Raw genomic sequence first — 72089 nt, 5'->3', positions numbered from 1 at the left:
AAACTAATAGTTAATAAGAGGAAACAACCCCCTCGTAACAAGAGCCAACCGACCCCCCAGAGTATGTGGACTAGAGGGAAGCAACAACCGCCAGGGGGTGGCAGCGATATTAATGAGTCTCTGCAACTCGTTGAGGGGCTCCCAGTCACAACTCCCCCTAAAGAAGGACATAACTCTGCCTGCACAAGACTGAACCTATAACTGAAAGTGTTACTCAAAAAAAGCCAAATGGGAATTTTATTGAGACTATAGTTGATACAATTTTTAAACAAATGGAAAGTCATTTTTAAAAGATTAGATAGATTGGAAAACCTGGTAAAAGAGGAAGACACTAAAAGGAAAGGAGTGATTAGCCTTGACCTAATGAGGGGAGATTGCCTATTGAAAGATTTGGAAGCTGTCAGCAAGGGCTTTTTGGGTGGCAGGCCTAACACCATCAGTAGTCCAGCGACATCTAATATCGCACCCAGGGGTAACACTGTAGGATAAAACCAATTTGCCACGACATCGCAGCACACTCCGGTTGTAGCAGCCGGACTGCCTTGCCCCACTAGTGTGGTCGCTGGTACATCAAAGGGCGGACCCACCTTGGTCATCACGAAGCCGGGGGCACCCACTAATGTTGGCTCAGACAAGGGCCAAGCTGCTGCTACTAGGCCCACAAAACATCTGGGGCCGGCCCTTCACTTGCCCCCTGATGCCTGCCCATATGTTTTAATCTTAGCGGGCGTACCACCGCTTAAGGAGGGACAAGGTGAGTCCTGGGTCCAGTTGAATAACAAGTGCATTGACTGGTTGACTAAACATAAAGGGGTAGGTCCTAACATCTCGAGCGAAATCTTGTCAGTCCGCCGGGTGAGTTGGGTTGGTCCCTTATTTAAGAACATCACAGGAGACTGTATTGTAATTAATTTCCGACACCCCACTACAGTTAAATTCATTCTTAGCAGCAACAACATTTATACTAGCCCTCCAACTGTTGTAACTCCATTGCCATTGGGTTACTTCTATAGGCCCCCTCAGAGACTATTTAGCCCAGTTCCACCATCCTATCCACTGCATAATAGATTCAGTATACTATCTGACCTGGGTACCTTGGACTGACCACCAGCTATTCTCCCAGATATAGCAGTTAGCGATCACTTGAATATAACTGGTCCCGTGGGTGAATCGTCAACTTGCTCCACTACAATGGAGTCTAATGACATTAGAGCGCCAGCGTCGCCATTCCATCTTAAAATAACCGCCCATGCCACCGTCACCCCATTTCTGTCCGTTAATCTGACAATCCTGAGCTGGAACATTGCCGGTCTCAACGCGAAAATGAAAATTAGGGACTGGACAGACTGGGTTATTAATTTTGATATTTTAATGTTCCAAGAAACTTGGTGTACTAGTTCTTTGCTCTACGAGGGATATAGCTGTTACAACCAAATTGTACCCCTCCCGGATATGGGTCGACCTAGCGGGGGACTATCTATTTGGGTTAAGATCAGGGCAGGAGATAAAATTGAATCCTTGCAAACTAACAATATGAATTTCCAGGCTTTGATTTATACTAGCAGGATAAAGTTATGCTTAATTAATTTTTATAACAATGATTTCACAACTCATCCCAATACAAATTTCATAAGATTGTTTGATTTTATTGATGAAATTGTAGATGGTCAAAAGTATGGTAAACTTGATGGTATTTGTTTAGGAGGCGATTTTAATGCACATATCCATCTTAGAACCCCTCCTTGTAAAAGAGGTGAAGAATTGCTCAATCACCTAGCCATACGGGATTTAGTCAATGTTATGGAGAAGGCAAACACCGCCGCGAATAAAGGACCTGTGGCCATCTATGTCGGGCGTGGGAGTTCAACAACGATAGACTATGTATTTATATCCACCCTGCTCGTGGACCTTTTACTAGAGGCCGTGGTCGTTAGTACCATATACAGTGACCACTACCCAATTTTAACCAGTTTGAAATCCATCAAAAAACAGGGGAATCGTAGAGAAATTGGGGCAAACAACTTAGCAGCGTCTACAGACAAACTTAGGGTGGTCTGGAAGGGGATAGACAATAAAGGGGTTCTAGCTCGCACCATTAAGATGCACCCTTTATTAGTGTCTGTCTGTTTATCTACCGATAGTTCTGGACATGACATTGTTGAGGCCTTTACAGGATTGTGCATGGCCATAAAAAAGGAGATCTCTAAACCAGCCCCAGCCAATAATAATAAAAATCCAAGGTGGTTTGACACCTCATGTTCCAAAGCAAACCGGGAACTAAGGGCTGCCCTTACAGTTGAACCACGGGACCAGTCTCTGGTGAGGAGACTGAGGTCAAATTATAAGCGCACTGTAAAAATAAGATCTGAAGAACTACTAAAAGACCACTGGGAATCTCTTGTGCGCACAGCGGCACTGAGAGATGCCACCGGGTTCTGGAGCGAGGTTAAGAACTTGAGATCAATTAGATCTAATATCACCCCCATAAATTGCAATATAGCAGGGGATGTGTGGGTGGACCATTTTTCAAATATCTATACTGCACCGCACCCTTCCACAGAAACCTCTCAGCCTTTTACGGCACTGAATATTTCTATAATGGAGGTGGAAGATGCCATTTCACAAAGTGCGGGGAACAAAGCACCTGGACCCGATGTACTATCCATCGACCAAATAAAATCATAGCCTGACTTTTGGTCACCTTTATTGTGTAACATCTTTAATAACTTATCTCATACCCCACTCCCAAGAACCTGGTCCAATAGCATCATCGTGCCAATTTTTAAAAAAGGCAATAGACTTGACCCCGGCTGTTATCGCCCAATATCTTTAATTGATAACACCCTGAAGATTCTAGGTAGGGTTATCTTTAACAAGATCAGAATCTGGGCAGAGGAAAATATGATCTTACATCCGTGCCAGCTAGGCTTTAGAAGTAACGTAGGGACTGTGGAGCAATGCCTAAATTTAAACTTATTGGCCAAATACACCATAGCTAAAAAATCGCCATTGTATTTAGGGTTTATGGATTTAAGTTCTGCTTTTGATTTTGTTAACCGTTCCCGCTTATGGTTAGTTCTGTTGAATTATGGTTTAGACGAACCTCTGGTTTATTTTTTGGCCCATCTACACAGTGACCTGAAAGCCCGCGTTCGAATAAATAATGATGGTGAAGTCTCTGGTGACATTTTAGTTGGCAGGGGGGTCAGACAGGGCTGTGTCTTGGCCCCCCTGCTTTTTATTTTGTACATAAATGAATTAAGTAATTCTTTGTGTAATTTAACCAGCGATGTCCCGCACATTAATGGTAAACCACTCCCCGCACTCCTTTATGCGGCTGATGCGGTCCTCATGGGCCGCACACCCAATGCACTGCGTACCTTAATATCAGGTTTCGTTTCATATATGGCCGACCTTGGTTTATGTACCAATTTTAATAAATCCTATATAATGTCCTGTGGCCCAAAGAAACATAGAATCCGTCATATCATGTCAGGGAACGATGTCTTAAAAAGCACCTGCACTTTTCCCTATTTAGGCCTGTTGTTCTCCGATTCTGGATCCTGGCAGCCTCATGTTGCCTGGGGGAGGAACAAATTGGGCAAAGCTATCAACTCCATAATCACCCTCCGCCAACCCAAACATGCTGAGGTTATTTCACCATTGTTACAAATTTACAGAACTCAATGCTTACCGACAGGAACCTTTGGTGCAGAGGTGTGGGGATATTCGAACTGTACTAATATACAGATCGAAGAGAATAGATTTTGTAGGAAGGTTTTGGGGGGGGTCATTTAAGCCCCATCTTACGTCTGCCACAGGGAATTGAATCTCCCCTTTATAGAGGACTTTATAAGATCTAGACCCGTGATATTATCTCGGATTGCTTAAAATGCGAGCGGGCTAATTATATACCCTGGCTCAGGGCAGTCGAGAAAAGCTTAGTAAGCGTGGAGAAGGGGCACTTATTTTTATCACCCCAAACTATTGATTGCACGCATAAGAATTTAGTAAAAAGGGCGTTGTATGACCTGTACCGCAAAGATAGGGAAAAGACCGAGTATGTAAAGCCGGCTATTATAAGGTACACCCCCCTTCTGGAACCATGTGGTAGGCCCTACAACATGCCCGAGGGTTACCTGCGAAAAAAACTGGGCAAATGGAATAGGAGTTTGCTGTTTCGGTTGAGGGATGGGAGCATTAAAAATTTACTTTGCTTCCCTTTAGGCTTTAACAAAAATTTGGAAAACTTAAGCTGTCCCTGTAACCTAGGTGGCAAACAAAGCCTGTTACATTTTACGTTTTTTTGTGGTTTTTACGTAAAATACACCAAACACTACCTAATTCCGTATTTTAGAAAGAACGCTCTGATGGATTTTAACCTAGCATTTAGAGATTTATTGATGCTAAGCTCTGATGATGTAATCCTCAGAGTCAGTTGTTTCCTTCAACTCTCCGTTCGATCTCGAGCAACAATGAACACGGTCTGATAAGTTTGCATCATTCTTGCATAGTTTGCACATTGCATATTTGCAATAGTGGTTGCTTCTTTGCACATGTCATAGCTAATTAGCTGCGCTTTGTTTTAACTGTTGCTTATTTCAGTCTAAATCATATTGCACATTTATTGTAAATTATTGTTACTGTCATGATATCCGTATTCTATGAAATGCTTACATTATAAGATTAACTAAGCCGTTTTTTATTAGTTTTTAAATGTTATCTTATTGTTTTTATTGGACGACTCTTATGACTATATGTACTTTTATGGATGTTTTGTTTCATATCCGAATAAAGATATTTGATTGATTGATTGATTGATAGGTTTAAATAGACTCTATGTATATCTGTTTTTTGCCAGAGTTGTATTCTTTCCTCCATGCTCCCTCTAGTCTTTCACAGTTTTGTTTAAGCTCCCTCTGTTTAGGTGAGTAGCATGGTGTCTGTTTCTCCTTGGGCTTTTTTGGGCTCCATTTATGTGGGATCATAGAGTCCAGAGAGGATTCAATCCAGTGATTGTAGTTGTCTGACACTATATTAGGATTTATGTTCCCCAATGGTTTGGAGTCCAACAAAGCTGAGGTCCATGCCTCTGGAGAGAGTTTTGCCCAGGGGAGTTCCCAGCTCTTGACAGCTTGTATGCTCATGGTTTGATGTGGGATATTCCAAAGAATCTGGATTAGGAGGTGGTCTGACCATGGTACCGGGATGGAGCAGCCTGCTAAGAGTTGTTCATTATTTGAAAAGACTGGGTCCAAGATGTGACCCTTGTCGTGTGTTGGGCTAAGCACTTTTTGAGTTAGTTGTATAGCCAATACATTTTACGTCTAAGATCTGAAGCTTTTGCCTTGAGAGGATTCTCTAAATGCAGGTTAAAATCGCCTAATAGGGTAATGTTAGGTGCAGTGCTTGCTAGTCTAGCGGCAGTGTCTGTTAATGATTTTACAAATAGCCCGCACGGGCCCGGGGGGCGGTAGATGAGAATTCCTGATAGGGTGAGGGTTGGTGCAAAGGAGATCGAGAAGGACATACTTCAGCAATCTAATATGGTATCCGTCCCCGTGTGCCCCTTCAACTGTTCTTTTAAGATTATGGCAATGCCTCCTCCTTTCCTCAATTCCCTATCTTTCCTTAAGATGTAATAGCCAAGGGGCAATGCTTGCACCAGGTCTGGCTCAGAGTCTTTATGAGCCACGTTTCTGTTAGGAACAGAACATCGGGCTGTTCTTCATTCAGGAGTAAGTTTATTTGAAATACATGTTTCGAAAGGGATCTGCAATTAAGGAGGAACATTTTATAGCCGCTCGTGGTCTTAGTTGCAAATATAGGGTCAGTTCTCAGTGGAATAATGTGATGCAGTCTTATTGTGTTTTGGGCCATTTCCTATTGCAGGCACTATGCCTAACCACACACGTGATGTACCGTTTATATCCGGAGACTTAAAGGGACACAGAATAGTAGAACAAGTGTTATTACCAATTGCCTTTTGTTTTATTTTTTTGCAGAGTTTTACATAGCGCGAACTTGACCTGAATCCGAATCGGGTATCAGAGTGCTTTACATAGCACCAGTTACGTTACATGAGGACACACATTCATTTTTGTTATGCATTTTTCTATGCATTTCTGCCTTCCAAATGTAAGACAGTGAGTAAAAAATAAGTCATTTTGAAAAATGCCCTCTAATAGTATGGGTACCCACAAATTCAAAGATATGCAAATAACCACTGCTTCTAAACACTGTGGGCCTCATTTATGAGAAGTGACGCACTGCTGCGTGAAAGCAGCGATGCGTCACTTCTCAGTGCGCCCTCCTTGCGACATAATGGATGCGTCAATTTTACTGTATGACGCATCATGTCGCAAGGAGTTACAGATACGTCAGTATTACTGATGTATCTGTAGGCGCAAAAGTGACGCATTGCTGGAGTGTGTCACAAAAGTGCCGCAACTCCAGCAATGTGTACTTTCACATGGGGCAAGACCCCTGTGAAAGGGCCTGAATCAGTCTTACGCCTACATTGAGGCAGGCATAAGATATTGACGCATTTGCACTCAAGAAGTGGCGCAGTGAAATATCGTAGATTTCACTGCGTCACTTCTACGAGGCTAACTTACGTGGGAACGCCCACCCTGCATACATTATACCTGACACAGGTATAATGTAGTGCAGGGGTTTACAAAGTGACGCATCTGCTTAAATGTGTCACTTTGTAAATAGGGCGCAACAGGTGGCATGTTTTACGCCGCCGATGCGTCACAAAAAGTGACGCAATGGAAGCGCAAAACTGTTGCAAGGCCTCATAAATAAGGCCCTATATCTTGCTCCCATTCGGAAAAACATAGGTGTCCTTAATATCTATTTTTCACTCTTTATATTTTACCAAATGAATTGCTGTATACCCGGAACACAATGAAAAGGTGCAAATCAGTTATTGGCTCTGGGTACCTCGGGTTCTTGGTGAACCAACATGTCCTATAAATCCTCACAACCAGAAGGGTCCAGCTGACATAACAGTATATTGCTGTCAAAATCTGCCATAGTTAGAGGAAGATACAGGTGAAAACACAGGCACAAATGGCTGTGTTTTTCAATTTAATATCAATATTTTTTTATTTCAACTGTTACTTTCTATAGGAAAACCTTGAATGACCTAGAAAAAAATGACCCCTTACTGAATTCAGAATTGTGTCTACTTTTCAGAAAGGTATTATTAGTTTCACACCAATTTCTACCACTAACTGAAAGGAGGTTGAAAGCACAAAAAATAGGCTATGTCTCAGTAAAATGCCAAAACTGTACAGAAAATTTTGGTTTTCTGACAAAAGTCTGCATGTTCTTAAAAGCTGGAAAGATGGTAATTTTAGAACCGCAAATCCCTTGTTGATAGCATTTGAAGGGAAAAAACAAACTATTTCTTCTGCAGCACTTTTTCCCCATTTTTGCCCAAAAATATTAAATGAGGCTGTATTTTGGCTAAATTCTCGGGACCCGCCAGGGGAATCCACAAACTCAGTGTACCTTTAGAATCCTCAGGATGTTGGACGAAAAGGATGCACATTTTGCGTGAATACCTTTTTTGGAGAAAAAGTTACGGGGCCTAAGCGCGAACTACCCCAAATAGCCCCAAAAAAGGCTTAGCACGGGGAGGCATCTCAGCGAAGGGGTTAAGCTCATTTCCTGCATTTCGGCCAATGTTGCACTCATTTTCTTTTACTCGTTAAACTGGTCTTTTCCACTGTATGTTTCTACATAATATATTTTGACTATCATTCACGTATCACTTGGTAGCGTCACAGATTGATTGGGCCTGCTCCACGAAAGTGCCGCAGAATTGAGTGCAAGTGTACCATTTAGTTGTGGGGAATTAGACCAGGAGAATCTGTTGCTGGAAAACACGGTGAGTCCCACACCATTTTCTCTAGTGCAACACCTAGATCGGTGATTTGCGTGCATTTTACATTGTTAACTTCTTCATATTATCTTTCAGCTGTACTTCCTCTGGTGCAACTCCTGGTTCGGTGACTTGCACACCATTGATACTATTAACTTTTTCATGTTCATTATTAATTTACCATAAGTCTAGGCAATATTTGGAGACATTTGTGGTATCTCTGGTTTGTTCGAAGCTGCATTATTTTATTTTGTTTAGTTTGGGATTTTATTGACATGGCGGATATCTTGAATTGGGATCTCATACCATATAATTTCATTGTTGCCCAGGTGCTTACTGTAAGCCCCCTCCCTGCGGGGCTCGAAGCCCGCTGGCCTAGGCGCGCCTGTGCCAATGATTACACACCACACAGTAATATGGTTGAATGCCGACTGCCCATCCTCGGGCATGCCCCTTTTATTTATAGTTGTGCGCTCCACCTGTCGGCGTGAGCGCGACCTATTCAGTCGTAGCCCGGACAGAGCGCTACACCGCTCAATGATTACATCCCATCCCAGCTTAGTCCTTGTTCCTTTTTTATGGAGCCCACCATCTCCTTACTTGGCATACACAGTCCTTCAGGCGGGAGCTGGGTCTGGGGTTCTTTCTCAGTCTGTACCTGGGGTAACCACCTCGGGTACCGATTCGGGAATCTGGTGGTTCAGGTGCCATTGACGTAGCTTCCCCGCAGCTTGGCGTCGTTGGTCCTGCTTCTTGGCACACTTCACTATGCGACGACCGGCTTGTTGGCAGCACTGCGCTCATGGGGACTTCCTCTTGCTCTGTACCGTTGCTTTCTCTGGGGTCCTGGACACTGTTGGCTTGCATGTTAGAAAGAGGTGCAGGTACTCTTTTAAACCAGGGGATATTTTGGGTCACGTTCTCTCCACCTTTCTCTACTGTTATCCTGGTCCCTTTTACACTGACCACCATCCAGTGGCCCGGCTTGTACCTCGTCTGGAACTTTCCTCCTGATCGCCGATCTTTCATTATCACTGTGTCCCCTCTTTGCATTTCTCAGGGCGCTGCTCTCCTGTTTCGGCTGGTGGTGAGATTTTGCTCTCTCTCTGCTCGAGGGTGTCTTCTTCACTGCATGGAGGCGGGGTCCACACTGGGCACATGTTATGTTATGTTATTTGCACTTGTAGAGCGCGCGATTACCCATGGGTGTCCTGGCGCTAAGCACTGATTACCTGGGGAAATCGAGGAGGGCTATTGCAAGAAAAGCCATGTCTTTAGGTCCTTACGAAAAGACAAAAGGTCAGGGGCCATTTTAAGAGAAAAAGGAAGCTCATTCCAGGCCTTCGAAGCACAAAGAGTAAAGCTCCTACTGCCCCAGCTAAGTTTTCTGACTTTGGGTATATGCACTAGTTTGGCACTGGCAGATCGGAGTGATCTCCCCGGTACATACCAATGAAATTGCTGCTTGAGAAATTCAGGGCCGATACCATTTACGGCCTTAAAGACAATGCAGAGGGCCTTAAAACGGACTCTTTGTTTTATCGGCAACCAGTGCAGTCTCCTGTGTTCTCCCTTGACTGATAAAAATTTGGATGTACCAGTCAGCAGTCTGGCTGCGGCGTTTTGGAACAACTGAAGCCTGTTTAAGTGTTGTTTTTGTATATTCAAATAAAGACTGTTGCAGTAGTCCAACCGCGATGTTACTAGGGCCGTTACTACTGTTCTGAGATCACATTCAGTCAGGAAAATCTTAATTTTCCTGATGATTCTAAGAATCATAAAGCAGGCCGAGGTCAACGAACTTATTTGATCACCCAGGGTAAGAGTGTTATCCAACAACACCCCAAGGTTTTTGGCCTTCCTAGAGGGTAGGGGGCAAGGTCCCAAATCAACCGGCCACCAATCCGGTGTCCATATTAAAGGATTGGCTCCAAATGGAGGATTTCACGGCGGGCTGCGTTGAACATCAGCGCCCATGGCGTACAGCGCGTGGTGCTGTGGGGGGTGCTTCTATAGTCTCGGAGGAATAGCTGGCGGTGTCGCTCAGGATCCGCGTTTTCTCCCACGGCAATCCACAGGGTTTTGTTGAGGGCCCTCATGAACCTCTCCGTTGGCTTGCGGCCAATGTGGGGTGATGCAGCGATGACGTATGCCATGGTGCTGCATGAAGTCGTGGAATTAGTTCCCCTGAAACAGAGGCCCATTGTCACTCTTGATTTCCTCTGGGCATCCGAACATTGCGAAGGTCTTGTCGAGCACTGGGGCAACCCGGGAGAATGCGGTGGAGAGGACGACTTCTACCAGGGGATACTTGGAGTAGCTGTCGATGATGCCACGGTCGCCCGGCCATCGGGAAAACTACTGAAGTCGATGCTCACCTTCTCCCACGGGCCTTCCCATGCTCTTCCATCTGGACTGGTGCTGGTCTTTCCGAAGCGCTGATAAATTGGCAGGCTGAGCATCTTCTCACGGCCTCCTCCACCTGGACCCTCGAGGCTTGAGAACCACACCTTTTCTCACATCCGGGCCTTCATTTTTTCAACTCCTTGGTGTCCTCCGTGAGCCAGCTGGGTTGCCTGGTGTTGCAGGGCCGCCAGTATGACAATTTGTGACCCTCTTAGCAGAATCCCTCCTTGAGTCACGCTTAGTTCGTTCCTGTTCCCCCACAGCTTTATGAGGCACTCCCTCTCCGGTCCTGCCCAATCGTTGGCTGATTGCAAGAACTGCATCCAGTGTTCCCCTTAGACGGCTGCGCGTACTTTGGTGATTACAGGATTGTTTTCCACCGCAGTGGCAACGTCCTCTAGCGTCAGGGCTTTTGGGCACGTGATGGTTGAGATCATGTTCAGGTGGGCTTCAAGCGCCTCGACGTCTGCCTCCTCACTATGGTCCTCTTGGGGTGCTGGATGTCTTGATAGGAAGTCAGCGGGGGTTTTGGCCCCTGGCTGATAGGCCACTTCCATTTTGTATTGCTGGAGTCCGATGGCCCATCGCTCGATCCTCAGGGGTGGGTGTGGTGCTGAACCCCTGAAAAGCGGCACCAATGGCTGGTGGTCGGTAATAACCCTGAATGGCTGGCCGCAGACATACAAATGAAAATGACGGCACGCCCAGCGATAGCCAGGGCTTGCCTCTCAATCTGGGTGTAACGCTTTTCGTGGATGAAAGCGCTTTGATGGCATACTCCAGAGCCACCTATCTTACTGGCTCCTGCTCCTGGGTCAGCACTGCCCCAAGGCCTACAGGGCTGGCGTCAACTAGTATCTCCGACTGCTTGGCAGGGTCAAAATATACCAGGATGGTGTGGTCGAGCAGGGTGGTCTTCATCTTTTCCCCACTTCCACATGGCATCTGCTCGGGTGAGGTTCTGGAATGGTTCCGTGATGGTGGCCAGGTCCGGGATGAATGGGCCACAGTACGTGACCATCCCGAGGAAGCATCGTACTTCGGACACCGTCACAGGGGCTGGGGCGTCCTTGATCGCTTGGGACTTCCGTGGGTCCACTTGGATGCCTGCCTGGTTGAATAGGTATCCAAAAAACTCTATCTGTTTTTGGAAACAGAGGCACTTTTCCCAGTGTAGGGTGATGGTCTTGCAGCCGCTTTCGTGTAGCCCTCAGATGGAGCTAGTGCTCGTACGCGGTTTCAGAGGGAATGAGGATATCATCAACCACGTTCAGCACTCCTGGCAGGCCGGATAGAATCTCCCTTACGGTGTCCTGGAACACCTCGGCTGCCGACGATATGCCGAAATTGAGACGTTTATACCTTCTCAGTCCATGGTGGGTACTGAACGCGGTGATGTAGTGGCTTTCTTTGTCTAAAACTAGCTGATGATAGCCTGCATTCAGGTCCAATTTTGACAACCAACGGGATCCGTTGACGTCGGCCACAATGTCATCCATTGTTGGTGTGATGTGACGTTGGCGCCGGATGGCTTTATTGGGGAGGCGCATGTCTATACATAGTCGGATCTTTCCTGGTTGCCGGGGCTTCTCGGCTATCACCATGGGCGATACCCATGGTGTGGGTCCGGAGACCTTTTCGATGACCCCTTGGTCTACTAGCTTTTGCAGCTCTTGTTCCACCAGCGGCCTGAGGTGGAAAGGTATACTCCTGTGTCGTAATGTGGTAGGTGTGACCGACGGGTCAATATGTAGCTTGACTGGGACCTTCTTGATAGGTCCTAGCCCTTGGAACAGGCCGGCGAATTGGGCTAGCAGCTCTTTGGTTTGGTTTGCTTGTACACTCCTCGCGAACACTACCAACCCTAGATCTTCTGCAGCGCCTACCCGCTCAGTAGGGTGTCGGCCTCTTGGTTGATGACGTGAATGTCGGTCGTGATCTCCTGGTCGTCTGCACGTATCGGCACTGTCATTTTGCTGCGGAGGGGCAGGGGTGAGTCACTTCCGTATGCGAATATCCGCGTCTTGGACGGTCTGAGCCTCAGCCGGTTATATTGCTGGATCCCCATGACATTTACCAATGCACCGGTGTCGATCACCGCACTGACCTCTGATCCAGCGGTTTTTACTGTGCATGTAGGCTGCGACCTTCTTGTTTTCTTCATTGCCTGCGTGAACGACACTAGGTATGTTTCTACTTTATCATCCTCAGTGGAGGAGTCTTCCACTCGGTGGGTGGTCCATTCACTCTTTCTTCCCCCTTGGGAGGATGCAAGGGACATACTCGACAGTTGTCTTACGAGCTTTCGCATGGGCCTGGATCCTTTTCCAACCTTGCGCGGGCCTCTTCGTCTGCACACGGATGCAAAATGGTTTGGAATGGCGCAGTTGGTGCACGTCTTACCCTGGGTAGGGCACGCATGTGGTGGATGCTCTTCGTGCCTGCAGTACTCACACTGGCCTCTCTGGGTCTGGGGCGGGCGGTCCCGCGCCCTGCTCCTTTGGTCTTGCGTTGTGACTGCATCGGCTCACTCCGTTTTGATGGTCACGCTCTTCTTGGTTGTGCGCGTCAGCGCTAGGTCCATTTCATCTGCCCTTGCTGCTGACAGGTCGTGCGACCTGGCCATGACAAGTATGTCGTTTAGGGGTATGTTCGGGTGCCTTAATATGAGCCCCCGCAGTACTTTGCTGCGTACTCCCTAGATGAGTTGTGCCCGAATCTCCTCCTCGGCCCTTTCGTCGATGAGATGCGTACTTGCCAGTTCCCTGAGTCTTGTGTGGAATGCGTAAAAGGACTCCCCTTCCCTTTGTCTGGCTTGTCGCAACTTGAATCTCTAGTAGTTTGGATTCAGATGTGGGTCGAAATGCGCGTTAAGCGCAGCCACCGCTGCGTCTTAGTCGGTTGGCCCGCCTGTGTTTGGGAGGTGTTTTAATAGCAGGTAAACCTCCACCCCAGCATAGTGGAGCAGGAGCGACTGCCTGACCGCTCCGTCCGTTTCCTTGGTGGCTATGAAATAATTTTCTAGCCGTCCGAGCCACGTTTTCCACCTTGGGGATGCCTTTGTGGGGTCAGCCGCTTCGCTGAATGGGGCAGCACGCCTGTGGGCGCATGTTGAGTGACGACTCGGACTGGTGCCGGGTTCTTATCGGGATTGTCTACCATCTTCATTTGTTTCTTGGGGGTAGCAACTTCCGGCGCGGTGCTGCGTAGGGTAGTGCTGTTGTGCTTCTTGTGTGTGTATCCCAAAGGCTTGGCTCCTGCTGTCCTGTGAGGCCATAGGGATAATCCTGGCTATGACTATCACCTCCACTGCTTTTATCTTCCACTGCTGTCTGTCTTCGGATTGCTGGGGTTTATGGCCTTTCTTCCCTCCACAGCGCGTCTGGAGTGCCAAGTGCTCAGGCCTGATTGTCTTTGGGGGTCCCTACCTTCCTGCTAGGCTACTTGTGACTGCATGGGCGGATTGGCACAGACATGTGGCCACGTGCGAACCTCCGGTGGGAATAAGAATCGCGCCTTACTGGCTTTGCTGGGTGTGTCCCCGGGGGCCTCCGCCGTAGCCACTATCAATTCTCACCCGCTGGTAGGGTGGGGCGGGCGGTGTCTCCGCATCTTGTTGACGTGGTGCGGGGCACTGCTGAGGCCGTGACGCGGCCGATTGCGGTGCTGGCTGGTGCCCGACAGGCACAGGAGCGTGAGGTCAGCCCCCTCGCTGCGAGCTCAGAGCGTGCTGGCCTAGGTGCACACGTGCCAATGATCACACAGTAATATCGTTGGGTGCCGACTGCCCGTCCTCGGGCACGCCCCTTTTATTTATAGTTGGACGCTTGTAAAGTTCGAAGAAATACTCTCAATAGATGCACTTAAATGTTTAAGTGTTTATTTGAAGTAGCGTAGCATAGAAGGAAACAGCCCACAACCGGTCATCCAACAGCTCTCCAAGCAACTGCCTGAATGAACAGTTACAGGTAGCCGCAACGAGAACCATGGAATGAACGGGACATATTAAACATATACAGAGCGTGGGGAAGACGCTCGAGAAACCAAAGTGGCAGCACGTGAATAACAAGTCGCTCTTAAAGAGAAAGAGCGACTTGTTACCTTAACATCATTTCCCCTTTATTAAACAAAAACAAGAAAGATAGCAAATCACAAAAAGACAAAGAAAAAAATAATTAACATAAAGGAACCAAACATTGGACTAATGCAGTAAAAGACCTAATACTTTGCGAACTAACTTACATTAAGTAATAATCTTTAAATCTTTGAGGAACAGAAACATTACGATGTATAATTCTAGAAGAGACCGTAGCAGAAGGAATGTTGGGTGAACATTGCACACTGGGTAGGGGATCATGACATAAAGAGGTTTCTGAACCAATAACAGTAGGACAATCATTATGTATGAAATTTCCAGATGCAATGTTGTTTCTGTCCAAAGAGGTTGAGGGAAAGTTGTCACAGAAGAAGTCCATGCCAAAGTTAAGTCCATCAAAATCTGAGGCACAAAAACTTTTCTTCTTTGTAGAGATAATTATTATTTATTTATTTATTTTTAAAAAGATTTTATTGTGCATAAAAGGGTTACAAACACGGGCCTACAACCACCAGGGCCGGCCGCTAGTAGTCAAAGTGTTCCAGCATATCAGAAAACCATGGCTAGCCCACAGGGGCTCCGCACTATCACAATAAATCAGACTGCACATAAAGGAAATCAGAATACACACTTTTAGTATAAATAACAAAAAAAAAAGAAAAATACAAAAATACAACAAACAAGGCGAAACGACTTATGAAGGGCGGCGAACACCAGCCGGGGGAGTCAACACCCAACCACCCGAGGGCGGTCAATAAAAGAAGACCTGAGAGGGAGGGGGGGGCAACGAGAGAACCAAATCTGTACTCCGAAGTACGAGATGCACAAGGAACCCTCAAGGATCAGGGGGACGAGGCAACCCCGACGTATCTACCAAAGGGGGAGCACAGATAGACCCACGATACGCGTTCCATTGCCCCCAAATTTTACCCCAAGCCCCCGGTTTACCACGGGCCACATACACCGTTTTCTCCCTGAACATGCACCAGTCCATGTTTTCCTTCCAGACGGACACGGTGGGAGGCCGCTGGGAACCCCAAAGCTGCGCAATATCTCTCTTTGCAATCATGTTCCCCAAGGCCGCCCACCGAGCCTGAGCCGCATTGCAGTCATTGGGCTCCCATACATTCAGCACACAACGACGCACCTCCGGCAGCAGAGCGACCCCGGTGACTCGTCTCATAATATCATGCACCCGGCGCCAGTATTCCGCCACCTCGCGGCATTCCCATAGGATATGGAGAAAGGTAGCACTGAGCCCGCAGCCACGCTTACAGAGTCCGTCGTCTGAGAACCCCATCGAGACCAGGCGGGGGCCCGTCACATATACACGATGGAGAATCTTAAGCTGGACCAGGCGGAGACGGGCCGGGATGGCCACCTCCTTAGGGGATGACAGTGCAGTCTGCCAGTCCTCATCGTCCAGCTCCACCCCATCTCCCGTCCATGCCTCCCGAAGACGCACCAAGAGGTCAGCCCGATTGTTTATCAGTTTTTTGTAAATCAGGGAAATAGTACTGTCGGGGACGTGACCGTCGAGTATGCGGTCCTCGAGAGGCGAAGAAGAAGGGACCGTGGTCCCCTCCCCAAAGACCGAAAGCAGGGCGTGCCGAACCTGTGCATAACGGAAGAACTCTCTGTCACTAAGCTCATACTCGCGCTGAAGCGCCGCGAAGGATTTAACCGCACCTTTAACCCACAGGTCCCCCACTCTGCTGATGCCGATTGTATCCCAGCGCTCGAAGCCTTTCGTTGTCCAGAGGTTTCCCAAGCGGTCTGAGTCGAATAGAGGAGTGGCGCACATTAAACGCTCACTCCAGCCCATCGCAACGTTAGCCGCCTTCCATACACGGACCGCAATCCTGGTAGGGCCCGTAAGGGCCCTACCAGCAGACCGCGAGTAAAGCGCTCTGTTATAGTTACCGCCGGGGAGCAGGAATTTATCCATCTCATATGCCGGGTTCGAACCAGGAGCGTACGTAGCATGGTTAATGGCAGACAGCTGGGAGGCCCAATAGTACCGTCTAATATCAGGAAGCGCAATGCCCCCGTCATACCAGGAAAGAGTCAGCTTGGCCAACGCGATACGCGATCGCCCGTCCCAAACCAGTCTCCTTTGCAAACTCTCCACCTCCCTAAAGTAGGCCGCAGGAATGACATCGAAGAAGTTCTGGAGTGCATAAAGGAATCTGGGAAGGGACATCATTTTAAACAGCGCCGCGCGACCAAGCGGAGACAAGGGCAGCTTACACCACCGAGCCGTGTCTGCCCTCAAACGCCGGAGTGGAGACAGGAGATTCTGCTCATAGCGGACCGCCGGATCCAACGAAACGTACACCCCCAGGTATTTAAAGCCGGACTGAGATATTTGGAGCGGAAGCCGAGGCGGCAAGAGAGGAGAACCACCAGAGATAGGATACACACAAGATTTGGACCAGTTGATTATCAGACCCGAGTTTTTCCCGAAGGAAGTAAGGACATCAAAGAGAACATTGAGCGACTTCCGCGGTGAGGTGAGATACAAGAGAATATCATCCGCGTACAATGAAACCCGATCCTCGAAGCCTGGGGCCCACCGGAGCCCTCTAATCGAGGGCTCCCAACGGAGCCAGGCAGCGAGCGGCTCCAGGGCGAGAGCAAAGAGCAGCGGGGACAACGGGCACCCCTGCCTAGATCCCCTCCCGAGAGCGAAAGGCCGAGAGACCCGCCCATTGACAACCACCTGAGCCATTGGTCCAGCATAAAGGAGCTTCACCCAGCCAAGGAACCCCTCCCCAAACCCAAACTTCGCCAAGACGGCCCAAAGAAATGGCCATTCAATGGTATCAAAGGCCATCGTGGCGTCTAGGGAAACCAATATGGCCGGTTCAGCCAAGTACTCAGCCCTAGCAAGGACGCCGTGCAGACGCCGCAAGTTAAGAGCGGTATTACGATGTGGGATGAAGCCACATTGATCCGGATGTATCAAGTCACATATAACGCTCAGCAAGCGGTTAGCGAGGACCTTAGCAAGGATTTTGGGTTCGGCATTCAGCAGGGAAATAGGCCTATAGGAGGCACAGCGGTCACGTGGCTTACCCTCCTTGGGAATCACTACTATAGTAGCCAGACGCTGGTCGTCAGGAAGGGAACCCCTCTCGAGCGATTCCAGAAACATATGACGGAGGAAAGGCGCGATTTTATCCGGGCGCAACTTATATAGTTCAATCGGCAGGCCGTTGGGGCCCATAGCCTTGCCCGAGCGGAGGGAGCGAATCGCAGTAGCAATCTCTTCGACAGACAAAGGGGCATCCATCAGCTCGCGGTCATCGACGGATAAGCCGGGCAGGGCAATATCCCGAAGCAGAAGACGAGAGTCGTCCTCATCTCTATCGGACACCGGGGAGTACACTGCACGGAGGTGGTCAGCAAAACACTCAACAATCTCACCAGGCTCAGTCACACACACTCCATCCGACACCCGAAGCTCCGGGACCACACGATTCACTCTCTCCTTCTTATCCAACCAGGCAATCAGCTTACCCGCCTTGTCTCCGGCGTCATACAACCTGCCCTGCTGCTCCCTATATATAGTCTTGGCAGCATCAGTGACGAGAGACTTATATTCAAACTGCTTCAGGCTGAGGGCATGCAGCCCATCCGGGGTGACACCCGCCTCCAAGGCTGCCTCCAGCCCCGATATTTCAGTCTCCAGCGTCACAACCGCCTCTCTATTGACCCTCTTGGCCTCCACTATCTGGGACAGGGCATGCCCGCGGAGCACTGCTTTGAAAGCTTCCCACAGGGACACCGAGGACAATACCGACCCCTCATTCTCAGAAAAATATTGATCAATCGACTTAATCAGGCTATCACGGATCTTGGGGTCTCGCAGGTACCAAGGGTTAATAGGAGCGATCCGCCCAGCGGACCGCGACCCGGTGTCAAAAAGCAACCACAGTGGGGAATGATCAGAAATACCCCTGGCCAGGTGTTTGACCTCTCGAATCCGAGTAGCCTGGGCCGCGGGCATAAGGAAATAATCCAGTCTGGAGAGACTCCCATGGGCCCCAGAGTGAAAGGTGTACTGACACTGTGCCGGATGCATTAACCTCCAACAGTCCACCAGACCGAAGGTCTCCAGGAGCCCGCCCAGCCACGCCTGGGCAGCAGGGAGGGCCCTGGGCGGATGACGGTCCAGGTCACCCGAGACAACCGAATTAAACTCCCCACCCATAAGCAAAAGACTGTCAGGAAGCCCAAGCAACATACGACCCAAGTCTGAGAAGGTGGAGTTCTGGAGGCCCGGGGGAACATAGACTGAGATCAAGGAAAGGGACTGCCCCTCCCACCTCCCAGTCAGAGCCACATAGCGCCCTCTATCGTCTGGGACCACCCTGGTGATCTCCAACGGAAGTGAAGCTCGCAAGAGAATGCCCACCCCTCTCGAACCAGTGGTGAAACCAGAGTGGGCCACAAGTCGATATCCCCCCCTGTTCATAGCCCGACAAACGTTGCCAACCAGATGCGTCTCCTGTAAGAACACCACATCAGGAGTCAAACGACGCAGATATTGCAGCACAACACCCCGTTTGATACGGTCCCCCAATCCATTGACGTTCCAAGACATCAATCTCAACCCGTCCCCCCCCATCCCATCCAGTAGATCAAGGGCCCCCTAGCAAAGAGCTCAACACCCAAGGATGAACCATAGCCAATACTTCGCCTTGAAAACAAAAAACACAAATGCAAACAACCCCACCCACCCATCAACCCCCCCCCCCAACTCCAACACCCCCCACCCTGCACCCCTGCGGTTCAAAAAACCACCCCAACTTGCAGTGTGCCTGTCGCCCTACAAACCCCATTCTACGAAAAGACCCCGAAGGAGGGAGGGGACCCGTCCCCGCCCGCTCCCCACACACAACATAGTGAAACAAAATGCACAAAAGAAGTAGAACCCAGCCGAACAGTACAACCTGGCAGAGTCCGGGACCATAAGTCACTCCAAAGGAGACCCACCACCCTCGGTACCGGCAGAGGGCCCAGTCCGGTCACCCCGGTCTGGCAGCGAATCCAGCCAGTCACTCACAGTCACAGGAGAGTCAAAAAAGGTAGTCCGATCTTCATGTTCCACTCGGAGCCTTGCAGGATAAAGCATAGAGTACTTGAGACCGAGGTCCCGGAGACGCCGCTTCACCCCCTGGAAGCCCATCCGCTGTTTCTGGACAAGTTGGGTGAAGTCCGGGAAAAAGTTAATGGACGAGTTCTCATGTCGGACCGGGCCATGAACCCGTGAGGCCTGCAGAATCGCGTCTCGGTCTCTGTAGTGGAAAAGTCTCGCAACAATAGGCCTCGGGGGGGCACCCGGTCGCGGCCGGCCACCTGGGGCTCGATGGGCCCGCTCCACAGCGAAAAACTTACTCAGGCCAGCGGGAGCAAGATGTTCGAGGATGAGCTCCTCGACCAGAAGATCAACCGGGCGGTTATCGGAGGTCTCCGGAACGCCTATGACGCGGATGTTATTGCGGCGGGCCCGTCCCTCGAAGTCCTCCAGCCGCCGGGCCATCAGATCATTGGCCGACTTGAGATCGCCGAGAGTGGCCTTCAGGTCTGACACGTCCGTCCCAAGGGAGGACGTCCGCACATCCAGCGATTGAACCCTCTCGTTGGTCTTAGAGAGATCCGCCCGGATTAGGGTAATGTCAATGGCCACCGTGTCGATTTTACGGGCCAAGGCCTCGTACTGTGTAGCGATGGTCTCTCTGATGCTCGTAATGGCGCCCATGATGTCCTGCAGGGACAGATCCGGAGAAACGGACGGGCCACCACTGGTGTCATCCGGGGGGACATTGGCTGTCCCGGGGGATCCTTTACCCTGAGTGTAGCGGTCCATGTTGTTCGTCTGGACCGGTCCCCCACGTAGGGATGTCTTGGTCTTACGCCTCTCGGGGTCTCCCCTGCCTCCCATGATAACCTCGATCGCCGAAGGGGACCACCGAGGAAGCGTCGAGGTGGCACAGACCAGGCAGACGTGTGTCGCACCACAGGCCGCAATATGGCGGAGCGAAGGGACCACCGTCAATGAGCACACTGGCAGCAGACGAAGCCACCGGCATCAAGCGAAGGCAAAATGGAAGCCCAGTCGCACCAGGCAAGTCCACAGTCCAGCCCCTCAAAGACCAAAAGTGAAACCGAAAGTGATGTGACGGCCACTGGCACAGCTCCGCTGCCGTTGTTGTTCAACTACGCCCCGGCTCCACAGATCACCCTCGCATCGGGCACTGCCGTAGGGTGGGCCTCAAAAGTTCAAACCACCATAACTCCGGATTGCCAGGTCCGATTTGATTTCCGAAAGGAGTTTAGTGTTCAGCCAGCATTCGTCTCCCAGATTCCATCAACCGGGTCAGGATAGATTCAGGATAAATTCCGAGGAGCAGCGAGGGTCCGGGGAGCCCTGTGCTCACGCGACCATCTTGGATGCGCGCTAGGCTCCTCCTGTAGAGATAATTTTTAAAGCTTGATCATGTGTAATTTTAACAAGACTTCTCCTATTCCACCACCCCCTTTCATTTAATAAAACAGCACTTTTTGCCACTTGAATAACCTTGACAGGTAGTGTGAATCTGGACTCTCCTTTCTTGACTCTCTTTGGTTTTTTAATGAGTACCCAATCACCAACAAAAAATGGGATGTCTTTGGTGTGTTTAGAATCGTGATGATGTAAAAAAATAGCATCATGTTTACATTTTACGTCTTCTTGAATTTTCTGTAAGTTCCCTTGATGAGCAACATCAGCATTAGTAATGTCTTTAACTCAATGGGGACACAGATGTGAAATTGGTACTCTGTTGCGTAATAACTTAAAGGGAGATATGTTTGTGGTACTGTGAGGAGTGTTATGATAGGTCCACAGTTTTTGCTTTAAGAATTCCTCAACTTGTAAACCAGCAGACAGAGCAGTCTGAACTCCTTCCTTTAAGAACCTGTTGATGCGTTCAACTAGTCCATTAGAGGAAGGAGAATAAAGTGCTACAGTAAGATGCTTGATTTGAAAATCCTCCACAAATTTTAACATCTGATGAGACCTGAAATGTGTTCCATTATCCGTTACAATTTGTCTTGGAGGACCCTCAATATCAAACACACTTCTCAAGAATTTGATGACAGCGTTAGTATCAGGAGAGGACACAAAATCAAAGTAGACCCACTTTGAAAAATAATCAATCAACACCAAAAGATGTCTCTTACTTGCAGGAAGAAGATCAAATGGACCCGCAAACTCTAAAGCAACCTTTTCCCAGGGCGAATCAGGTAATGGGACCATATGAATGTTAGGCTCAAATGTCCTCCGATGCTTATCAGAGATAAGACAGGTATTGCCGTCTGAAATCCACGTTCTCACCTGCGAATCCAGACCAGGCCACCAATAAAACTGTTTAAGATTACGAATGGTGGCAGACACACCCATATGTCCTTCATGACTCTTCTTAAACAGAAGATACCTAAAATGTGTGGGAGGGACCAAAGAGTCATGTCGGAGTAAACATTCATTGACAATGGACAATTCATCCGATACCTGAGAAAAGGGTTTAATGTTGGCAGGCGGATTTCTTTCATGAGGTCAATCTGATTTGATATAAGACATAAAAATTTGAAGGACAGTGTCATCAGAAAGTGCGGCCAACCATGAACCTTTAGTGACCAAAGAGTTCTCAACTAAAATGTCATCAATAAGAGCCACAACACATTCCACTTCATCATGGATACTTGATGAAGTGTCATCAATGGGCATTCTCGAGAGGCAATCTGCCCGTCCATTCTTACCGCCAGGTAAATATTTGATGGAGAAATTGTACTCATGCAATTTTGAAAGAATGCTCACTAATCTAGCTGAAGCCTTGCCTGTGCCATTTCCATTTAGCATATAAATAAGGGGCTTATGGTCAGTAAAAATGTAAAAATGAGTTCCCCAAAGAAATGTTTTGTATTTCTCAATTGCCCATGTACAGGCCAGCGCCTCTTTTTCAATTGTGCTGTAATTTTTTTCTGATGAAAGGAGAGATCTCGAAGCATAAGCAATAGTGTGTTCTTTGCCTTCAAAATGCTGTGACAAGACAGCACCTAAACCTAATTGGCTGGCATCTACAGTCACATAGCAGGGTTGACCAGAAATGAAAGGTGCTAAAATAGGTTCAGAGGTAATTAAAGTTTTGATTTCACAAAAAGATTTGTGTGCCTCCTCAGACCACACAAAAACATTTCCCTTGTATACCAATTCTCTAAGTGGCTGAACTATCAGAGAATAACCTTGAATGAACCGAGAGTAGTACTCGCAAAGTCCCAAGAATGATCGGAGAGTGTCCTTGTTTTTTGGGGGAGTACTATCTCTGATAGCAGAAATAAGAGAGAGTTTGGGTCTTATGCCATCTTTTGAGATACTATGGCCTAGGTAATCTAATTTGTCAACCATGAATCTGCACTTCTCCTTCCTAAGAGTAATGCCAACGTTTTTAAACACAGACAACACTCTCTCTAAAATAAGATTATGCTCCCTATTGGTTTCTGCAAAAATGAGAACATCGTCCTGAAATGCTTGTACTCCAGATATGCCCTTGAGAATGGTATCCATGAATTTTTGAAATACACTTGCCGCAGTGGCAAGACCGAATGGCATGCGCAAATATTTGAATGCGCCAAAAGGTGTGATAAAAGTTGTCAGGTCTTGGCTCTCTTTGGCAAGTGGTATTTGGTGATACGCTGATCTAAGGTCAAGTAGTGAAAATATTTTTGCTTTGCCCAGATTTGCTAAAAGATCATGAACCTTGGGTAAAGGATGACAATCAATAACAATATTTTTGTTGAGTGCGAAGGTCCACACATAAACGGATCTCGTTTGTCTTTTTCTTAACGATAACAATTGGACTGACCCACTCTGATGAATTAGTAGCTGTAATATTACCCTCCTTGCAAAGTTTGTCAAGTAGGATCTTGAGATCCTGCCTGACACTAAGAGGGACAGACTTTACTTTGTGTACCACCGGAGATGCATTCTCCTTAAGTTTAATCAGGTGCTCAAATTTATTTATGTTGCCAATGACATCGCAAAATACTTCACTAAACTTGTTGATTACATTAGCAACATTGGTTTCAACTTCACTCTCAATAAAGTTGATAGATTGTTCTGCAAGGACAATTGGGTTTTCGGCACCAGGGATAAGTATAATACCTAGTCTAGCTAGATCCTTCCAACCAATTATGTTTTTTCCTCTGATAGCTACATTTATTTTTGTTGTAATTTTTCTACCTAAACATGAAAGAATATCAATAAAATAACCAGACATATCAATATTTTGACCTCCAAATGCTTTAGGATGAACGTCAGACTGAGAGAGTTGTCTGTATTTGTACTTTTCTTCAAATAAATCATCAGAAATGATCATGATGGGTGCACCTGAGTCAGCCATCATCTCAATGGGAACGTCAGATACAGTTGATTGACAAAATGGTCCCTTTATATAAATATCTTCTATGTTGTCATCTGAAATTGTAAGAAGCATCTTACCCAAATCTTGAGCACATGTGTTGGGTGTGACTTCAGCTGAACTTACTCTAACAATGTTTTTACCAGATTTGCATACTGACATAAAATGTCCTAATTTACCACATTTTGTACAACGTTTAAATGAGGCTGGACATCTGGGGTTATTGCCTAGGTGATTACGAGATCCACATCTGAAACAAAAATTATTAGGTTTTCTGAGGGAACCTTGTTAAACCTGTTTCTGGTGTCTGGCTGAAATTTGAACATCGTCATTTGAAACTATTGACACTGATGGGCTTGAAGAAAGAAGATTAGAGATAACCTTTGAAGAGATCATGGACCTTTCTATTCCTTTTGCTATTTCTATTGTTTCACTGAACGTTGGATCTCTACACCCTAATAGTCTTTCTTGTATTTTTTTAGACGCACAGTGATACACAAATTGATCTCTTAGGCATGTGTCTAATACGGCTCCAAAGTTACATGTGGATGCTAAATGTCTCAAAATTGAAATATAATCTTCTACAGTTTCATCTATATGTTGCTTTCTCTTCATAAAATTAAAACGTTCAAGATCTATACTTGGTTCTTCTGTGAACTTTCTTGAGAGTCTCGCTAAACCTTCAGAATACACATGCCAACCTTCTTGAGCTCCTGCTGGGGGTTGGATTTGTGGTAGGTTGTTAAATACTTTTTGACCCTCAAACCCCAAATGACTATACAGGAGCGCAAACTTTCTTTTTGCATCAAATTAATTTGCGTAATTGGCAACCAGGTAGTTTTGGAATAGATTCAGCCAATGTTTCCAGGGAACAATTGGTTTACCTGGTGAAGGTAAGAAGTCAGAAATGTTCAGCAGGTGACTGTTTGATGCCATAGTGAATGTTAATGCCAAACTCCCAACTGGATATATTTAAAGTGTGCCTGTCACTGAAAGTACAGGCAGAAATAAATGTATAGATGCTGTTAACCCCAAATTTCTATGTTTTTAGCTTATATGGGTTAAAAAAAACTGCAAAACTTCTGTTAAAATTAATTAAATAAATGGTGTGCCCATCACCGATGAATGGGCAACTCTTACCGCCTTTGAAATCATCTTCGCGTTGAAAACAGGACGAAGTTCCTATGCAAAACGGCTTGAAAACTGAGAAACAACGTTTTTTGGTAGTGTTGCTAGGCAACCTACTCTTCCGTTTTGTATACGGAGTGCACTGCAGCCCAAAACGGAGGAAATACTTGAAGAAACCCCTCTAGCCGTGTACGCGAGTAGCGTCACGACGTCAAAGGGGAGGTGCCAAATCCAGCGTCATGTGAAATATTAGCCCTCATGAGATCGAAGCGAGAGGTTGCTGCAGCGTCGTGAATACACAGTGACTTTTCCGTATAAAAGGTGTTGAATCTTGTTTCCGATCGGTGGGCTTAATAAATCCGTCGTCGCCAAGTGTAAAGTTCGAAGAAATACTCTCAATAGATGCACTTAAATGTTTAAGTGTTTATTTGAAGTAGCGTAGCATAGAAGGAAACAGCCCACAAGCGGTCATCTAACAGCTCTCCAAGCAACTGCCTGAATGAACAGTTACAGGCAGCCGCAACGAGAACCATGGAATGAACGGGACATATTAAACATATACAGAGCGTGGAGAAGACGCTCGAGAAACCAAAGTGGCAGCACGTGAATAACAAGTCGCTCTTAAAGAGAAAGAGCGACTTGTTACCTTAACAACGCTCCGCCCGTCGGCGTGAGCGTGACATATCTGGTCGTAGCCCGGACAGAGCGCTAGACCGCTCAATCATTACACTTACTATACTAATCTTAAGGCCACTGCACACAATGTAATGCAACCACTTCCATTCTTACAAGGGCCTGGTAAACCGGAAATAAAGAGGAGACAATGGCTACGCATCTTTAGGAACTATTTGGCTGCTATTATTGGTACGTGCCCACCACTTTAGAAAGAAAACAGCTGTAACGTTTAATATATTTTTAGTTCACCAGTTTGAGGGTTTATAAACAATACGATATGGATCTTTACAGTGGATGAAACTCATTTTTTTTTAAATCAAATATGAAAGAATGAAGTGATGCCGCGTACCAGACTGCAAAACGAAAATCCGATATTTAAAAAGCGGACTAATAAAGGCTGCATAATCATGAGATAGTAGAAGCTGCTGAATACATAGGAACGTGAGTAGAAAGATACCCGAAGGTCAAATTCCCTATAATACTATGGATTACGTATGTTATCTGATCTGCAGATTTCTGCTATTTCCGGGAGGGACAGAATTCCATTTCTTTCAGAAAATATTCGCCCTAAAAAATGAAGAATTACGATACCACGCGGTACGTTATTCATCGTGTGTGATAAATAACACCTATATGTTTTTGTGGGGAATAACATACGGAAAACAAAACACGTAATTCCCACTAGTCAATATTAAGCGACCCACTCGTGATCCGGCCCTTAAGGGGAGCGTAAAACAATGGTACGCGTTTATCGCAGGGGAAGCTAAAGTTGTAGGCACAGTTTAAAAAAAATCCTATTTTATTTTACAGGTTAAAACAGAAAACGGTGCGTTGGTCTCAAATTAATGATTGAATAGGAAAAATTATTTGATGCACATTGCCTGTGCTGCTCTTGGGGAATATGCAATATGAACAGCTCCCTGCAGACCCCGAATAACCATCCTTTTCACATATTTGCAGGAAGGAATACATCAATGGAAATTCCAGAGTAAACGCTCCCTCCTACGTCATCACGCAGGGGTCTCGCGCAGGTCCAGCGGTGAGACGCGCCAGGACGTTGTCGACGACAGTACGTAGTGACGTCACGGCATTCGTTGTTGCTGCTGCCGCCCTTACTTGCTCGCTGACTGTCGCGCGCTTCCCCAGGCAGCCCGGTTTCTACGTTCGGAGAGCATCATGGGAGTGCAAGTGGACACTATTTGCCCCGGGGACGGTGAGAGAGTAATCTGGGGAAGTCTGTCTAGGTACCCTCTACGTTATTGCCTTCCCCCGTTCTACCACATAGGGGTTCCGCTCTGTGCATCCAGTTCGCCATATAAGGCTGTTCTGAACCCCCATCCGTTGACGGACTTGATTGCCACCGACACTGCATAGTGGGGGGCGCATAAATCCTCGTCCGTCGGGTTTTAGATACCCTTCTCTGCCATGGGTGTCTTCCCCCGTCTTTAACGCCAGGATCGCTTGCCCTGATTGCGTTCACTCCCCATTTCAGCCTGGCCAATTCCGCCGTATCCATTTGTCTTCCTTAATCGCCCTCCTCGCTTTCCTGCTGCTTTTAGCTTCTTCGTGTGCCCCGCCCGAACCTCCCGGCTGCTGATCAAGCTCATAAGCATCGTTTTATGTCCCCATGTATCCCTGGTTCTTTACTTTTAGATACATTTCACCCCACCCTCACTGTATGTGTTTTTTTTTATGTAAATAGGACGGACCTTTCCGAAGAAGGGGCAGACCGCCACAGTGCATTACGAGGGTGAGTGCCGATTACGAAGGGAATTTTGATTCGTGGGTGTCACTTTGAATAATGTAACATCGTGTTCGTCGTTAAAAAAAACACTTGCCCGTCTTAGCACTGCCCTCTTAACCATTCATTGGTACGTTGAGTATATCTAGTGACACCGGTTAAAAGTCCAGTGGAGGTGTCCTTTGTAGACTCGCACCTGTCTGTCATAGCACGATAATTTCAAGATGTCCTTTATTTTGCAGTTTCCTGTGTCATTTATGCAAGAAATGGGGTTTGGAAATTAGAGGTTTATTTGGTGCTTCCCAAACCATTTGACACGAACTCACACCCAGGATAAGTGATAAAATATTATATGGTGGCTACCTACACGGTGCTTTACTGCCACTCGTGTGTTTTTTCTTTTTTTCACAAAAAACACAGCACGGTTTTCGGCAATATGTTCCTCTTGCCCAGTCCCTAGGCTGAGATGAGCAGTATTAGTGTCGGAGAGAGAACGTCTCGATGCCTTGGCGGATGTGTGACTACAAGGAAATGCCTCTCCTCCTAGTGAAGTATAATTGCACCCTAACTAGGGTACTTACCTGCAATAGAAGTGACTCAATAAACCTGCGTCCCATATAGATACCTATGCATTTAGAATGCATGAATCAAACTATTTTATGCTTTGACTTAAAACGAGGCTCCCGAAGAGGTTGGAGCTGAATGAACCAAAAGCCTTAACGACTACCCTAGGTCTCGATTTTGCATATGTTTGAATTGTCGTCAGCGCGTTTCATTTGTTCCTTAATTTGCTGGAGGCAGGGCAGAGTTGTTGGGGGGGGGGGGGGGGGGGTCGACTCTCAGGAGCTGTTGCAAGACTTTCTTGATCCAGCCTGGCACCAGGAGGGATTCACATCTGTGCTTAAATTGGGTAACCACCAAAAAAGAGCTCCCTCTCGCTGACTGTTATACGGGTACTATTTCCCAACCTTCACCCTCCTGTTTATGCCCTCCCTCCTAAAAAAAAAAACCTATAACAAGCAACCATTGGGACTGGCAGATAGAAGTTGCCAGCATTAAAAGGACCCAAACAAAAACCCTCACAACATTATTTATTGTTAATACTTTTTTAATATGGTCGTTGAGTTGTACATAATACTTTCTTAGTCATATATACGGTAACAAAAATGCTTCTAACACTTCTTTGTTATAACTTTACAGTATGCTGCAGACTTCTGTAATAGAACAAAGGAAGGTGCCAATGCTGCACTACACTTTCAGACAAATTTAAACAAATGAACTGACTTAAACAAATCCATTTTGTCCATTTTATGGTTGATTTTAATCAAAAATATTTTATGCAATTTTTCTTATTATTTTGCACGGTTGTATTTAGAATGATTCAGTGATATACACAAAAAAATCAGAGGAAACACATACAAAAATACATTTCAAATATTTACATTACATAAACACGTAAAATGTCCACACAACTAGCATACCTCAAGCAATCAGACAATAGACAACATTCAATTGGCAATTTACATTTATATACAAAAAGCAAAACATCAATGAATAACACTTGTACTGTTAGAAAAACCTATTTTAAAGAGTTTTTTTTATGTTGAAGGCGAAGACAAGTCAGAGATAGGTCTACGCGTTTCGAATCCCTTCACCGGGGATTCTCATCAGGACCAAAACTTTCTGGGGAACAAAAACATATACAGAACTGAATTAGACCATTGGCCCTTCCAGTGGGAGTTTATTTGAAAGAAGGTTGCTAATTTTCAATTCGGAGTCTTACCTACACTTTGCGGTGGCACACCCACGAGTTAAAATGGATGGTGGTTAGCCTTCGAAAGAACGCATCTATAAGCGGCAGAATAGAGAAAACAGTGTTTTAGAGTAGGAAAAAAGGCAGAAAGAACAGCCTACGTCTACCCTAATGGCTGATGGCTAATGTGACGGCTGATTAGTGGGACAAACTTACAGGCAGTTGTCTGAGGTCTCTCATATAAACGTCCGTGGTTCCTCACTCAGCCTGGGCGACAATGGCTTGTACTGTCTTGGGGCAGTCGAGAGCAGCGAGTCGGTGTTTATTCGGCCGAAAACTGCATCAAAAGCAGAAACATATTCAGTGGGCAATTGTATTCCGAAATGTTGAGTCGGAAACTCGAACGCACGCTCACAGCCTCCTGCGAGGACGAAATACCTTTTTATTCTTCTTCTTTGGAAGCGCCCTTGGATCCCAGCTACACCGTGCACGAGGACCGGTGTTTGAGCGCTGCAACAATCGCCATTTTGTTGTTCTTGGACGATAACCCCCTGAAGCACTGACTTGTGATTCGTTATGGGACTTGTAGTTCGGCCGCAATTTTTTCTTATGCCAATGAGGAAAAACATATTGCCACACTTTTTGGAGGGCAGATGGTGGAAGTCAATTCAAGCGAAGACAAGTGGATGTTCCGGTCTTTTCATTGTGCGGTAGCGTTTTACCTAATTATTCGTAATTACAGCACAGTGAATGGCGTTCTGATCCAGCAGACAAGGGTTATATCAATTAATACAGATGCGGCCGTGTATGGAACGTAGCTGTACTGCTAATGGATAGTGTCGGTCCATCGGGCGTGTTCGAGACAAGAACCTAGTTGGTGACGGCCATACCTGGCTGACTGGAGAGACAGGTCGCCGATGGTATTGTTACAGATTAAAAATCTCGGATAGCTCATTCAGACCAGCCACTGATGTATTAAACTTAATGATGAGCATCGCTTCTCTCTTCACTAATTTGGCGTCAAGGTCGCCACCTCGGTCATCCTGTGTGACTTTTGAGATTACAGTCCATCTCACGTCTCTTTCAGTGTGATTTTTGTTAAGCCAATGGTTCACCAACGGTGCATTAGGCACGTTCTTGCGTATCCTTGATTTGTGTTGTTGTATCCTTGTCCTTATCTCCTGGTTTGTTTTCCCAATATACAGTTTGTCGCATGGGCACAATATTCCGTAAACTACAAACTTTGTTTTGCAGTTTGAGAAGGAGTCATGTTTCCAATGGACCCCCTTGTGGGTAAAGAAATTCCCTTCGATTGTGGAATCGCAACAGACACATGTCCCACATTTGTGATGTCCTTGTATTGGAGGCAAATTCAGAAGACTTCTTAGATCCTGACTTTTGGTTTTTGGCAGTGCAGCTCGGACTAGCTGGTTGGCTATGCTCTTATCTTTTTTAAAGGCAAATAGCGGGGTCTCTTTGAGTGACACATCAAGATCTTTAATCAAATGCCAACTTTGAGAGATGGTCTTTTTGAGCCAGTTAGACGTTGGGCCATAGGTTGATACACATACAATCCTGTTGGTTTTGGATTTGACCTTTCTCTCCAGAAGTGCTTCGCGTGGGGTCCACCAAGCACGTTTGAGTGCTTTCTTTAGAAGTTTTTTGGGGTATCCTCTCTGGAGTAAGTTGTTCTTTAAATTTTCGGCATGGTGTAGGTATTCATCTTTGAAGCTACAATTTCGGCGAATTCGCAAGAATTGGCCGTACGGCAGGTTATCTTTTAGGCTGCGTGGGTGATTGCTTGAGTAGTGTAATGCTTTGTTCCTGTCCGTTTTCTTCTTGTAGAGTGTAGTTACTAGACTGCCGTTGCTAGGGTAAATTTCCACGTCTAGAAAAGGGATCTTATATTTGGAAAAGTTCAAGCTGAATTTTATGTCGGATGTTCTATTGTTTAACCAATTGACAAACTCATGGAGTTGCATTTCATCACCAGTCCATGTTAGAAACACATCGTCGATGTATCGGACCCAGTTCGTAATGTAGATTGTAAAAGGGTTGTTGTTATAGACGAATTGATCCTCATACTTAGACATGAACAAGACTGCCAGCTCTGGGGCAAAAGGACACCCCATCGCAACACCTTTGGTTTGTAGAAAAAAATCATCTTTGAAACAAAAGTAGTTGTTCTTAAGGGCAAATGTGGCTAGTTCCATAATGAAATTCGTCGGGACCTTTTCAGGTTTAGGTCTACTGTTGAGGAATGACTCCAGGACTGCCAGACCCTCATCTTGTGGGATCTCCGTATAGAGTGAAGTGACATCCAATGTTGCAAGGAGATGGACATTTTCTTCAAAAACCATAGCGTTAAGTTTGGCCAAAAAATCTGTGGTGTCTTGTATATATGATTTAACGTCCTTCATAAAAGGGTTGAGAAAAAAGTCAACGAATTTGGATATTGACTCATTTAACGATTCGCACCCCGAGACTATCGGGCGTCCTGGGGGACTCTTCTGATCCTTATGAACTTTTGGAAGTACATAAAAGATTGGTATCCTTGGATTTTTATTCCTTAAAAAATCGTATTCCTTAGACGTATCTTGCGACAAAATTCATTCATTGAATTTTGTCGCAAGATACGTCTAATCACGTTCTTTTCGGATAACCCTGCCGAACAGAACAGTGAAACAACAGGCCTGAGGAAAAAATCTACTTTCTGCCCCCCGTCAGCTAAAACACCTAAGGAGGTTATCCTTTTTGAGAAAGTTGTGTTATCAGCTATCAACGAAGCAGAAAATAAAAGGAAGAGATTCGTTAAATCCAACATAACGAAAGCGCAAAAAGAAGCGCTGGCCGCACTTAAGAACGACCAGTCCATAGTGATCAAACAAGCCGATAAAGGTGGTTCAATTGTCATCTGGGCCACCGAACGGTATACCATGGAAGTAATGAGACAACTCTCCAATGTACATTGTTATCGGAAACTCACAAAGGACCCCACCGTTGAAATGCAAGGCAAACTTTTTAACATTCTACAAAAAGGTTTTGATCAAGGATTCCTTGGAAAAAAGGAATACGATTTTTTAAGGAATAAAAATCCAAATTCGTTGACTTTTTTCTCAAACCTTTTATGAAGGACGTTAAATCATATATACAAGACACCACAGATTTTTTGGCCAAACTTAACGCTATGGTTTTTGAAGAAAATGTCCATCTCCTTGCAACATTGGATGTCACTTCACTCTATACGGAGATCCCACAAGATGAGGGTCTGGCAGTCCTGGAGTCATTCCTCAACAGTAGACCTAAACCTGAAAAGGTCCCGACGAATTTCATTATGGAACTAGCCACATTTGCCCTTAAGAACAACTACTTTTGTTTCAAAGATGATTTTTTTCTACAAACCAAAGGTGTTGCGATGGGGTGTCCTTTTGCCCCAGAGCTGGCAGTCTTGTTCATGTCTAAGTATGAGGATCAATTCGTCTATAACAACAACCCTTTTACAATCTACATTACGAACTGGGTCTGATACATCGACGATGTGTTTCTAACATGGACTGGTGATAAAATGCAACTCCATGAGTTTGTCAATTGGTTAAACAATAGAACATCTGACATAAAATTCAGCTTGAACTTTTCCAAATATAAGATCCCTTTTCTAGACGTGGAAATTTACCCTAGCAACGGCAGTCTAGTAACTACACTCTACAAGAAGAAAACGGACAGGAACAAAGCATTACACTACTCAAGCAATCACCCACGCAGCCTAAAAGATAACCTGCCGTGCGGCCAATTCTTGCGAATTCGCCGAAATTGTAGCTTCAAAGATGAATACCTACACCATGCCGAAAATTTAAAGAACAACTTACTCCGGAGAGGATACCCCAAAAAACTTCTAAAGAAAGCACTCAAACGTGCTTGGTGGACCCCACACGAAGCACTTCTGGAGAGAAAGGTCAAATCCAAAACCAACAGGATTGTATGTGTATCAACCTATGGCCCAACGTCTAACTGGCTCAAAAAGACCATCTCTCAAAGTTGGCATTTGATTAAAGATCTTGATGTGTCACTCAAAGAGACCCCGCTATTTGCCTTTAAAAAAGATAAGAGCATAGCCAACCAGCTAGTCCGAGCTGCACTGCCAAAAACCAAAAGTCAGGATCTAAGAAGTCTTCTGAATTTGCCTCCAATACAAGGACATCACAAATGTGGGACATGTGTCTGTTGCGATTCCACAATCGAAGGGAATTTCTTTACCCACAAGGGGGTCTATTGGAAACATGACTCCTTCTCAAACTGCAAAACAAAGTTTGTAGTTTACGGAATATTGTGCCCATGCGACAAACTGTATATTGGGAAAACAAACCAGGAGATAAGGACAAGGATACAACAACACAAATCAAGGATACGCAAGAACGTGCCTAATGCCCCGTTGGTGAACCATTGGCTTAACAAAAATCACACTGAAAGAGACGTGAGATGGACTGTAATCTCAAAAGTCACACAGGATGACCGAGGTGGCGACCTTGACGCCAAATTAGTGAAGAGAGAAGCGATGCTCATCATTAAGTTTAATACATCAGTGGCTGGTCTGAATGAGCTATCCGAGATTTTTAATCTGTAACAATACCATCGGCGACCTGTCTCTCCAGTCAGCCAGGTATGGCCGTCACCAACTAGGTTCTTGTCTCGAACACGCCCGATGGACCGACACTATCCATTAGCAGTACAGCTACGTTCCATACACGGCCGCATCTGTATTAATTGATATAACCCTTGTCTGCTGGATCAGAACGCCATTCACTGTGCTGTAATTACGAATAATTAGGTAAAACGCTACCGCACAATGAAAAGACCGGAACATCCACTTGTCTTCGCTTGAATTGACTTCCACCATCTGCCCTCCAAAAAGTGTGGCAATATGTTTTTCCTCATTGGCATAAGAAAAAATTGCGGCCGAACTACAAGTCCCATAACCCCCTGAAGCACTGACTTGTGATTCGTTATCGTCCAAGAACTACAAAATGGCGATTGTTGCAGCGCTCAAACACCGGTCCTCGTGCACGGTGTAGCTGGGATCCAAGGGCGCTTCCAAAGAAGAAGAATAAAAAGGTATTTCGTCCTCGCTGGAGGCTGTGAGCGTGCGTTCGAGTTTCCGACTCAACATTTCGGAATACAATTGCCCACTGAATATGTTTCTGCTTTTGATGCAGTTTTCGGCCGAATAAACACCGACTCGCTGCTCTCGACTGCCCCAAGACAGTACAAGCCATTGTCGCCCAGGCTGAGTGAGGAACCACGGACGTTTATATGAGAGACCTCAGACAACTGTAAGTTTGTCCCACGAATCAGCCGTCACATTAGCCATCAGCCATTAGGGTAGACGTAGGCTGTTCTTTCTGCCTTTTTTCCTACTCTAAAACACTGTTTTCTCTATTCTGCCGCTTATAGATGCGTTCTTTCGAAGGCTAACCACCATCCATTTTAACTCGTGGGTGTGCCACCGCAAAGTGTAGGTAAGACTCCGAATTGAAAATTAGCAACCTTCTTTCAAATAAACTCCCACTGGAAGGGCCAATGGTCTAATTCAGTTCTGTATGTTTTTGTTCCCCAGAAAGTTTTGGTCCTGATGAGAATCCCCGGTGAAGGGATTCGAAACGCGTAGACCTATCTCTGACTTGTCTTCGCCTTCAACATAGAAAAAACTCTTTAAAATAGGTTTTTCTAACAGTACAAGTGTTATTCATTGATGTTTTGCTTTTTGTATATAAATGTAAATTGCCAATTGAATGTTGTCTATTGTCTGATTGCTTGAGGTATGCTAGTTGTGTGGACATTTTACGTGTTTATGTAATGTAAATATTTGAAATGTATTTTTGTATGTGTTTCCTCTGATTTTTTTGTGTATATCACTGAATCATTCTAAATACAACCGTGCAAAATAATAAGAAAAATTGCATAAAATATTTTTGATTAAAATCAACCATAAAATGGACAAAATGGATTTGTTTAAGTCAGTTCATTTGTTTAAATTTGTCTGAAAGTGTAGTGCAGCATTGGCACCTTCCTTTGTTCTATTTTTGATTACTTTGACTTGGCCTTGCTGCCTTTTGAGTCAAAACCCAAGCTTGTCTTGCTAGCAGACTTCTGTAAAGCACAGCTTAAAGACCTAGATAAAGTAAATATCTCTGGCTAAACACTTATATGGTCCAAAAGGCGAGACCTGTTGGCTATGCCAATGCCTGTTATGTATGTGTGTGGAATTCTGTAGTTTTAAACCCAGCGAGTTCTGCCTACCCCTATTTATAATCCTGTAGAGTGCTTCTGGGTCCTTGACTGAGTGGTGGACCAGGAATGTGGCCTTCGTCGTTACTAACTAAACCTTGGTGATTTGGCATTACCTGTGTCCTCTGGTGCTAATGCTTATGTTGGGTGCTACTGGATTCAATGGTTTAGCAATTGATGCCCAAAATCTTTTTTGCGCGCCACCTGCTATGGTTCTGGATGACACTTTGGTTCCAAACCCAAAGTAGAACTTGTTGTGCCTCAAACAGTCTTCTGATCCATGTTTCGTATAAGTGTAATGCTGGCAGTTTTCAGAGACAAGGTTTGCTAACTACCCAGTGAACTGACATTCTGTTCCAAGATCTTCCAAAAGGCAGTAACTGAATGGCCAGACCAGTGTGTCGTGGTGGTGTAATGCCTTAATCGGCATGTGAGAGTAGGCATATCCACTGCATCCGTTTCTTGGAAGCAATTTGCTGTAGTCTTCTGATAATAGAAGGGGGCCCTAATACAGTGCATTCTGTTGTAGGGTCTTGCATTAATTGTTCATTCCTATAGGGTCCGTGTAACCGCTAGTCTCATCGTTCCACAGAGTGGAAAGGAAGAGGTCCTCTATTTCATTAGGCAAATCTTCTTCTTGTTTTGAGTAATTTGTCATCACTCGGAGTACTGAGTAGGGGTGACCTTGATCAGACTTTACTTCAGAAGCTGGCAGCTCCATTTTATTTTGAATGTACACATGTACCAAATGAGGCTTGTTAGCGAACAGCTGTGTCTTGATCTGTTGCCTGAACAAAAATTCTCTGTAAGCTGCAGGGGAAAATCTAATTGCAAGGGCTGAAGATGTATTGCCTTACATGTGCTTCTGAAGGTAAGGTGTGCATGTACAGTTTATGGCATTGCTTGAACGCAAATTGCGTGAATGAGGATTTATGATTTTTGATCAGTCATAGAGGGCTCAGTGAACGGCGACCGCGGTCTTCCCCGTTGATGCAGCAAGTGTAAAGATTTCATGGGCGATGAGCTGGTTGAACTTGTGATCTACATGTGTGGTTAGACTGGCTCTTTCTGAATAAGGTGCTTGTCTAAACTGGAGGAAAGGTATTGCTATAAGCTAGACGGGTGGCTCAAATTACCTACGTGTTTGTGCAAGAGATGGCAAAGCAAGGCAGAATTATGTTATACACGATGTGAAAAAAGGGGGTAGGCTGTAGATCTCAACATGTACATCTTTTAAAGCAGACTTGTTTTAAAGGATGTGCCTCATTAGTTCCTTTCATGACGATTCTACGTGGATGTTTAAAAGAGGGAAAATTTACCCAATCTGTTAACCCCGATAGCCGCGTGCTGCTTCGGTTTTGAACAAAAACAGATGTTTCGGCAAAAATCGTGCCTATGCTGTGGTTTTGCAAAAAGCTCCGTACGACTGTTAAAAAATCTATTCACACACAAAATTACAGTCCCATCTTTTGGACACCAAATACTTTTGACTGTGGTAATGTAAATGAAAGGTGCAAAAAGAACACTTGATAGACAGAATGCAGAACAATGTAATTCATTAACCCCAGTACAGAGATCTGGGCTAAATCAATCGTTTTTTTGCTTCCCAATGCCATTCCAGTTTGAACCCAGCCATATGCAAATCAGTCTTGACCCTGCTCCCAAGTGGAACAGTCCAGCCCGAACTGCCAAGCCAGCTTCTCCCTGGAAGGGAAACAAGCATCCTAGGACCGGTTTCAGGGTTTCACCCCATATCAGCCAGGATAGCTTGACTCCAGTGGCATGAAGAGCACGGAACCAAAGTCTGGGCATACCCGTCCCACTCGGGGTGACGAATGCAAAAAGCAATAGATGGACAGAATGCAAATAAATCAATAGGAACTAGGTTTACTCAACCCGCAAGCCAGTGCAAATCTCACTCAGCAGCAAACACTAATTTTGTTGTTCAGCTGAGCAGGTGGGTGGCCATCTGTTTCTTGATTTCCATAATACAATGTTGGAGCCTTCTTACTTGAACAGCAGGAACACCAATATTTCAGGAAAACTTGTCTGTCGGCATTCAAATTAAAGCAATGTGGACCACATAAGAAGTGGCAAGTGTGTCCATGTAAAGTGAAAAGGTTGGGGCATGATACAGATCTGACCCCCCCCCCCCCCCCCCCCACTTGTGACAGCCCTGGAGCCAGGCATGAAAGGTGGTGCTAATATGGGATCTGTAAGAGCAACAGGTGAGGAGAAATCCATATATGAACTTGAGCGAATTATGTTTTCAATGCCATTGGCTTGCTTTTTGGCCAAAATCAGCCACTTCAGTGCCCAACATAGAGGTAGTAAGCACTATATTAATGTTACAAGACGATACAAAGAATCCTTCCACTCAACGACTGCTTCTAAATAGGTCTAATTCAACTGTGGGTTCTCTGCTTCAATTTCCTGCTCTCTGCTATCCGAAAAATTGATATATTTGTAGAGGCACAGCTTCATTGGTGTGGTCCCTACAAAACGCTGAGCCAAGCAACAGAAGGCTGCTTTCAGAGAGACAACGAAGGATATTGTGCCATGGATTGCCAGACTTTGTGGCATAACAGGAATTTTTTAGCACACAATGGCATTTTTACTGCACGTTGTTTATTCTCACGCTTTACTTTGACATCTTCTTTTCCCAAAAAGAAGGGAACGTTTTAAGTATAGAACATTGTGCTTACTTAACATTCATTTTAGGTTGAAGGTTTTGCCATATACCACTTTTTTAATAAGCCGAAATAAAGACTTGATTTATAAACATTTTTTTAATTTAAGTAACATATAGCAACCATACAAATTGTATTTTTAAGAAACTGCATAACAGAAGCCAAAAGCATTTAAACCAACAATATCCAGAATGCATTGGAGAGGAGGCAGAAGAAAAAAGTGAAGAGATGAACAGGAGAGAAAGAATATAAAAAGTATCCGGCAGCCATGCCACTCAGTGAAATCTACACACGAGGAAGTCTGAGTACAATGCTCCTGCTAAATCAATTAAAGGAAGGCATTTAGTCCAAAAAAGGTTATTGGCAAGGCAGTCATGGGAGAACCTCCTGCAAATATACGATCGGTCTGAGGAGGTGGAAGTTGGGTCTGGCATCTTATGCAGATCGTTGCCTAGTGACCTGACAGTTTGTCAAGGGACTTCAGATATCTTTGGGCCTAGAGCGAAAGGGCATCAACTCCCAACATCTCCTGGCACAGTGCTGCATCACGCAGCCATCGGTTCCTCGTTGAGGCCCTCCGTCTACCCCAGTGCAAGCAGTAGTGACATTGCCTTCTATCTGCAGACCTCTGGCGGATTCTCTTTAACACAGACTAGTAGGGCAACAAGGGGTGCAGTGGCCGGAGCATGGCCCGTAGTGTTGGCCTCCACCCAATAGTCCTGGCTCTCGGGGCACTCCCAAGACAGATGGAAAAAGTCAGCGCATGGTACAGCGCGTGTCCTCCACCAGGCCCATCTGTCTCAGCCGCGCCGGCGTATTATAGGTTCTTTGTAATTCATAAAATGAATTACACGCACCGTTTAGTTGGCGATCCCCAGATATTGGGTGTAGCAAAAGGACCACTGTTCCTCATTGATTTCCGCACTGATATCATCCAACTAAGTCTGCCAGGAAGAGGCTATCCGGATCTAAGCTGCCGGTTGCATGCACGCATAAATGCGCAAGATAGGTCTGTGTGGGGAAGGGGTTGTAAGCATTTCTTCAAGCACCACAAACGTCGGGGATGGGGGATTCGGAGGACAGGAAAATTATCGTGGAGGTGAGCATCGACTGAGTTAATGATCGGTCATGGCGTACAGAAGAGGAACCAGAATGTTTGAAATACCTGTTGATAGCTAATAAAGGTGCCATCTAGGTATGACTTTCTGAAGGAGGTAAGGTGCAATTGCGTCTGCACAATGGCCTCAGATATTGCAGGGCACTGTGCGTGTCCGAGAATCGGTACAGAAGGGGCAAATAGGTGCTCCAGTTGTGCTTTCTTGCACAGCTCAAGCCACGCTAAGACCGTATATGCAACCGTGTCAACCTGTCAATGCACCCTGCAAGAGCGACCATAAATCGCAGTCTAAAGCAGGCACAGAGCCGCTTGACCTGTTTCAGGAGCCCGATTAGGCTGAAACTGGGTCGGGTACAGCCAAAAATGTGCAACGTGCAGCTAGGCACACAAATGTTGGCGAGGAGATCTAGCACACTCCCAGCTAAAAAAAAACGCTGGGTGGTCAGAAGAGGGGGATTATTTAGCCAGAGATGGCAACATCAGATCATGAGTACAAACTTCAAGCCCATTAGGTCAAGGGTGGTATCACCAGAGATCCCTGGTGTCGGCAAAATAAAGATTCGATTAATGAGTTGTTCACTTCGGTCTCTGCCCCTTTGCAGTTTTTTTCCAGTGTAGTTGGAATGATCGTAATCGTGCCAAAATCTTGCTGCTGGTTGTAGTGATAGAACACCACGGCCTGAATTGATTGATGTGCAAGTAATAAATACCTGACTGATAAAATTATCAAATGGCTGCTGTCGCTCCTTAATGCATGACCTGAACTTGTATTGGCAGTCGTCGTACACAGTTGCCATCTGCGGTGTCCGGGCTAAGGCCTAGCTATCCAGAAGCAGAAGAGGCTGATATTAACCCAGTTGCAGATGCCACCATCCTCACTTGGAACCCAACCACCACCGAGGAAACCACCCGCGCCATGAACTCGCTCCGCTCTGGATCCCCATCCGACCCCTGCCCACACCACATCTACAACAAAGCCGACAACATCATTGCACCCCACCTCCGAGACGTCATCAACGCATCTCTCACCTCCGCCACCTTCCCAGAGAGCTGGAAACACGCAGAGCTCAACGCCCTCTTAAAGAAACCAACAGCAGACCCCACCGAACTCAAAAACTGCCGGCCCATCTCTCTCCTACCGTTCCCCGCCAAAGTGATTGAGAAAATCGTCAACGCTCAACTCACCACTGCCTTGGAAACCAACGACTCACTCGACCCCACACAGTTCGGCTTCAGAGCTAACCACAGCACCGAAACCGCCCTCATCGCAGCCACGGACGACATCAGATCCCTGACCGACAAGGGAGAAACCGTGGCCCTCATACTCCTGGACCTCTCTGCAGCCTTCGCGGTCTGCCACCGTACCCTGATACACCGCCTCAGCAACGCCGGCATCAGAGGCAAGGCCCTGGAATGGATCATCTCCTTCCTCTCCGGAAGAACTCAGAGTCCGCCCCCCCCCCCTTCAGATCTACAGCCACGGAGATCATCTGCGGCGTCCCCCAAGGATCCTCCCTCAGCCCCACCCTCTTCAACATTTACATGACCCCCCCTGGCGAACATCGCACGATCACACGGACTCTACCTCATATCCTACGCCGACGACACCCAGCTCATCTTATCCCTCACCAACAACCCCACCTCGGCAAGGACCAGACTACATGAAGGCATGAAGGAAGTAGCGAACTGGATGACAGACAGCAGGCTGAAACTGAACACAGAGAAGACGGAGGTTCTCATCCTCGGCCCTACACCCTCCGCCTTGGACGACTCCTGGTGGCCTCCCGCCCTAGGCAGCACTCCCCAACCCACCGACCACGCACGCAACCTCTGCTTCATCCTGAACTCATCCCTCTCCATGTCCAGACAGGTCAACTCGGTGACCTCGGCATGCTTCAACACCCTCCGCATGCTCCGCAAGATCTTCCGCTGGATCCCCACCGATACCAGAAAGACCGTCACCCACGCCCTCGTCACCAGTTGCTTGGACTACGGGAACACTCTGTACGCCGGCATCACCATCAAGCTGCAGAGGAAACTTCAACGGATCCAGAGCGCTGCAGCACGTACCCCGCCACCACCACATCTCCGGACACTTGAAGAAACTTCACTGGCTCCCAATCAGCAAGAGGATCACCTTCAGACTCCTCACTCACGCACACAAAGCCCTTCACAACCTCGGACCAAAACTCATCAACCACCGCGTCTCCTTCTACACTCCTCCGCGCACCCTACGCTCGACCGGACATGCCCTGGCAGCTGTACCTCGCATCCGCAAAGCCGCCGCCAGAGGAAGATCCTTCTCTTTCCTGGCAGCAAAGACCTGGAACTCTCTGCCCAGCAACCTTCGCACCATACCTGACCACCTCTCCTTCAGGAGGCAGCTTAAGACCTGGCTCTTTGAGCACTGACACCCCCCCCCCCCCCAGCGCCTTGAGACCCTCACGGGTGAGTAGCGCGCTTTATAAATGTGATTGATTGGGCCTGCTGTATCAGAGACTGATGGTAACTGTCCAAAGGGGTCTAATTTCATTTTTGATTGAGTAATCATCCTAGGACTGAGTCTGCATGCTTAGTACTGAGTAGAACTGGTGCTTCCATGAGAAGTAACGCTTAAATCTCCTAGTAGTCACTGCATATTACAGCAGAACACGTAGATTGCCGTTTAATGCATGCAATTGTTTAAAGAAGTAGATATCTGATTACCTACATTAAAACTTTTTTATACTTTTCCGCGTCTTTTTTTCTTCGGTCGAATTAGACTCTCTGCTAGTGCCCAAAAATGACTGCATTGCGTCTAGAGTAAGAATCACTTCATTTGTAAAACTGATGATACTCCTAAACCTTCATAGCCACCAATGTCTCATGGCGCCCATTAAAGCATTGGAAAAGCCAATAGGTCTCCTCTTCGAGACCTATTGGTTTCTAACCATCCTTTACAGCATCCCCAAGTGCTGTGCAGGATGGCTAAATAAAAACTAGCATTGAAAATGCAATAGGTCTTGCCTTTGATTAAGTTAAAGCCATTTGCTTTGCTAATGGTATTGTATAGCAAAGCAAATGGCTTTAACTTAATAAAAGGCGAGACCTGTTGCATTTTTAATGCTTGTTATATAATGGCACCACAATACTCCCTCTCCAGGAGGGCGGAATAATTCCATAAGAATAAATAACTAGTCTGTGTTGCCGTTCTTAAAGCCTTTCACAAGTTGAGCTTTCCAAACCTCCTCCTGTACCGGGTGATCAAATGGCACTGATTAAAGTCCCCTCTAAAGAAAGCATTTATGATAAATAAAACACCCATGCAGATTAAATATACTGTTGCTTAAACAACGACCGTGGCATAGTTCGACATGTTTTGCTTTTCCACCCACGGGTGACATGGTTGAACTCTGTTCAATACACCAACGATTAATGTGAAAGACAGATTATTGTAGCCCCCGCAGAACACTACTCAATGTGCTGTTGAAACAGTTATTGGTTGTGGGTTACTAACAATCCCTAGGAAGGGATCAAGGGCACCGTGGTAACGGTAACAAACCTTTTTCGTTGTTCACAAGACCACACACGGGACTAAGAAGAATTAACACTTTTAAGTAAAAGTATTTATTATGACAGGAATATCCTTTTTCTCAGTAAGTCTAAAAAAAAAACTGCACAGAATATTATAAAAACAGAAAGAAGGCACGTTATAAATAATGAAAATTAAATGAACATTTCTCACATGGTTAAAATTTACTCTAGAACCTAGCAGCCTAAAATCTACTTCTATGCGCTATACTAAGAGATCATGAAAGGTAGAGCAACTTGCAGCCTAGAGCTTCTTAGGAAGAAGAGGGGCACTGCATACCTTGTTGACTGCAAGCACAGTCTTTCTCGGCGGAGGCGTGAAAACAGTGTTCCATGCGAAGGGCAAACGCAAACTGCAGTAGCAGACTTACCCCAGAACTCGTCTTTATTTGCATCAGGCAAGATGTAGCATCTGTGAAGTGCACTGGCAATAGGTGAGACCGTCTCTGGCAGAATCTTGTGCGATAATCTGGGCAAAGGACCCCTCCTGACAAGTGATAAAGTAGCAGTCCTTACACACTAAATCTTATCTTATGTTTAGGAATGTCTGACATTGATTGTGCATCGAAGTGTGCAGCCCAGACATTTCCTTATGAACATATAAGGTAAAAAGACTTCAATTCAGACCACACTGTTTGGGCTATATGTCTATTTTTTCTTATTTGAGCATGACATGGTGAAAAGTAGACACTTGTCCCAGACTAATGTAGCATCAGGTGTTCTATCTATATCATTAGTCGAATGACTTGACACTTTCACAGTTCCAGAAAGAAATGTGCAAACGACATCTGTGTCAAATGGCAGATATCAGTCACAATGACTGTATAAATCGAGGAAGATTGCGACTTTCATTGTCCGAGATTGAGAAGAAGTAGGACTTGTTGCTTGTGGCAAGCTATCAATGGCAAGCTATCAAAGGTAAGCTCGGGTTTCCTCAGATAAACCAGTTTACTTATTGAGAACTAGACTGTTGGTGTTGACCTTGTGGGGGTACAGCCACAGCTCAAATGAAGACTGCTGCCTCTCTCGACTGTAGTTTAACAATATGGTTTCATACACTGGTATACTTACCTACATATGTATCCAGTTGGTGGAAAATGGACTTGGCTTAAACTTCAATCAAGAACTATGCAGGTTTCAAAATTGATGGCAGCCAGTCGGGCACAAAACTGCATTTACTGACTTCTTATTGAGTTGGAATATCAAAACTAACCACACCTTTATTCCAGCTTCAGGCCCAATTTCTTGCACAAGTGCCTTCTCTTGAGGCAGTGTGTTGGAGAAGCACATATTAGTACAAAAAACAGACAAAACTTTCCTCTTGTGATATTCTTGTACATCTGTGATTCTCAACAACATATGGGGAAGGAAATGCTGCAGCATTGCAGTTGAGTGTGACAAACAGCATGAAACATTAACCCAACATTCAAAGGTAAATAAAATAACAGGATGAGGCAGTCCACTTGCGGTGGACAAGCTGCCAAAACGACAGTAGAATGCACTTGCTGCATATGTTTTCTCACCAAAACTGATCCCACCTACCTCCTGGTGGTACCCACTTCGGGGGGAAATAACCTCTAGTGGCAGTTCCACCACGCCATGATTACATGATGTAAAAGTGATTCCTGAAGGAGGCCCCCAGATAAGGTTCTCGTCTCGACGAGTACTGGGAGATTTTGTCCACTGCCAGTGCGACATTGGAAGGATTTGGCCGAATGGGGCCACCATGGTTTCAATGCCACCCTGAACAGAAGGGATGCAGGCAACAATGGCATTGAAGGGACCATCTTCAATGGGAGACACCTCCGATGAACTTCCTGTCATGTCAGGCCAACCAACAGTGTACTTGAAGATCGCGATATTGCTCTGCCACCAAGACCAACGCCTTTCCCGATGCTCTACGTGGGTGGGACATCCACCATTGTTGTGCGAAACTCCTGTTACCGTCCACATTTTAAATGAGGCTATTGGTGCTAATCAAGAGATAGGCGCAAAGTGCTGAAGGCTCCCATTTGAACCACTCTGAGAATAAAATGAATTTCAGTGCTCATCATGGGGCTGGCCTCAAGCGTTGATGGCCCTTCCATTGAGCCAACTGGTGAAAGAAAAGTTTCTGTGTTAATCAAGAGATGAGTCCTTTATTGGGAAGAGGTGTAGCGCTGCGGCCAGGGCGACTGACTCCGGAATCTGGGTATCAAGGTTCGATCCCCGGCGCCAGATTAGCCCAGCACCATGTGACTGGGCATTAGCTTGCTTAATCTTCCCAACGTCCCCCAGCGCCTAGAGACCCTTACGGGTGATTGTTCGCGCTTACGGGTGATTGTTCGCGCTTTACAAATGTGGATTATTATTATTATTATATGCTGACATGTCAAAGCACACAGGAAAGGCAGAGTCGTGACTCCAGAAGGTCACCGCAAACAGGACATGTGCAAGTACAGGCTCCAGGGTCAGCACATCAATAGGATAAAGCCGGGTTATCTGCTGCTCTCCACGGTGAATGTGTCTACTGAACCAGGGAGCTTTCACTGGTGGTTCAGTGCCAGGGTTAGGCAATGAAACTGGACCATTGAAGAGATTCAAAGTCTTGGGGTCGCTTGACAGTCTGGCCCAACATGTGTATCCCCCAGAGGTCAGCAGGGACTCCCAAGTTCTCTTGTATATGTGTATTCTCTGGACACATCCTACATCTGGGCTATGATTGCAGGGATCTGGGCAACTGGCACCGGGGGGGGGGGGGGGGGGGGGGGGTGGAAGGTACATGAGTATGCTTTATGTTCTAGACAAAATCTGTTTTTGACAAGGCTGTTGTGGTTTTCTCCAGATAATTGTTCTTCAAAAATGTAATTCAAAAGAGGGTTTTGCAAGTCCTCTGCGCTCAGACTGTAAGACACTTTGGCACCTCTCGTGGTGGCGAGGGTGGCAGATCCACACCTGTGGATGGTTTACAGCTGCCAGCCTTGTTTTCAGTCAGGGTGACTCTTCTCACATTTCATGTTTGTGCAGCATGCTTTCTTGAGCTTTGAAAAGGCTCTTCACCAGTGGCCTTGGTGTGTCCATTTGCACCTGTTTGTACTGTCTACTGTAACACTAGCTTAAACACATACAGATGTTAAATTCAACTTCAACTAATTACAGTAAGCAGGTGAGATATCTGGTATCTTTGTACCATCGTGCTCATGGAGTCAAGGGGTGTGGAACAGTTTCTGCTTCCTTCAGCAGCTCTTTTCATTGCGACTGGAACCCATCCAAATCCTTCGCAACCAGCGCTCTGTGGAGTGCACATAACCACACCAGTGTCAGCACTTGAGTGCTGAAGACTCTATCAGTGTTGACACTACAGATCATACTTGCTTAGCTACCACACCAAGTCTGTGGCTGGGATGAGTCTCTCAGAAGGCTGAATATGGTGGCAAGCGTGAATAGGGAGGGGTATATCATTGGGGTGGGCATGGTTGTTCATATTGGAATGAGATATTGCGTCTGGGGAGGGGAACTTTGGACATCTTTTTCAAGCTTTGTAAGTTTATCTGGGATTCCTGTGTGAAATTTGTAACTATTTTAATTAATCGCACAATAAAGCTATATCTATCTCTATAGAAAGCAGCTGGTGTTGATTGAGGAGTGCCTATGTTCTCAGGGTTCGGCTTCATTCCAAATGGAGAAAACGTGTCCAAAGAACTTCAAAACTAGCTGACATAAGGTGCACTTCTTCTCCTTGATGAAGGTTAGATTTGCTTCAGCTAAGACACTACAGACGTTCACTAGAGCATTTGTTTAGACTTGCCAAACACCGGGATGTCATCACTATAGTTTAAATAGTTGGGAACACCTTGTGTATTTCTTCTTGAAATATCTCAGCCACTGAAAGCTCACGGAAACTAGCAGGGTCATTTAGATACTCATGGGCAGCCTACTGGGCAATGAGTTCAGAAGAGGGTGTGACCTTTATTTCCCTGGCAGAGGAATGTCTGCCCCATTGGGAGATCTCTGCCTGCCTGCCTGCCAGTTGGGGATCTATAAGCCTTCAGAGCAACCGAGCTGTGACGGTTGCTCCAAAGTCTGAAGTTTGCGGAGAGGGCGCCATGTTTGTTCTGCTGGCTCTGCAAACGTTTTTTTCTTCCCCCAAACATAAACTGCCAAAGTGGGAGCTTGTCCTTGGAAAAACAAAACTAATCAATATCCCTGAAGCTCAGGGTTCTGATGAGTTGGAGTTCAGAATGTTCAGACTGTCATCAAATAGTTCTGACTCTGCAGGGAAGCTGTTACTTTGGAGGACCAGTTGATCACTCATAAGAGGGAGACGATACCTGCAGTGATGGCACTCCTTTCATTCGTGTTCAACAAACGATTCTCTTGCAAACAACAAACTTCAACAAGTATGGCCCATCATGCATGTGATGGTCAAACGCTTCTGGCTGAATGTCCACAGTATAAACTGCCTGTGTCATTACCAGCATACCTTTCAGATTCCCAGGATTTTTCAAAACCTTTGTTCAAAAAGATGAGGGTTTGCTCCCTACAAAGAAATGAACCATCGAGAATTCCTCACAGCTCCACTTATGGAAATCACAGGCCTTTGCTTGTGCTTGAAGGTGAGTGACAAATGAGTCAATGGGTTCACGAGGCTCTTGGCACATTAAGTGAAACATGTAGTATTCAGTCAATGTTTTTAATTAGCAAAAAAAATGTGAGCACACTGGCTTGGTATTTGTTTCACATGCGTCATTTTATAAATAATGTTCATGGGTACAGGTCCCTGCAGTGAATAAAAGACCCTTCATGCTCATATTAATTGTATAAAAATAATTGCGGGGTGAGAAGTTTTAGTTAGGAGCCCACTTCCTGCGCTGCCCAATGCCGGGGGTGCAAATGATCAGGGCAGCCTGGTACTCATTCCTCCTCATGCTTCCTGCCTTTACTTCCCATCGATTTATGTCATGCTTGTAGGTTCTTTTCATTCCTGACTTCATCTCTTCTTCCTTTCTTGTCCCTTTTCTGCTTTTCTAATCCAAGTCTAATGATAAACAAGAAGTTCAAGGTCCCAAAAATGAATCCGAGTCCATAGCCTGCAGGCGGCAGCCACTGCTTTCATGCGCCCCTCATCTCTGAAGCCAATAACATCTATGAAATATATCCAATTCCATGATTCACCAGCACCAATGGGGCCACAAATTTGTGTAAGAAACGTGGAAGGCCACATCGAACGCCAGCACCTCCCCAGGGACCCTTGCAGCTACAGTACCGATACTAGACGACGCAACTGTCATTCTCTTTAGCTTGGGTGCAGCTTGACAGAAAGATCTAAAGAAAACATAGGTATGAGCTGTAGGCCGGGAGTGGTAGGTGAACAAAAGCACTGAAGGAAAGCCTCGTGGCCAATGTCCTGCCCATGGTAACAATCAAGCACACAAGCTACAATTCAAACTTAATTAACGATTCACAAGAATCCGATGTGAGCTGTGGAACCTTCAAAAGATCTTACCTCGTGAAATAAAACTATGGGTCTAGCTGCCACTGGGGATTGGGACATTAGAGTGAAATTCATCACATTCATGATGAAAAATGCTAGAAAGGCCACATCACTGCTCGTTCTTGAAAAAAGGGCAGAAAGGGGCCTACAAACCTGCATATTTGGGTGGGTATTGAAGCTGGTGAGACTTTAAGTGAGTATTGCTGTTGTGCAGTGTGTAGTTAGAACTGGATAGCATCTTATTTTAAAATAAAAGCAAAATGTTACAGAAGCCATGTTTGTCTCACTTCACACTTGTTAACCCACCCAGTGTGTACTTAGGCTCTTCCAACAGACATGCTCCATAGAATGACCAACCATAGTATCTGCTGGGCCTGTCCCTCTAGACAGCCTTCCATAGTGCCCCACCCTAGAGTCTGCTCAGCCTGTCCCTCAGACATGCCCCATATACTATGACCCACCTTGGAGTCTTCTCAGCCGGTCCCCATTATCGTGTCCCTCTGACATACCCCATACACTGTTCCCCACCCTAGAGTCTGCTCAGCCTATCCCTCAGACATGCCCCATATACTATCACCCACCTTGGAGTCTGCTCAGCCTGTCCCCTTTAGCCCGTCCCTCTGACATGTCCCATATACTGTGACCCAGCCACGATTTCTGCTCGACCGTTCTTGAGACATGCACCAGAGAGTGATCCTTCCAGGGGTGCCGTTTGGAACCTAAAGGTGCGCCCTATCATACCCTCACCCTAGGGGCGCGGGCTACAACGATGTCCATGTTGTGATCCATGCCGTTCTTCTCACCAGACCTCCAGGGCTCCACACAACTATGGGGGCGCATCCCTGCTTCTCTCCTGACCCCCAGGTTTAGTCTCAGCAGGTGGAGGTCTTTGGATCACTGTCTCCCCGAAGGGGCCCCCAGCCTGCGGTCGCTCCACAGCGGCCTGGATCTCAGGACAGAGGGACAGCCTATCCTGGCACGTGGTCTCCATCACTGCCTGGCACATCACCTGCACGGCCTTCAGCGCATTCACGATATCCTCGACTGTCTTTCCAGCTGAGACCGCCTGCAGTCTCCTCTCGACGTCCTCCCCCAGGGGGCCAGGGCGCTGCTGTGGCGCAGGGTCCTCTGAACCCACAGCCGCAAGCCGGACAATAGGCTCCCTGGAAGCAGAAAGATGACGGGCGTCAACACCCTGCCCTGCTGGCACGGGCTGCGCTGCATACACAGGCGAGGTCTCGGTACACCGGTGTAACACAAAACAGACGTCAAATGAGCTTGGGGCTTAACGAAAGTGACTTCTAGTGTACAGAAGGCAAGTCCCAGGCCGTGCAAACATTGTGGGTTCTATATTCATCGGTTCCATGTCAAAGAACACTCGCAGTTCAAGACCCCGCGCATCACCACTCAGTGTCATCCACATCCTACTCCAGGCAACCAGTTATTTCAGCCCTTCAACCATCCAGGCGCCTACGGTCTGGCATTCAGAACAGACCCTCCGAATCCAGGCTTAGCCTGGATCCATATCTGTGCGCATCTATAGTCCCAGACTCAGGAATGCCCTCACTAAGGGGCAGATTTACAAGCCCCTTGCGCCACTTTTGCGTAATTTTTAACATGGGAAAAGTGGCGTAAGGGGCTTGTAAACAAGCCCATGAGTATCTGAGACGCGAGGGAGTGCCAGTCTCTGAGATGAGACTGTGCCGGCAAAATGCCAGGGGAGGGCTCTGTATGTCGAGACTCCCTCAGTGCGCCCAGGCCTGGCGTAGGCCTTGGGTTGGGTAGCAAAATACAGCAAGAGTTGGGTTGGCATGCAGGCCACAGTACCACTAACTGCTGCACGATATGTAGTCATGCCCCTATGCGGGGTTCACTGGGTCGTAGCCAAAGCTCTCCTCAGCATACAGTGCCTCGGATCCCGTTTTCTGAACCGAGACGCCCTCGGCAGGCCCAGTGTGCTCCTCTCACCTGAGCTTATGCCCCAGGCCTGAACCCCACTACACGAGGAGAGCACCTTGTATGTGAAAACAGCCTACAAACGGCGGCCTTCACTCTTCCAAATTAACAAGTGTTGGGATCAGCGTTCGTGACCGGGTTGGGGTACCACCACCATTAACCTGACACAGCACAGGGGCGCCCCGCCGCCCCTGAGATGAGAACCCCCCCCCCCCCCCCCTCTCTCAGTAGACACAGCGATGGGACAGGGAGAAGTGCAGCATGTGGGCCCACAAGACCACTCTTATTTATTAACATATCGCGCTTGCCACAACAAAAAAGCCTAGCATGTCTCAGGTTAGAACGCTGCAACCATTTTAATGTTTACCATATTAATGACTTTAAACCTTTTAAAGATGAATGTCCTTATTCTTATGAATTGTTAATCGCTCAGCAGTCTTAGCCCTATGCCCCGCCCCTTCGCAGGGTAGCGAAAGAGGATTGCGCCGGAGCATGTCTTTATGGGGCCATGTGTTTGAAACACATGGCCCCATAAAGATAAGAAATCGTTTGCGACGAACGGAAAGCAGGCGAGCCCGTCCAAGTGGGACGGCAGAAAAAGCCATAGGGAGGTGACACACAGCTCTTTTCCAATGGCTGGCCACCGTTTGGCATAAACGGTGACGCCAGCAATGGAAAAGGGGTGGGGCTTAAAGCCCTTTACTTAAACTCCTCCAAAACATTAAATCTCGCCGAGTGAGCTGCGCATGTGTGCAGCCATGCTAGCCGAGACCTAAAAACAAAACTGCAGTGTCGTTTTGTAGTTGTGTGCCCCACAGATGCCCTCCTACAAAATGGTGCAGCCGGTTTTTATTTATATTTGCCAGCTGGATTTGGACTGGCAAATTGAAAGAAAAAACAGGGGGGAAAGCATTTCTTTGAAGCGCGAGGTGGAAACACGCTGGGGGGGCAACACAGTGGGGGTGCAGAAGCAATGGCAAGAAAACAGGGTACAGCATCCATTTTAAGACCTTTTCTTTCATCATCCCTAATTCTCCAACATCCATGCTGCTTATTCCTCATCCTTCCGTCGTACCAACACACTTTCACTGTTGTGAAACACCCCTTCACACTGATTGGGAACAGCCAACCAGAGTTGAGAGGGCTGCATTTTTTGTCAAGCCACAGAGAGAAAAAACTTGTTGCAGATGCAGGTTGAGGACAGAGGAGAGGTAACACAACTAGTGTTTGCTTCCACTGAATCCAAGGCTGTACAGCATTTTAGTTTAAGTGCTTCTATTTAAACAGGCCTTTGTGGAAAGATCTGATGGTTTGGGGAAGACTGTGCCTCTCACCTGGTTCATGAATCAACACTTGGAGAGAGGGCTATACAACTCATCTGGAAACCTTTTCTCGTTTCAGTTTAATAGGTACCAATTCGGTCCAGGCCATGACTTCTGGTTTCCTACACAACTGAAACCCAGCCCCTGAAATCTGCAAATACATTTTTTTTAAAACTCCGCTCTCAGAGCTAAAGGCAGTCTCAGACTAAAACATTTTCTTTGTTAGAAATAAAGCTGAAACCAGCAAAGGTTTCTGATAAACTGTATTACCCTGTCTCCAAGAGTTTATTTTAAACATTTTGTTACAATATTAAACTGAAACCAGGCATGGTTTCGGATGATCAAAAATCCCTGTCCCAGGTGTTGATTTAGGGCCCAAGTCGAGGACCCATGTCATACCTAAACCATCAGAGCTTTTTGTAGAGGCCTGTGAAAATAGAAAATCACTTGAATAACATGAAATGCTGTACAGCCTTGGAGTCTATGGAAGCAAACTGCACAGTGTGCAATTAGAAGGCTCTATTTTCAGTGGCTAGACCAATAGAATGCATCTGTCTCAACTCTTATTGGCTGTTGCCAACCAATCAGTGTGATGGTGTTTCATAACATTGAAAGTGTTTTGGTGTGACTGAGGGGTGAGGAATGAGAAGTAGGGCTGAGGTGTGAAGTAGGGATGATGGATGAGTAGAGATAAGAAAGGGGTATGTTGGATGTGAAGTGAAGATGAATGAAGTATGGATGATGGATGGTTGAGCTGATAAAAGAGAAGTAGACGATGGGTGAGAAGTAGGGACAATGGATGAGAAGTAAGGATAATGGCTGAGAAGTGAGAATGTCCTAAAGTGAATGTTATACAGGAGGAAATGAGAGCGAGCGCAAAAGGAGAATGAGGAAGAAGCACACTGGTGACAAAGGACACCGCTGAGTGCAAATGGAGAGAAGTACCCGAGGTAGACAGCTAGAAAACACATGGCAGTCTTCTGCAGTGCTTGACCAAAAAGTAGTGCTTGAAAAGCAAGCAGTGGAAGCATATATGCAGCCAATCAGGATTTTGTGCCATCAAGGGACAAACACAAGATTGACAAGCTGGGGCCCGGATAAGAAGCAGGTAAATTGGCTTTGTCACCAGCCAGTGGTGAGCAGTGGGCTGGTACGAAGCCTGTGTTAGTTCTTAATAAGACCACAATGTCTTTCGCAACCAGAGCGTTGCTTAGCGCTGTTGGCGCGACCTAAAAACGATACTCTTTGCCTCTTGCATGTGCTTAATCTGGTTAAACTAAAATGTACTGTTTTAAAGCCCCTTTCAGTGCCTTCCGAAGATTCCCTAAGATTTGGTTTTGCCTTGCTGAAGTGCATCAAATCCAGCACACATGTAACTCCCAGCAGTTGCAAAGAATTTCTGCAAACTAAGTATTCCAAGTACTGCAGGTGTTGTGTGTGTTTTGGAAGCTTACTCTATAGGTCTCAGACGTGTGCTGCAAGTATCTTTTATTTTGTGCTACCAGCCATGTATAAAACTGGAGAAAAGGTTGCATTTAGTGCACAAAAGGACTGCCCAACATGTGTTCCATGCCCATACACCTCCTCTCCCCCAAATTGCTGCACTCTTTCCAGTTCGTGAGCCAAATTTTTGTTTGCATCCCTGCTAGATCTTCACTTCCTTTGTTTACTCTGGCGAATCAAATGGTGTCCTTTCGGTGCAAACAAACGCAGTGTTCCTTCAGTAATTAGTTGAATTTTAAAAGGTCTAAACCACCCTCTGTTCCGTTCCTTCCCAGGAATGTCTTTGTCTGGTGCAAGAAGATACCCCGACTTGTACACTTCACCATAGTTACTCGTTGATTTCCGTGGAGGTCTTTAGATTGACTTACCTTTTCCCTTTTAGGTCGAAGCCTACCAGACAGCACAGCTGACTGGTTTGCTAACGATATCTTGGGGACATTCCGAAAGCTTCCCTGGAAATGCATTACCGTTGGCTTTGTAACTCACATTTTCTGTATTTCTATTTGCTGGCTTTATTTGTTTTAGGAAGTCCAGAGGGAGTTCATCCCTCCTAAGGAGCCACATTTTTTCACATCTGCTCCCCTGGTAATTATCCACAAGTGCTCCTTTTTGTAAACAGGCCTGTAAATCTTTTTATCTTGTCACATTTGTTGTGCATTCAAAGACCAAGGTCAAATGTCCAGCTCTGTCTTCCAGAGGGAGTTTGGGGTTACCTTTTCTTTCACTGACTTCAAAGTGAAGAGTATTTATGTGACTATCTTTCTGGATACTGGGGGCAGGAAAGGGTTTTTCCCTAGCGCACAACAGCATTTAAATGAACTGCAAGTATTTCAGAATATATCAGAATTAGAAAAGCAAATTAAGCACATTTTTTGTCAATTCTGAAGTGTGTTGGAAAAAATACTTTATTATGATCAAAACAAATCATTACACTAGGTAATGGCATTTCCACACATGGTTTATGCGCAGTAGAACTTTAGTAGTAAAACTGTATGTCTGTGCAAATGTATGGTCTTTTGAATTGAAAATGTGTGGTCTGTAATGGCAGTGTGCTACCACACCATTCATACTCCACTCTGCACCACTCCACTTTACACCACTCTGCTCCAGTCCCCACCATTGCAGTCTACGTCATTTCACTCTACACCTCTACTCTCCATCACTCTGTATGCCCATGCACTCTGCCACTGTCCATCACCAAACTACTCTGTAATAGCCAACTCTATGCCAATCCACTGTACGTCACTTTAATTTACTCTGCCGCTGCGCTTTACACCACTTTACTGTCATTATGCTACGCCACTGCACTCTTCCCTGCTCTAAACCACTGCACTCTATGGCACTCTACGCTGCACCTCTGTACTCTACGTCACTCTGCTGTGCACTCTGCCACTCTACATCACTTCACTCTGCACCACTGCACTCCGGTACTTAACTGTGCTATGCCATTGTACTGTGCACCGCTGCTCTCTACTGTGCACTACTCTAATCTACCCCACTGCATTCTACAATGCTTGATTGCAAGCTGCTGAATTCTATGCCACTGCACTCTACATCACTACACTCTGCAACGCTTTACGTCAGTTCACTCTACACCAGTCCATTCTACGACACGCCGCTGTACTCTATGCAGCTGCTTTCTACTCTGCACCACTGGACTGAACGCCACTTTATGCAACTTCACTCTATGAAGCTTACTCTGCAACACTGCATTCTATGCCTGTGCACTGTACACTACTCTATTCTGCATCACTGCACTCTGCAGCACTACAAAAATGTGCCACTCTGCTCTCCACCACTGCACTCTACGCTACTCTATGCCACTGCATTCTACACTTTGCAACACTACACTCTACACTAGTACACTCCACCACTCAACTGTACACCACTCTACTCCAGTCTTCAACCCCTGCACCTATTGCGTGTGTAACACTACGTTTTGGGCCCGTGGTGGTGCCGGGGCTAGGTGCCTCTTCCCGTGGTCACCTTGGCAAGCCAGGGCAGCAGACAAGCTGGCAACGTGTATGTTGGTGATGCCAGCGAGCCTTTAACTTTGTGCCATCCCAGAAGCTCCTCTGGGAAGTCAGTGGGGCTGGATTGCTGAACTGTGACTCCAATCTCCATGCATGTCTGAGCCTGGCAGGACTAGAGGGGGCCAGCCCTCCATCACGCTTAGTTTCCGGAAGCCCTTTGCTCAATCGACCCACACCCTGGCAAACCGCACTCTAAACTGGAAAGGTCGCCAGAGGATCCCTTACAGCAGCATCTCTCCTAGTGGCCACATCCTCAAACCAACCCTTCAAATCACATGGAGACTATAATACTGCAGGAGATTACAAGTGTTCCATAAAAAGTGTCATTCTAACTAACGTTTAGAGCTAAATCAGTGGATTTGCAAAGTATTTGAAGCTGATACTTGAGTTTTAATCCATTTACTGATTATATAATGACTCTGAAGTATTGCTCTTTCAGAACTACTTTTCAGCTTATTTTAGGCAGTTCTTTGGGCATGTGCGCTGTAAAGTGCACCTGTCCCCTCTGCTTTTGAAATTTTCAGAAAGTGTGAAGGGGTTTGTTGTCCCTTTTAGGTTGTTATAATTGCTCTAATAACATGAGAAAATATGGGATTGGGAGCATACTGCCAGGCCTACCCTGGTGTGAAGAGTCTGAGCCAGTGCTGTTAAGAGAAAAATGGCTACACCTTAGGTCGGAGATCCAGGTGTGATCTAAATGTGGGAACAGTTGGAGGCCAGAGTGTGTGGAAAGGAAAATCTGGAGTGGAACTACTGCAGTACAGTAAGTGACCATACTGACCGCTCCAGCCATTGTTGGGATACCTTGAGGAGTAGTGCCAAGTAATCTGTAGGCCATCTAGGGAATTTCTTTAGACAAAGTATTGCCCAGCATCGTATGTCTGGAAGGGCATTGGCCCTACCCGCTGGGTACTGACAACAAGCTCCAGCACAGTTTCCTTTTTGGAGCAGTAGCAGTGTAGCATGAACCCATCTAGCCCCCTACTTTTTTGGCCCTCTTGTCTTTTGGCTTCATTTTGAGAGCTGGTTTGGTGGCGGGTGTAACAGCAGGATTTGAAATAAAGGGACTAGCGAGACATGCAGGTGTGCAACAACGTGTACTGCAATTAGGACCTTCTGAGTGCTCGTCTGACAAGTATGGAGGGGCTTTGGGAAAGAGTTTGTCAGAAGTTATTGATCATGGGCAGGTCATAGTCGACAAGGGGCCAACCAGTGTCCCAATTGAGATTTAGTGTGCATCTAGTGCATATGCTGTAAGTTGGGATGCAGACTAGGGTTTGTATTGTGGAACTTGTGCTCGTGTGCAGCTGGTGCTGCCTGGAACTTTCACAAAGGGTTCATCCATCCTGTTGGTTGGTCTGTTCAGATTGCACCAAGTGATTAAGCCACCCTTGTCGAGCATGAATTCACATGCCTCTTATTTTTCACAGGTCGTCTTGAAGATGGAAAGAAGTTCGATTCATCCCGGGACAGAAACAAAGTGTTCAAGTTCAGGGTCGGCCAGCAGGAGGTCATCCGCGGCTGGGATGAAGGAGTGGCTCAGGTCAGTGATTGATGCGAATGAAAAGGAGCTCCGGCACACCCTAGTAGGGAGAAATGTGTGCACTAAGAACAATAAGTGAAATGTTCGTTAATACAGTAGAGGTTGGGAATCCTTTTTAAATAAATTGGTGAGGTCTTCTCAGTTGTAGGGCTCCTGTTGAGCTTATTTGAGAAACGATTATAGAGATTGAGGGTCCTCCAGTTATTCGGTGAGGTAAGTATGAGATCGCAGCATGAACGAACTGGTGGAAGTCTCAATTTGTGGTCATCTGTGACTAATTGGAGAGATGCTCGAAGTGAAGAGCTAATGGGTCGTGAGACGATGGGGTCAGAAAGACTCAATTACTGAGGTGTGTGACGCAAGACTCAGAAGAAAGATGGGAGGGCAACAAATTGGAGTGTGGTTAGGATAGCATGGTGAAAAACTGTGTATGTGAAACTGGACCATTGGTAGATAAAGCACTCTCATAAACCATTTGTAGTTAGTTGGCATTTTAGATGACTCCACGGAAGGTGGTCGGGGATATGTGAGGTGCTAGAGTTTTGCAGAGTTGGTGAGGCGTGAAGTCCTACAAATCGAGGTCGTCGTGCCAGGCTGCTGGGAAGTGTATAAATAATAAGATTAAAGAAGATTGGGTAAATGAGGTAGAAGGGGGCAAGGCAGCTAAATATTTGACTACAAAGTCTGAATCTTGCGCAACATGTCCGTGCCCCCATGCATATTAAAAGCCACACACTCAACCAAGTCTGGTCTATCAATCTTACTCTTCAGAATTTAGTAATCCAGCCATGTGTATGGTCAAATCGTTCCATAATCTGTTTCACTCTGTGACATCACTACGCCGAGAAAATCCCGTCAAGCCAAAAGGGCCCACACAGGAACTGGAATCACCTTAATATGGAGTCCCTGTGTGACAACCTGAACCTCCCAAAAGCCTGGACACCATAGAACTTTGAGAGGGATGTTGGCAACTGGCAACTGAACGCTATCAATATCCATGCGCCGCTACAGCCCCAAAACTCTTGGATAAGACGGCACAAAGCCTCTAAATGGTTCACAAGCAATCTAAAAATTGCCAAACTTAGAACATGTCAAGCAGAAAAGAAATGGCGTAGCGCCTACTCAGTATAATCCAGAGAACAATACAAGTCAATTCTTCCGACCTACAAAAAGCTTTTCTGGAGGCAAAAAATGTTTTTCACAAAGTATTAAGCTCAAACAATAAAACTAAGACCTCTTCAACACAGGTGGGGAATTATCTGACTGACCCCTCCACTCATGGCAACCCAGGAATTATGTAATTAACTAAATTCTCACTTTATTGATAAAATCGCACAAATCCAAGAATCTATTGATACCAGCCACAAGGATGTAGAAGCACTGTCAGGAAACACCAACCCGCTTCTCCTGGACAACTGTTCCTGCCTAGATAAAGAATATCTCACAGCACTACTTAATAAAGTAAAATCAGGCTCCCCCCAAAGACGCCTGCCCACGTCATATACAGAAATCAATCTTTTCTAAATTTCCCAAGGTAATCCTGAACGTATTGAATCTTTCCTTAGTTCAAGGGACTGTTCCGTCCGCCTTTAAAGAAGCAGTGATCATCCCGCTTCAAAAAAAGCAAGGGTTGGACCCACAAAGGCTGGAAAATTACAGGCCTATATCCCTTCTCCCCTTTCCGGCCAAACTATTAGAGCTACATGTAGCTAAACTACCTTCATAGAAAGCACTACTTTTCTAGACTCCCACCAGGCAGGTTTTCGCTCATCCTACTCCACTGACCCCATCATCCTATCCGTTATTGATGACCTCAAAGGAAAGGTGGATGAGGACGGCACTCAGGCCTTGATACTCTTAGACCGGTCTGCAGCATTCAACACCGTCAACCATGACATCCTGATGGTACGCATTGCTGCAGCAGGTCTCAGAGGGGTGGCCCTAAATTGGTTCAGATCCTTCTTAGAGGACCGGAAACAATCAGTGTGGCTCGCACCACACAAATCCAGAATAGTCAGCATGAACTGAAGTCTTGCAGGGCTCTTAGCTGTCCTGCACCTTTTTAATGTATACATTTGCCCCCTTATATCGACACTTCGTCAGGGGTGAGGATATACAGCTATGCTGAAGATATGCAGTTGATCTTTTCCATTGAGGACTCCACAACCTCCAAAGAATTTTTGAGAAATACCATACTGTTCATCAAAAATTGGAAGAACAATAACCAGTTAATTTCAATTTTTTCGGAATTTAATTTTATCTCTAATAAATTATCGCATTGGACGCCAGCCTATTGGCCATCGGAGCAAACCCCCCACCCCACCCCACCCATTCCCAAGAATTCGATCAAGAGCCTAGGCATTCAAATTGACTCAGACCTCTCAATGAACTCGCAGATTGGTTCAGTTACCTCGGCCTGTTTTTTCCAACTTCAGAAACTACGGAAAATCTGTGTTTTTTTTTTTAGCAGAGGCATGCATCCAAATCACTATTGCACTGATTTTATCTAAAATAGACTACGCTAATGCAATTTACCTCTGCCTCTCCTGCAAACAGAAACACTGTCTGCATCTGATCGAAAACCAAGCAGCCATAATGATCTACCAACAAGGCAGACGTTACCACGTCAAACCGATACTGAAGGAACTCCACTGGCTCCCAGTGGTGCATCGTTTCATGTTTAATACTGGATGTATACTGTTTAAAGCTATACACTGCACTGCAATATATAACTTCAAGAATTCAGAGATATTCTCCACAGCGAACTCTAAGATCCATGCAGATTCAAACGGATACGAGGGTCGCGCTTCTCAACACAGGGTCCCCAATTCTGGAACTCTCTGCCCCCTCCGTTGCGATTAGAAACTGACCTTTTGCGCTTCAGGAAAAAGCTGAAAACCTGGTTATTCACCCAAGCCTACAGCTAGATAGGAACCTGTCCAAAACAATGCCTCCATAAGGAAAACAAACTACCCAGCGCCAAGAGGCCTTTTGGTAAACGAGCGCTTTACAAATCCCCATTAACATAACATTGAAAGGAGGGTGTTTGACATTTTAGCAGCCTTGGCAGAGGGAGTTTGGAAGGTCCTAGAATAGGTACGGTTCAAGTAAAGTTCTAACACAGTAGTACAAAGGATTTCAAGGTATGGAAGCTTTGCTGTAAGTAGTCAGGAAAAGATTCTGGGAAGAAGAAAAGGGGATGTATTTGTTGCTTTTAGGTAGGTGATCTCGCCCAGTCCTCCTGTTAACATAGTCTGTACTTGAATTCACTACGATTATGACGATTGAATACATAAAGGCCAATGTGGATGAAACGTCAAAAAGCACTCTTGTTTTAAAGTGGTCGTACCTCCTACGTGTTCTTATTACGAAGATGGAAAAGGCAAGTTTGTTGCTCCCTTTCTGGAACAAATTGAATAGCTGCAATTCAAATCCAGCGCATGAGCTACTGACTTGTGATCCCCCCTTCATGCTTTAGGTCTTCCTGAGCCCGCTGTTATCCTGTGTACGCTCATCAAAGTAGGCAAAGAGTACAGTATTCAGTTGTGGGGAGTTATGGGGCAGTTATGGTGAGGGCAAATGATGCAGGTAAGGCTTATGTGCGGGGGAGAGCTTTTATTTCGTCGTTTTTTTGTCCACATTTATTTTTTTCATTCTTTACAGATGAGCGTTGGTCAGAGGGCTAGATTGACATGCACTCCAGACTTTGCTTATGGGAGAGGTGGACATCCTGGGCTCATTCCTCCTAATGCCACACTAATTTTCGATGTGGAACTCATTGCCCTTGAATAAAAGCAGGCTTCACTCCATCTCGCTTGCATTGAGGTAAGTAACGAGCGATGCATAGATGGGCTTTATCCCGGATTGGTGGGGTTTTGAGGGAAGACTGGTTTTAATAAACATTCTTAGTACAGAATTGCATGCCATTGGAGAATAAACATTTTTTACAGGCAATGCAGAAAGTGATTAAATTGCAGCCTTATCACTGGGGACTTGATCATTCTCCGAACTTTCACAGATTATGCCTAGTAATGGGTCCACTTAAGTTTAAAAGTCCTTATATTGGAACTCAGTTTTTTTAGTGGGTGTAAGGGTGCCATGACTGGTTTTGTCGCAGATGTTAAAAATGGGTACAGAGTAGTGGCACATTGTCTGCCTGGTGTGGTATCACCCCCTGCCATGGTTCGGGTGTATATGTACCCTGTGATCAATTTGGTAGGACTGAAAGAATCCCTACTTGTCTGGTCTAGGCAGAGAGATGGAAATGGTAAAGCTTCAGTGATTCTACAGAATGATTTTATTTTCCGCAGGTGTAACCAAACGAAGCAGCCTAGAGAGAAGCTGAGAATACCCTAAATCCAGAGCGCACATGAACTTGCTGCTTTTCCTGGAGACGAACATCAATCACTCAACCTCTCCCCCACAGCTTGATGTTTTACTCGCATGGTTGTGCTTCCTGTTCCCACCCATGGTTTTTGTTTTAAACTACACACCTCAAGCCTCATTTGATCATGCTCTGTGTACCTTGTCTTTAATCCTTCATTGGAATATTGATCTGTGATCCGCACACGATCAGTATAGAGTCAAAGTTAGATAGGAATATCCTTTCCATAAGTGACATTGTAGTTAGTACCTGATTATGAGTATTTGCCATTCTTTGAACTTGATTTTTGAAATGGAGCTGTTTTGCTGCTGTTTAGCCTGAGCAGAGAGGGATCTGTCCTGGGATGCTATGGGGAATGGTTTTCTGCAGTGAAGGTCCTGTGGTTTGGAAGCTAGATCTAACCCACCAGGTCCTACATTGCGCATTGTAGCCTAGGTTGTGTGCACTCTGGGGACTAAGACCTATCTCCATTTCACAACTTATTCTTGCCATTATCTTTTATGCTTTTGCGCAGCTCTTTTAAATTTGTTAGCCATACAATCTGCAGGAACTACCTAAAGCCCCACGAACTGGTTTCGAATGTTGGCTTGCACTGGTGCTGTTATTAAAAAAAGAAAATTGAGAATCCTTTGTTTTTGGCATTTTAAAATAAGAGTATTGGCAGAAGAGAACTGATGCTGGATCATCACAGCTTCCGTAATTTTGTCCGTGCTTCTCCAGGCTTCCTCTCATCACCTGGTTTGGAGACACCACTAATCCTAAAGCCTTCTTCCCCACATCCAAGTCTCACCTTTGATTGCAATAAACGCTCAAAGCTTTTCTCAGTTTTTCTTGTGGTAATGATATATTTCCTTCTGTTGCAAAGTAGTGCATGCACCTGTTCCGTTGGTTGTATGTGAAAGATGAACGTTTGGTGGCAACCCAAAATTCTTGGGGAGGACCAATTGGGACACAAGTCTCCATTAACTTTGAACCCAGTGCCTGACAATAAATTGATTCGAGTTATGGTTAAGTCTTATCCTGACTGGTCCAAACACCTCTTTGTTGACTATGGTTTCTCTGTATTGGGGTGAATGTATGACATTGTTCAGCATGTGGTCCATCAATTTTACTTTTTGCATTCGTCACCCGAAGTGGGACGGGTATGCCCAGACGTGGGTCAACAACCAAAATCCTACCGACAAACGAATAGCAAGCAAAGCCAATAGATCATGCCTATGGGACATGTTGGCTCTGCCAAGGCTTTATGGCTATACTGTATAACATCTGCAAAGCTGTGCTGCTTTAGCCAAGTAGCCAAAGAAAGGTGCAATTACACAGACGCTGCAGATGATAGTATCATTTCGTAGGTGTGCTTATGCATGCTAATAAATGTCAGCGCATAGGAAATTACGCTGGCGCCATTGTTTTATTTACCTATTAAAGAGAGGTCAGTACATTTATGATAATTAAATTCAAGTTCGATAAAGCGCTTTTTGGAAGGCACAGAAGCTGGCAACAAGTTGCTGCCACACCCTTAAAAAAAGCAGCATGGGGTTGCTCCAGGGGAGGGGCTTCGAGGCAGACCAATGTGGACTGGGTGGTGATAAAGTAGGGTGAGAGGAGGGAAAATCAGCGCACAAAGAAGAGCAACATAGCAAGGGGAGCCGTACTGAAGGAAAACCAACAGAGGGTCGGGGTGTTGGGAAGGGTGGTGTGGGAACGCATGAGGAGTGTGTTGGAGAACATGCGCACTCTTGAGTGCTGAGCTTGAGAGAATGCAGTTGCCTAAATGTGAGCAGTGGAAGGATACAGGTTAGCCAAGGGAGGGACAAGCCATCAAATAAGAAGTAAAGAAATAAGTGTGACTAAAAGACAACCAATGTGAGCAGTTGCGGGTTATAAGCCCACCGTAACGTCTTCGATAGGCCACAAGAGGTCTTTCTCACACTGGTTAGTTACACCTAAACATTTTTTCTAAAAAAGTGTGGCGGTGTTGTGAATATTACGGTGACGGGATGTTTTGCTTGGGTATCTGCTAGCAAAAAAACATTGACGGTCTGAAGTTTTATCCCTTGATGTTAAGCAAACTTGTTCATAGTTTTGCATCTGCCATAGTTTAGTATCTCGCTAAATAAAACAATTTATCTATATATTTTATAACCAACTGAGGTAGTGCGTTCTTCCGGTCCCCGGCACCAGAAGAGTCTGTCTTAATGGACATACACATGTAGCAAAAAGTCAGGATAGATCGTCTCTATTGGCAAGTCCTACCTCAGCCACTTTCAAAACTAAATTCTTTCAAAGTTAAATGCCAATATTACATGCAGAATCTCAAGTTAACGGCTAGAAACTAACCTTTCAAAGATTCTGAAAAACACCCATTTGTTAATCACATCCTCTACTCTCTCCTATCATGGCTCAGAAGGCTGCAATAGGTTTTTCTTCATCGTCTTTGTTTTGGAATCTAGCATTTTAAATGACCTGGCAGAGTTCATAGTTTTTGTTTTCTATATAGAGTTGAGTATACACAGAATGATTCCTGTATATTTTTCAAGAAACCCACAATGCAGTGGTGCACAGATTCCACCTCGATTTGTCTCCCCACCACTTCCCCGTCCTTGTGTTTGGAGATTAAATGGACACTCCCGTGAGGAACCGCAAGAAGACCGGAAAGGAGATTAACACTGTTTACCAACAACTTTAAGAGCATATTTGAAGGCAGGATAGCTTTACACTGCTCACATTCATATTGAGTATCCCACAACGAGGACTTTTGGTTGTATGAGAGTAACCTGAAAGGCTTTGGGTTTTGTAAATGGGACCTTTTCAGTTATACCCCATATGCTAGTGTGCGCAAGACAGTGGACGTGAGGTTTGTATTTTGGGCGTTCCTCAAAAGCACAAGTCCAGTTGTTTGATGTGTTACCAGTTTACGTTTAGTGTCTTGATTCTAGATGCACTTATCTCATTGGAACAAAAAAATGGGCAACCAATGTTACCCAAGAGGTGTATGATGAGTTGCAAAGGGTTCCTAAACTATTAGAATAATATATCCCCTTTCGGTTAGTAGACTGAGAGGAGCAGGATCGGTGGCCAGTTAAATTGAAAATAGAGGGCATGGATACATATATAGGAAAAAATTGTGACACCTTCGACACCATTGAAAGGTGTACCGGGACACGTACAGGAAAGGTCAAAGTAAAGGGGCACGACTAATGAAGATCTCAGGGGGAATCTGATCCATGCAATGAGCGCAATCTTGAAAATTGTTTCTTAAATGCAAGGAAGGCCCCACAAAAGAGCAAACCGCCATCAAACAGCTCTTTAATGCCTAAAGGGCTATGGCCTCGAACACAAGGTCTGACCTGAGAGCAAACCTAGTCTGAGTCCACGACTACTCGACCATGTTTACATCTTTTGACTCCGCAAAGTAGAGAATACTTATGAAGGGTTTTAGGGTAGGATCTACATCAGTCTGCTTGAAACTGGGTCTTGCTTTACACCACGAGTGATATAGGCAGCTTCTACTGCCAATTTGGAGGGTGTGTCTCTGCCCATGATGGAGGACACAGGTTAGCAAAACAAAATACGGTCACCTGCCCCTCTCTGCAAGCCTTTTCCTCAAGTAATTCTGATGAACGTTTGAGTGTTGGAGCTGAAACGCTACCCAGGGAGGCACATTCACAGCAGGACATCAGACAATAGGAACTCGGGGGGGGGGGGGGGGCATGTTCGTCATTTCTCATCAAATTATCTACACAACACAACCTAGCAGCTGTGGGGTTTTTTTTTTTGTGCGACTATACCAGCCAGCACAACTGTATTCATTAACTTTGAGCGCTAAAGAATTACGTGGTACTAAGATTTGAACCTGTGATCAAAAGGCTGTGTAATTAAAATTTAGAGATGCTTGATGTGTGAAAAAGGTTACTGCAGAGGTGTATTACTTTCCAGTGGATCAGGTTTAAAGCCCAGATTTCGCTTGAAGCAAAGGTGGTACCTTAGGGGACTCTTGTTTGTGTGTTAGTGAGAGGTGCTTGGCTACATAGTAAATTGAGGCGTGTGGCGACTTGTTAGGCTTGAGAGCTGAGGGTAGTTTGGTAAGGTGATCTCTCTGGTCCGCTTAAAGGTCCTTGGGGCTAAGAGAAAGACTAGGTGCACTGTTAGGCCCAGAGGAGTGGTTTTTTAAATCAGTTTTTTCTTTGCGAGTCCTTGTATGCTTTGCTCCTAATTTTAATTTCTCTTATTAAATGTAACATTAGTCTCTCATACTTGTTGATTATTTGTGTTACTTGCGCATTTGAGCATATGTCACCTTTTTTCTTGTCTGCATTTGCACATTCTGGACTGGTGTAGTGGACACAATAGATTTCTAGATCAATTTAAGGTAACATAAAATTGAAATCTAAACCTTTTTCGATCACTTAGTTCATAACTCCCCTCGCTTCTGTTTTTGCCTGTTTCCTCCCTCTGATGGTATTGTCTCATTCTTACTTATGTGTTTTCAGAGTACCCCGTTATCTGCATATTGCACTAGTGCCCAGTTTGAGTCTTATTCAGGGTGCTCAAATGCGGTTAATATGTTTTTCCACATCTCCGCCTTGGAGTACCTTCTGCTCCTCTCCACTTATGTTTTTTTAGGGCGAGCCTAGGCTGGATGCATGCGTTGCCTGCAAGACCTGTTATCTCCTCTCTCTGCTTTTTTGGCATGCCCATGAATTGCCATTTGTTCGTTGATTTGCCATTTAGAAATACAGGGTTTTTATTGGTGCATTGGGTCTGATTCTCCTGTCTTTGGGTGCTTAGGACACGCCCAGGCGATTTCACTTTGTTGGCTTATGTTGGCCATTCCAATACGTCCGCGGTTCCTCCTGGTCATCCTGATCTACCTTTTTATTTTGTAGGCCGTCAACATCGTTTTAGGCTTTCAGGCCGTTTCACGAAGCAGTGCTCTGTTCGGCACCTGCAAAGTGGCAATTTCTGTCCAATAGCTGAGCTATGTCGATAGCTCTAACTCGAAAAAATGCAAGACCTATTGCATTTCTAATGCTTGTTTATTTCATGCTCTCTTTCATCCCATGGATTAACATCCCTTCTCCGCCTTTCCAAAGCTGGAGCTCATCAGTCTTCTAATGCATAGCTCTACATCTCTTAGCTAGTATAAAGGCTAGATCTATAAACCTATTGCTAGCTCTGTACACTTTAGTTTTCAGGAATATCCCTACTAGGCATGTCTCTAGAATGCAACTAAGTACTGTTCCCCACCATACTCCATGTTTAAACTATTTGTTCCAAGAACAGTTTCAGTGCTTGACATTGACATGTGTTAACAAAAAAAACCAGCGTCTTGTGTTGCATCTCGAATAGCTTTGGCTATCAACCCCTAGCATTTTTTCTAGGCATCTGCGAGTTGGATATGTAGTATGTAAACAGTTAATTGTATATATTTGTTATGCATTCCTAGCGGCTCTATGGGAGTACTCCACTATCTTCTCCCGTTCTTTGTGAAAGTCCTGTCTACTCAAGTTTCCTATCTAGTTTTAGTTGCCTGCATGCACTATTTTTGACATAGATAAGAAAAAGACCAGGAAATCAGTTTACCATAAAAGGAGTTGGAGTGTTTCATGTGCTGGAGGTGCCTTGTCCCCAGTGTTCCATGCTTTTGTTACAACTTTGTGTGCTTTGCGTAAGTAAACCATTAAAAAAAAGAGCACACGGCATTCCCAGTAGGTCTACGATTTCATTCTTTAGTGAGGGGTTTCCCTTTTGTGCAACAGTGCCCAGTTGTGAGCTGGTGTGCCCTTTCCAGTTGTGTATATTCTGCTTGCGCTGGAAGTGTTTGTGTGTGGGGTATTCTGATAGACAGCTATCTGCAGATTCCTCACCTTTTTAATATTCCCCAGGTATTCATTTAAATCTGGAAAGTTTCCAGGAGTACCTCTACACGCTAGAAGGTTATGCTGTGTGGCTCTGCACTGATGTCGTTCTGCTCCAGAAATGAGCAGAGCCTGTATAGGCGCCACTCCCGTACGCTAACATCAGTTCCATTCTTTGTTCCTCAAGATGCTGGTCTGGAGCCAACTCGTCTCTCAGAGACCTAATTACCTCACGAAATTCCAAATATAGTATGCAAGGGGAATGTCACCTGCCAAACGTCATGTTTTAAGCCCTGTAAGGACTGTCATAAACCAATATCTTCCCATTCGGGAGAAGGGGGTTTTTCATCAACCAGCTTAGCTCTTTGTCAGTGAAGCAGCTGAGGCACTGTTCTCTCGCCCTTTGGCACTCAGTGGCTCAAGTCCTACTAGGTGTCCCTAATCACTAACCAGTCCTTGCCTAGGCCATTCAGGGCAGTGGTGACACAGCCAGGTTTACAATTTTTTTGTGGGTTGGACACCACTGATTCCACTGTCACCATTCACCCCCACGCTTGGCTGCTGCCCGCTAGATTTTTCTGACCATCTCCAGTCGTACCTCGTGGACATGTCTCTTGACAGGATCTCCTGTTTTGTGAACAAGGCAGACTCCACTTCTGAGCAGAGAGTAGGGCCACAGCATGCACCCTGAGCTTATATGCCCCGCCTCACAAGCTGCTCAGGCCATTACCAACAGCCCCTCCCTGCACACACACAAGCCGTTCCCCTTTAGTGTGCCCTTCATGGAGCAAAGACTCCAGCTAGGAGGCAGGATCCAAAGGTTCTTGTGTTGGGAGACCTTAACATCTGATAAGTGGGTCCTGCAAATTGTTTGGATTTCCTTTTTGAATTACTGTGCCTTCAGCTACCCCCAACGAATGATGGAGGACCATCTTTCTATTTTGTGACAGGAAGTCTGAGCCTTTTTGGCCATAGGGCCTGAGAGAGTACCCAAGCCAGAAGTAGGACGTGGATGCTATTTCCTCTACTTTCTGGTGCTCAAGAAGGATGGAGGCCTTTGGCCCAGTTTACATCTGTGCCCTCCCAACACCTTCCTCCAGAAGGAAAAAATTTAAATTCCCATACTGGACTAAGTCTTTGCTGGCCTTGACCCTCTAGACTGGCTGTAGGCGGTAGACCTGCAGAATGCCTATTTCCATATACCTGGCTGCACAATGGTCGCACCATTTTGCTTTTGGGACTCTGAGCATCTAGGTGTGTGGACAGTCTCAAAAGTAGCTGATGTCAACGAGTAAGTGACGCACAAGTTACGTACCTTCGGTAATATATATGTAAAACATTAGTTAGTTATAGATTCCTTACCTTAGAATTACCCCCAGGCGTCCGACTGGATTCAGAAAGTTTTTCGTCAGCAGTATCTCGTGGGAAGGTGGCGTCGGTCGGCTCTGCATCCGGCATTGGCGTCATGGTTGCCGGGATGACGTCGGGGCAGCTACTTAGACGCCATGCCAGAAACGCAGAGCCATGCAAGACCCTGACCATTGGTGCACAAAACTAGGGCCCTGAAAGGATGTCCTTAACCCTAGAAGTCCGTTCGCAGAACGAGGAGGATGGGTGGGGTGGGAAGGAATCTATTACTAATGTTTCTTACAGATATATCGTTACCGAAGGTAAGTAACTTGTGCATCTGAAAGAAACGCATTAGTTATGGATTCCTTACCTTAGAATAGATACCCCAGCAATACCAACCCCATTGGTGGGTCTGCGAACCAAGATCACACCAGAAAGTCCTGGATAACAGAACGGCCAAAGAAACCGTCTCTCCGGACTTGGCTGTCCAGGCAGTAGTGTTTGGGGAACGTGTGCAGCGATGTCCACGTGGCCACCTGACTGATGCCATTCAGAGGCACTCCCCTTCCCAAGGCAGTAGTGGCAGCCGTTGCCCTGGTGGAGTGAGCGTGTAGCCCGACGAGGCTCCTTTTTAGCCAGAGAGTAACAAGCCTTCATGCACAACACGACCCATCGAGAAATGGTGTGTTTGTGTACAGCCCGACCCTTCTTTGCACCCACATAGCCAACAAAAAGTTGATCATCCACCCAGAACTGTTTTGTGCGATCCAGATAGGAGAGCGTACGCTTTGGATCCAGACGGTGGAGCCTCTCTTCTTCCTCCTGAAGGATGCGGAAGCGTAAAGAAGGTGGACAAAGTAAATGTCTCCCTGATGTGGAAGTCAGTGACCACATTAAGAAGAAAGGATGGACAGGTCCGTCCTGAGAACCACCTTGTCCGGATGAACAGACAAGAAAGGAGGTTTGGAAGAAAGAGCCTGGAGCTCACTCACCCTTCTAGTGGAAGTGATGGCTACCAGGAAAGCAGTCTTAAGAGTTGAGGCGTAAGGACAGTTATGAAGCGGCTCGGAGGGAGCGCACATCAAATAAGTTGGTACAAGATTCAAGTTCCACTGAGGCATAACGAAGGGAATTGTAGGAAAAAGATGCATTAAGCCTTTCAAGAAATGGTTAACTACCGGGGACTTGAAAAGAGGCGGCTGATCTGGCAGCTGAAGGAAAGCAGAGATGGCAGAAAGGTAGCCCTTGACAGTGCCCAGAGCAGAGCCCTGCTGGGTCAAAGAAAGAAGGAACAAAAGTACTTCAGAAAGAGGAGCAGAATGGGGATCCACAGCCTTTGCTGTGCATCATGCCACAAATTTGTTCCACCTGCAGGCTTTGTGGAGGGACGCCTGGCTGCCAAGATTACATCACAAACTTGAGGAGGCAGGCCAAAAGACGTCAACTGCCGCCGCTCAATCTCCACGCAAGGAGGTGGAGACTGGACAGGTTTGGGTGGAGGACCGTCTCTTGCTGCTGTGACAGAAGATCCTCCCGAAGAGGCAGTCTGATCGGAGGATTGATGGCCATGTTGAGCAGCTCGGGATGCCAGACTCTTCGTGCCCAATCCGGAGCCACAAAAATGACTTTGGCCCGGTCGTGCCTGATCATCTTCAGCAGTGGCGGCTGGTGACATTCGAAAGTGGTAGGGCGCAAAAGCTGCCAATGTGTACTTCATCACGGGGCTAGTGAGCATGACTGTCAAAAGGGGAGCCAGGGAGGTTCTCGCTCGAGAAAACTCAAACAAAGAGTGGGAAAATCATGCACTCCAAAGCAAACTTGATGAATACAAGGCAATTGTGACTGTATTGACCCGAAACAGTCATTGAGGCTTAAACTCTGTCTGGGTACCTGGTTTTGAAGCTAGTCAAAGAGCCTCGATGGAGACCAATATAGATAACACTTCAGAAGGTGAGACACGCCAAGGCCAGTACTCTCAACAGCGACACCAAGTGGTCAATCAGGAGAAGTGAGGCTTAAACCGAGAAAAGGGCTGCACTGAACTGCGATGAACTAAGGAGTAAAGCAGTAATGAAAATCAATTTTAACATAGGACAGGCCTTCAGTCAATGCTGAGAACTGCCTGGATTCTGCCTAAATTCTAAAGAAGAAAATATTTTATCCTCAATGTAAATCTGAATACCTTTTGTGATACTGTGAAAACTCCGGCTTATATAAGAACAGGTTGGTGATCATGCCTGATGTTCGCTTCCCATTATATTGAGTGATTTCGTCCCTATGTTGTACTCTGTGCTATGAAGAAGAAAGTGTTTCGTGATTACCATCCACCGTCGACTTAACTCATACACCCACTCACCTCGGCCACACGCTCAAACATAAATATGTGCACTCACACATACCCGCATATATACTTATACACACAAACAGTCACGCTCAAGCATACTCATATGGACTTTCATACAGGCAAACTCACTCACACTCACAAATTATTCATGCACCACAAGCGGAAGCTATTTACTTTTCAGAGCAGAGGTGCCGGCGGGGTGTCGAGCTGGTGGCTGGGGTCCGTTTGCCTTCCGTTATGCTGTCTGAGGTAGTTACTGTGTAGGACCTGGGGTCTCCAGGCCCTATGGGGCGGTAACGTGACACGAGCGGTCGGGCCACCAAAGGTCTGTGTGTAAAGCAACCATACAACACGCACCTCACATGGGACAAGGAACACACACAATAAGTGACGCCACACGGTAGGAGTTAAGTAAATACTCAAGTTTATCCAAGCAGATCACGTTAGATGCAGTTCATGAGGTAGCAGTACATTTCATAAGCTGGTAATACCACAAATGACATTCATTATATTTCAGTACTGCCTGAGGTACAATTACCCTTCACCTAGAGGTACACGCGCGCTTCACTTTCCTGTAGCGCCTTAGGGAGGTGAAGATGGCGCTAGACGCGCTAACTGGTGACGACCTAAGAACGGGGCATCTAGCATAGGGCTACTCGTAATAGATGTCATTTAGCATTTCATTATGGAACATGAATAACAGCGCGCTACTCGTAATCAATAGCACGTAGCACTTCAACATGGGCGTAAATAACAGCGCGCTACTCGTAATCAATAGCACGTGGTACTTCAATATGGAACCTGAATACCAGAGCGCTACTCGTAATCACCAACACGTAGCACTTCAATATTTCACATGAATAATAGAGCGCTACTCGTAATCACCAACACGTAGCACTTCAATATGGCACATGGATAACAGAGCGCTACTCGTAATCACCAGCATGTAGCACTTCGATATGGCACCTGAATAACAGAGCGCTACTCATAATCACTAGCATGTAGCTCTTCGATATGGCACCTGAATAACAGAGTGCTACTTGTAATTATGGACATTGAGCACTTCCATGTGGGGTAGGACAGTCAATGCGCCTCACGGAGCTTTTAGCGGGAAGCGCCCGGGACGGGAGGAGCGAGTCTCTCGGCTCCGGTGCAGTTCGTAGGGCACCTCGCTTCAGAACAGTCACGGGGGCACAAGGAGAGGATCCCTCGGCGGGGTCTCTCCGTCGCGCTGGCAGGGGGGAAACTCCCACGGAGAGGGGACCAGGGCTGAGGGTGCGGTGTGGTTCCCGACCAGTAGGGGGCACACCAGGGGCAATCCCAGCCTCCGGGCTTACCTCGTTCTCGGCGTCAGCTGGCGTCCGCTCCAGCGACGATGGGGGAAACTCAGCCCCCCGGTGGCTCTTCAATCTGCTTTGCATATGGCTTCAGGGGTCAGTCTGGACACGCAGTCTCAGTGCTTGGCATATAAGTTTGAGAGTTCAATCTGGACACGCAGTCTCAGTGC

The 72089-nt window shown here is 46.1% G+C and overlaps 1 protein-coding gene and 1 long non-coding RNA gene across 2 annotated transcripts; both read left to right on the top strand.

Annotated features, from left to right (window-relative positions):
• The first annotated feature begins 26721 nt into the window (after positions 1-26721).
• FKBP1A (FKBP prolyl isomerase 1A) lies at positions 26722-61857 on the top strand. Its single transcript, XM_085619578.1, has 5 exons — positions 26722-26876; positions 27366-27413; positions 56534-56646; positions 60310-60471; positions 60957-61857. The coding sequence occupies exons 1-4, from the start codon at positions 26840-26842 to the stop codon at positions 60436-60438; spliced, it is 327 nt and encodes a 108-aa protein (XP_085475704.1). The 5' UTR covers positions 26722-26839; the 3' UTR covers positions 60439-60471; positions 60957-61857.
• LOC146812554 (uncharacterized) lies at positions 34611-34944 on the top strand. The gene is made up of 2 exons (XR_014965951.1): positions 34611-34670; positions 34769-34944. It is a non-coding gene; the product is annotated as an uncharacterized LOC146812554 (long non-coding RNA).
• Positions 61858-72089: the final 10232 nt, after the last annotated feature.

The sequence above is a fragment of the Triturus cristatus genome, chromosome 7, assembly GCF_964204655.1.
Source record: "Triturus cristatus chromosome 7, aTriCri1.1, whole genome shotgun sequence".
In the NCBI taxonomy this organism is placed as follows: Eukaryota; Metazoa; Chordata; class Amphibia; order Caudata; family Salamandridae; genus Triturus; species Triturus cristatus.
Note: the sequence above shows the minus strand (reverse complement) of the source record. Positions and strands in the feature narration are given on the sequence as shown.

Coding starts and splice junctions, on each gene's coding strand:
- FKBP1A (XM_085619578.1), top strand. CDS start 26,840: ATGGGAGTGCAAGTGGACACTATTTGCCCCGGGGACG. Junction 26,877..27,365: donor CACTATTTGCCCCGGGGACG/GTGAGAGAGTAA, acceptor TTATGTAAATAG/GACGGACCTTTCCGAAGAAG. Junction 56,647..60,309: donor GGGATGAAGGAGTGGCTCAG/GTCAGTGATTGA, acceptor CATTCTTTACAG/ATGAGCGTTGGTCAGAGGGC.